Consider the following 72,089-nt stretch of genomic DNA (forward strand, 5'->3'; position numbering starts at 1 on the left):
AACTCGATCACAGTGTTGGCATTTCTCAATCTGTTGTTGTTGTTGTTGCTGTTGAGGTGAACTGTCATGAGGAACAGGTGAACTGTCATGAGGAACAAGTGAACTGTCATGAATAAATCCAACACTTTGAAACTGAATGGGCTTTGAGTAGTCTGGAATATGAAAGGACAAGTCCTTGTCATATCCAAGACCAGTTCTGTGCTTGTTGTGGACAAGTTGTTCCCAAGGTCTGATGATGGGCTTGGGAAGTGCAGACTGAGTTTCTGCATCTGCATTTACAATTGCTGCTTTATTTGAATGAACAATAACATTATTGACTTGTTGTTGATGGGTTACAGTCTCATTGTTCTGAATAGAAACAGGTTCAGAATGATGTCTATTTTGATGTAGCTCTTCTTGCTGTAGCTGTGATTCAATCTGCAAAAAATCAATCTTTTCCTGTGCATTATATAAGCATGTCTGAATTTCTGAGAGAGATCCTTTGCTGATTTGTAATGTGTCATCAATAGTAGATTGTATAAGAGTTTTCATGAACTCTAATACTTCACTGATTCTGGCCATTTATGCGTTAAAAACTGATCAAAACTACTACTTAATGCAGAAAAGTAATACCCACTCACAGTACACAGCAATATCCTTATAAGTGTGCAGCAAATGATCAGTGTGCAACAAGAAGCAACAGGTAGAATTCGAAGATGCTGAAACCGGAATACCAGAAAGCAACTATAATTCTTTCTTTCTCAAAATTTGCAAGGAGTCAACAAACTAGATAATGCAGATTCGTTCTTATTGAAAACTTTTATATCTCAACACTTGATATAGACATATAATCTCAGTAATAGCATCTACAATAGACCAAGTTCTGACACCCAATTTCGTTAGCTCATCAACACTGTCTCTTGAATATAAGTTTTATAGAGTATCAAAAAACTACAGCAATGTCTCTCAAGCAATTCCTTCTAAAGCTGAAGTAGGTCTTCCACCTCCAGCTATTGAAGATTTCAAAAATGAAGAATATCAGTTTGAGACATACGTTGTCCAATACTAGACTTTCAGAGATTCCGTCCTTTAAATTCTGTAGAAATGTCACGTCTGACTAGACTTTCAAATACTTTTAAATTAAGTTACGTAGCTGATTTCCTTCAAACTTTATAGAACTTGCCTCTATATCCCTTCTGGAAGCTCAGGAATGCAAAAAGAATAAAAATCCGCGAAGTTTTGTACTAAACGATTTCTTTTAAAGTTCCAAAGTCAATTTCCATGAAAATTCACAGCACTGTTTCTGAAACCTTAAGACAACATCCTCTGTCTGCTGTAATGTTTTCGCCCTTAATATCACAAAAAAAACAATATATAGGTCCACTATATAGCAACTGGCCAAACTTATATCAAAATTTCTTGGTCGAATCTTGTCATCAATTTGAAAACGCTTCTGGACGACACATTCTTGATGTTGTTGCAAAGGTTGATTTCAATCAATTTGCACTTCAACCTTCTTATAAATAAATCCTCTCACCCAGCCAAAGCAGTAACCGTGGTTATGATGCTACAAATTGCATCATTTACGGTCCCAATCACCTCATCTTATATGTCAGTACAAGCTTATGCAAAGCGCCAAAATTCAACTGCTTCCGCACCTCACAGAAATACACAAAATACCAGCGCATATATCTTTGACAAATCCACCATGCTTCATTTGTTCCTTGCAGCGCATTTAACGATTGTTTCACATTCCATGGAGATGATAATGCATGGAAGTAGCTTTAAAGAAGAATATCAGCCCCTCCAAGCTAGATGGTTCTCGTATTGTCCCTCAATAGTTGTTATCAAAGGATTTTTGTGCAAATTAAAGTCAAAAAACTGTAGGAATTTGATCACTTACCTTCCTTACGGGGACACATGCATACAGCTTGCAGCATATGTGAGCCACACAAGCAACGTATGGGAGCTGATACACCTGATTTCCGATGGCGCCAATGTTGTGGTCAACTATCTGAACAACGTAGACAAAGCAGAACAGATCGCCTCTGCTATCAATTCATCCCTCTCATCCACTCGATTCCACATAAGTGATGGCCATGGCGAGTTCCAACGTCTCTCGACTCTCTGAGGAAAGATGTCATATAATTATTGCACCCTCGTTTTGGTCATTTCCCACAGCGTAACATCTTACAACTGCGAAACATGCACAAAATTATAAATCCGAGAACAAAGATGAGCTGCTGCGGTGTCAAAAGATTTTGTTGATTATGAAATGGGAGAAGATCTGCCTGAAGATTATGCGGATTGGCAGCCTCGAAAGGATCCTAAGGATTGCAGAAGAAGAGCTCTGCAAAGCAATGGTCAAAGGCGAGATACCAAACCAGTGCCGCACCACAAATTTTAAATTGCACAACGCTTTACTCCTTAGCTCCTTTGAATCTATTACTTCTATTTTTTTTTCTTTTTAAGGGCATAGCAACCGTCGCGGACAATGAAGGTCCAAGGCACTCTGATTAACAGTCGCCTGGGCAGTGCCACCAGCAGAGTTTCAAGACATACAACGCACCGTCATACAAGTGAATACCCTGCTCTTTAACTTCCCTTCCAAGCACATCTACCCAGATAAATACTAGTATATGATGGAGCTGAAGCGTGCCCTGGATGCCAAGGGCCACTGCTTGCTTGAAATTCCCACCGGAACAGGCAAAACAATAACCATTCTCTCCCTCATTACCAGTTACCAGTTCTCAAATCCCGGAGTGGGGAACTCATCTACTGCACTCGCACGGTCCACGAAATGGAGAAAGTCTTACCCGAACTTCGCCTTCCGAACTTCGCCTTCTGAACAATTACCAGCAAAAAGAACTCGAAAGCACAGCTAAAATCCTAGCATTAGGGCTTAGTTCGAGGAAAAAAACTCTGCATCAATGAAAAAATCCGTAGTGCCAATTCCAGGGAGAGCGTCTACGCGGGTTGTAGGAAACTAACGACGTCCTGGGTCAGGGCGCTGGCTATGTTACAGTGTTGTCAGTCATAGATAGCGTTACCAACAAAAATGTACAATAATGTGATGAGTAGAGTGATAATGTTATGAGCAGTGTTCAGCACACAACATGTCAGACAGGCAAACGGACATGGGTAGTCCTGACAGCGCAGGTAAACAGTGTCAGGCAGAGAGCGCAGGTACCATGTCAGGCAGAGAGCGTACGTTTATGAACAGCAAACTTTTATGGACAGACGGGCTAGCCAGAGGCCAAAAATAGAGACCTGCGGATTTCAGAGGTCAGGAATGTCGGGGATGGCAGAGCCAATGCGCCAGGACTTTTAATGCACACAATGTGGTATTCATTCAACATATCAAAAATTATACATATGCCAGCACAAATATATATACAATGAATTCAACACCAGCACATGAATTAATCAACCAGCAATATCACGGAGAGTTCAGGACCCACATAACATTAATGGTCAATGCATAGGTCTGGGGAGAGAAACACAACAAAAGGCCACAAGCAAACAGCGACTCAAATAGGAGCAGGGCCAGAATTCGCCTGCTCTGATACCATGTTAAACACACATGGACAACAAGAGGGATATGAAAGATAAAACATGCAATACATTTTTTTATTAACATGAGATATACATTTATAGTACAATATGTGACTCTTGGGTTTCAGATCCCAAGGTCTCTTGGACTGCTGTGGTCTATTCGGCTTCCACACTAACCCATTTAGGATTAGGTGTCCAACAGCTTCTTTGCTAGGAGGTTGATGCTGGGTCAGAACAACGGGTTGTAACTCCTCTTGGCTCTTTCTTGTTTTATCAATAAAAGCTATTCAAGTTTTCCTCCATGCTCTTGTGTCATTGATGCTTGTTACATTTGCATGGTCAATTTACATCTGATCCTAGATTGTTTATGATTATAGATCCATGTCTTTGTATAGTGCTATGCTTCTGTGATCTTACAGGTACTTTGTGAAGCTGGGCGTGCAAGGGAGCAGGTAGCTAAAAACTATCAAAGAAGAGGGGAATCAAATCAAGAGATTAGCACAAGACAGAGGTTGGTCTTTCTGTTCCTCTCTATCTATAATTCATAAAGGAAAAACGAATGTAGCTTTTCTCTGTTTGTTTCTAAGGCAACTGTCACACCTTAGTGGGATAGAGCAGTTCTATATAGACACTTTTCCCTGTAACAAAATGGCGACTCCGCTAGGGACGAATTAGTTTGTTTGTTTATCATTCTTTGTTGTCTATTTCATAAACTTATAGGTAGCATTCGAACTGCATTTGCCATAGCAAATGAAAAGTAGATAACTGCTACTTCAATCCATCTATTGGATCTGTTTATGATTTAAACAACTGATTCATAAACTATCTGATTGCCCTTGTGATAGCTCTTAGATCCTCCTTAGATCTACCCCTGATTGTTGCATTACTGATTGCTTTTTGCTCAGCCAAAACCCAAGAACTGAACTGCAAACTGTGACCCGAAACCCAAACAGAGTCTTGTTTCTGGCCCAGCGCAGGTACTGTTCAGAGAATCTGAACTTCAACGCACTTCCCGAGTGGAAAAGGTGCGCTGCATTTCAAATTCTCTGTGTTACAGGTGCGCTGATCAGACTAGGCTCTGTGCATTTTTGGTTTCTGTGATTCATTCTTTCCAGTTCTATTCCTGAATTTTACTGCCTGTGATCAGTATATGTCTGTTTGAAACCCCTTTTCCTTGTTGTTATTCCACCTCCTTTGTACAAAAGAATTGTAGATGTTTTTGTGTGTTTGTTGAGTCATTTACAGTTCTCCTTTACAAAAGTAGCATAATCGTACTGTCATCCTTTGATTTGAAACTGTCGCAAGTGTCGATTTAAATTGTAGGAAAGAGTTTGATTGCTGTTGATGATCGATTATCCTGTTACTATTGTTTTTGGTCTGAATTTGTAATTTTCTAGTGTCAAGAACAAGTATTCATTTTAAAATCGTAAGGTGTTGTGATCGTCTCCATTTTTGATTTCGAAAAGAAACTTGTTGATATTTGTTGCTTGAAAAGAAATTCAGATTTGTGCATCAACTTTCTTTTTAGCATTCATATACTAAGAAAGTCTAAAACAAATACATGCATGTGCATTTGCATATAAACAGTCTGATTGGCTTGATTTAGGAAAGTGCATTTAGAGTGTGATCTTTGCTCTTTGTGAAAAGATTCTCTCTTTCTTTTCCTTAGTAGCTAGGATTTTCATTGCACAAAGAAGATAAAAAGTTTGTTTATCATCTTAGATTTCATTTTAGGAATTACATCTACATCTTGCGGTGAACCTGAAAGGAAAACTTCATAAACAAGATCAACTTAAAATAAATTCAATGAATCTAACAATGCTTTGGAACTTAACGCACAACATTTAGAAGTCTAGGCTAGAGATGTATGTCGGCGTCGTAAAGCCTGGTAACTGTTGTTCTCACTGATGGTTGGGTGATTCCTCCACTTTGAGACGATAAGTGCCAGTATAGACTTGTGCTCCCACGTATCGTCGAGTATATTTTGGGAGACCCCAATAGGCTTAATCCTTTTTCCATAGGAAGCCGTGTCTGCCGCCCTATCGATCGCAATGCACTGAACACAACATTCGGGAAGATTGACTGCCGTACCGTAAAAAGTATTCTGCAGTTTTGCGATTGGTTTGGTAATCCCTCTAGCTAGATTTCCAGAGTAGTCCCTTTCATTCCTTTTCAGACTCTTTAACAGAATAGGTCCATCTGAGCACTTGTCACTTCAGGCTCATTAAAAATCGAAGGAGACTAGAGTCATCTTTTGTTTTTTCTCGACTCTTAAAAATTGAAAAAACAAGTTGTATCAAAGCATTTAAAATTTATTTTAAACGGAATACTCATTAACCCTTTCCTAAGTTGATCTTGGGTTGAGAAAATGGAGTCCACCAACAAAGGAATTCCCCTTGGAGGAAATCCTAGTCCCTTCTCCTCTTGGGGAGATGTTGGTGCACCCCATATGGCCACATTGTCGCTTGCAAGACTGACAATTGGTTTTCCTGTATGGCTCTTCTCAACCTCTATCGTTCAGAACACCACAATTCCTAAACAATCGAATCAGCAACTAGATGAGTCCAGAGTTACCCTCCAGCCTTCTACTTCCTCTATTTCTTCCTCTCCTCCTTCCTCTTCGCTTGATGGGGCTGGTAAAGCCAAAAGTCAAGTACGTAAGGAGAAGAAGGAAAAGAAAAATAAAGAGAAGAAGAAGAAGGAGCCAAAAGCGAATGGGGGCAAACGAGTGTCGTCTAGCGAAAATCCACACACTGCACCAACCAGGCCTAAATCACCATGTGTCATTTGCAAAGGAGACCACTATCAAGGAGAAAACTATCACAGAGATTGTCCTTGCATCCCTCGGATCTTAAGGGACTGGTCTCCTCATTTGCACAACCCGGTGTCGTCAACCTCTGATGGTCATGTTGAAAATACACCGTCAACTAGTGAAAGTGAAGCCCGAGGACAAAAAGGAAAATATAGATTTCCTTGTAAACTGTGCGAAGGCGATCATGCTGTCCACCGTTGTCCCTTCTTAGATGAAGCTAAAATAGTTTTAGACGATTGTTCGGTTTCACTGTTACGACTTCCTCCTGGATATAAAAAACTCTTGCCGAGTCTGTCATTGTTTGAAAATCCGGCTGGCCCGCTCAGGTGGTCAGCTGAAGCACCTATCATTGAAGACAAACCATCTGAACCCATACGGACGAAAGTCAAAAGGTCGAGATGGCAGTTGACCCGGTCTTGCCTTCAGAGGTTCCATCTTCAGATGATACAGTCACTGAAGAGAACAAGGATGAAACCGTCCAAATTCTTTTCATAAGCACAGAGTCCAACGAACATGGGGGCAATTTACCCGTTCCTTTATCGCAAGAAGCAAGTTCGTCAGAGTTGTACTCGGCCGTCTATTCGGTCCCACCTCCAAGCAACCTAGTTGTCTCCTTCGACTGGAATCAACTAGGCATACCTCGTTTACCAGCTAGTATACCATTCCGAATCATTGTTCAAATATATAGAATGGTTATGGCCGGTACCATCATAGATGAAGGGGCTTCTGTGAGTATCCTTTCCTCAACTACTTGGAAAGCGCTTGGTTTGCCATCGCTTTTGCCTGAGATGAGAAGTCTAATAGGCTTTGATAAAGGAACTAGTCGACCGTTAGGGATCCTTCCCAATGTGCCCATAATATTGAGAGGGAAAACCATTCACATGAACGTAATGGTAGTTCAAGGACCCCTAGATTATAATCTACTCCTTGGACGAGACTATATTTATTGCATGAGAGCCATTGTCTCATCACTCTTTAGAGTGATGTGTTTTCCGCATGAAGGAAGAGTGGTCAAGCTCGTAGACCAGCTTTCATTTCTTGGATCACGCATAGCAAATAGTCATATACCATCCCTGAATGGTCTTTTCACGCAAGAAATGTCTCAATCCCCAGTCCGTCCACTCGATGAGCACGAGTGATTCGAGGGACATGACTGAAACCCAGGGGGCATGCACCCTGGTCTGCTTCGGCAGGAAAAATCCGGGTATAGGGTAGGTTTCCATGAGAGTATATGACCTCCGTACTCCCGTCCGTGATTGGAAGAGGGAGTTGGACTGGAATAAGATCCTCTTGTCAAAGTTATGTGAGTTGGCGGGCATCGCCGCTCACCTTTGTTTATCAGACATCGCTGAAGTGGTGTTTTGTTTACACCATAAATAGAACAATCTTTGGTAACCTGTAAGAGGTAGGCCTCTCTCGGTAAAACAAATGTTTTAATGGAATAAAGAAGGGGTAACCTTGAAACTCTGTTTTATACCTAGGGACATGCAAACCTTTTGGAGTGCAAGCAAAGGACGACTATTTATTTTTTTAAATTTGTAGATCCTCTAACCCTTTAAACTCGTAGGATTGGTCGTTTCCTAACTTGCATAAAGAAATAATGTGGGGAAAAACTCTAAAAATTGCCGTTTTTATGAGACATTCTTATCACACGACTGGATTAATCGAGTAGTTTTAGCACATAGTTCAAGCTCGTTTAAAAATAAACATAAGCCATGAGCAAATGTTTCCCCCTGCATTTAAGCTTGTTAAAAAATGAACTATTCCCCGGTAAATAACCATCGTGAATGTAGTACTTCAGCCATTAAAGCCTTGGTCGTGTTTGCACCATCACCTCCACTTTTGCATTGGCCGATCATTCAACTCCATTTGATTGTTTACCCATTTTGAGGAACAACTGCGAAGAGTGATTTCACTAGCCATCCTTGTAACACTGCCGTGATTGGAAAATTCCAAACCTTACCTGGAATCAGTTGCTACCCATTTTATCACTCGTTCCTCAAAAGACGAGTCTCCTTTAAGCTCTTTTCAACTGACTCGTAAAATATGAAAAGATTGCTGAGCCATTGGCCTCTCCAGCTCGTTAAAGGGACAAGAAGTGCTATCCCTCCTCTAAATTTTAATCTTTTTGGACCTGAGGGATTATTACACAAAACGATCGAGCGCTTGTTTTATTCGGCTCGTTAAAAGTATCGAAAATTCATCCCTTTTGTATTGTTTTATACTTTTTCAGACTTAAGGGATTAGATGACGAAAAAGGAATTTTGGAGTTACCTTTACGTTCCTTTTCAGACTCTCTAAAATTGAAAAGGACCGAGTTATCTTTGTCGTTAAACTTGTTAAAAAGATTAATAGCGACAAACTTGTCTATAGACGAGAACGAGTTTCACTATCGCTAGGCTCATTAAAACATAGCGATGGGTTTGCCCGAAGGGCAGATTATAGAACAAGCATATGTTATCCTCCTCAAGCTTGACAAAAATAAAGAGGTACTGGTCAGCAATTACTGGGGAAAAATTGGGAAGAAAACTTGAAGAAACTTTGTTCGTAGCAAGTCGCTCTTGAACATGACACTTCCACTCTGTGTCCGAGTCGGGTTGGGTTGTTTCATTCACCGGTCACATCGCCATGGTCCCATCATACCATCCAAATTTGGGGTTAATGCTACCAATCCATCACATCAGTGTCGCCGATATGTTCAAGAGAAGTCATTCAGAGAATTCACCTGTGTCTCACCCACTACCATACATTTATGCTCCATTCTTTCATGACCGCCACCCTGAACCTTATATCACCAGATCGTTTTCACCTCCATTAAAATCATTTGCTCCGTTCCGTGTCATTGATGTGGGATTCATTAAGGCCCTCCTGTGACGGATCACTTCTTGTCGACATTAGCTCATTATCCAAGAAGTTGATCTAGGAACACCCCATTCAGTACTTTGAAGCTTGCATGCCTCAATGGCGAGTTTCTCACTTCCGGCGACAGGTTTACATCAATGGCCTTCGACCGAAAGATTTTGCGTGGTGTTCGACGCCAAGTCCTTTATTCACACCACGTGAATTGTACTGTAGTACCTTGAGGGTCATTATCATTATCGGTGATTCCTCTCGCGTCTGTTAACAGCTTACATCATTGGCTGGTAATCAGGCGATGTCTTTCCATGTTCGACTCCAGAACAACTTTCACATGGATCGACTTGTACTTCGAGTGAATATCGAACGAGATTGAAGACCCCGGATCTAGTTTCATCCATCCGGGCTGCAATATATATTCAGGGAAATAAAGACATCAAATGTACATCATTGCCGCATAGATAATCATCCAATCAAAAGGATGATGGCTCTATTAGAATCATCAGTCTACACTCAGACGATTGTCTGTCCTATGTACATGAAAATGAATTTATAAAGTTGAGCATGGGAATGCCCGCCTCAGCTAGATCATGAAAATATTATGAAGATAATGTATTATATTGTATCTTATTACAGGTCTCCTCCCAGCATTGAAAGAACTTCGGATCCTCATAATAAAGCATTTCACCTGACATCAAAAGATTAAAAACCTCATGCTTTAGGGGGCAACTGTTATAGACATTTTTGGGCCCTACAACCCCAAGCATGAAATTTCCATAAACCAAGGGCTCCTAAGTCCCTAAAAGTGTTGTTCTAACCCCTAAAGGAACAAGGTCAAAATATTACAACTTCTCCCAGAAGTTCTCCATGAAAAACTGCTCAAAATTGGTCAAAACAGGATCATTTCAGCTGCTCCACTGGCCAATTGCATTGCATCTCACCTAAATACACTGTGTGGGTGCGTTGCATTTCAAAAATCCCTTCTGTGGGGTGCGATGGGCGAGAAATGACAAATTGCAGTGTCATTCCGCGAGGTGGAGAGGCAATGGAAGCTTCCAGAATCTTCTCCTGTGACACTTGCCTCACTGAATTCGACCAAGGATGAGTAAGAGACCATCAATCTCCAAGTGGAAGCAAGAACTATTAGAGGGAAGACACTAATCAAATCATGAGCTGACTCATCTCCACTACAGACATCTATATATGGATCCCTCATCCCAGAGATCTAGAGGCTGGAATTTTGCATATTGTAAGGAATTGATGTTGGTTTCTTGAGACAAACATCAGATTGTTGGGTGATCTAAGCTTTGTTTGAGGTGAAGAGGGGCTTCTGTACTGGGAGGTTGATGCTGGGTTAGAACAACTGGTTGTAAATCCTCTTGGCTCTTTCTTGTTTTATCAATAAAAGCTATTCAAGTTTTCCTCCATGCTCTTGTGTCATTGATGCTTGTTACATTTGCATGGTCAATTTACATCTGATCCTAGATTGTTTATGATTATAGATCCATGTCTTTGTATAGTGCTATGCTTCTGTGATCTTATAGGTACTTTGTGAAGCTGGCGTGCAAGGGAGCAGGTAGCTAAAGACTATCAAAGAAGAGGGGAATCAAATCAGGAGATTAGCGCAAGACAGAGGTTGGTCTTTCTGTTCCTCTCTATCTATAATTCATAAAGGAAAAACGAATGTAGCTTTTCTCTGTTTGTTTCTAAGGCAGTTGTCACACCTTAGTGGGATAGAGTAGTTCTATATAGAAACTTTTCCCTGTAACACCTTTGCATGTTTGGAGGCCCATAACTCTCAACACTCACCCTACAAGTGTCATTGTGACCCTTTAGAGGGATTGAATCCCATATAGGGAGGCTAATTCCAAGATGAAAACTCATTTGCAATCTTGTATAAGATCCAATGCATTTCCTCACCTTCTAGAACAATAATTCATTAGTGCAATTGAGTAAATAAGCTTGTTAATCAGGGGCAGAAATGGACATTTCACAGTGGCATGCCCTTCCAAATGGTCTTTGAACATGTAATAGTGTTATCTTCCTTGAAAAGAGAGGTTATTGAAGGACTCTACTTTGTGGTTCCAACCTCTAAGGGAGTGATATCTCCATAGTACATCCATCAAATGGCAGGTGTTGTAGGTTTTGACCCTGTACAGAGATTACCTGCAAACAAATTCTTAAAAACTGAAAATATACAATGTCGAGAAACATAAAACGTATACATAGAGATTTTCCCCTGGATCCCAAAACCAAGACTACCATATTAATTTTTCATTATTATCCTTTCAATGTTACAATACATATATATACATGCCGAAGCATTCATAAACCCTAATCCATTAACCCTGGATTAGAACATAACTATCATTCCCTTTACTAGATCTACAAAATACCACGGGTAGAAAACCATCATGGCAAAAATCATGTGCAAAACCCATGCAAAAAACCATGGGTAGGTATGCATACCATCTTTGGGTCTGCCCCCTCATCATTAGGTCTACATATATATAGGGAAAAAAAAAATCTTGGGGTGTTGCTTTAGACCCCATAAAGGGGGACTACTGCCACCCTGCAAACCCTCCGATAGGGAGGGATGTCGCCCCCTTGTGACCCCAAACATTCTCCCACTTGTTGTTTTCTGGAAATAATATAGCACACACCCAACATTCTCCCACTTGTTGCTTTCTTTCCACAAAGGGATTCATTGTGGAGTACTAAAAGAGGTATGTTTTTGATGATCACTTCAGTATCTTTTCAGTAGAACTTGCAAACCTTTTTGCATCATGAACTTGGAAAACGATAAAGAATGTGAGATTAATATGCAAGACTAAAACGCTGACAATTGTCATTTCCTCATGCAGGAAGGAGTGAAAATGAGAAGTTTCTGTTCCAAAGGAAAGGACAAGGACGAGATAACCACTGTCCCTTTGACATGAGATTGAATGGAAACAAGGCAAAGCAAATCAAAGCAAATCGGCCTAGAAAAGGAGGTGGAGATACCAGCTTGGCACAGGAGAGAAAATAAATGATTAAGGATTAACAGTTCGGCGAATCCCTCAGGATCCTTGATCCTGAGGGATCGCTGTTTTATCTATTTTTATACTTAGACATCTCTGTCGTCACCCTTATAAAAGGGACAACACTGTTAGCTTAGGAGAGGGTTAGACATGATTATGTTTTTATGTAATTTCTGTTAAGATCAAAACTTTGATCACCGAGTCTCGATAAGAACTGGTTCATTGTAATCTTACTTCATTCATTAACACAAACTTGGTGATTACTTCATCTCTGAGTGTGGATTAACCTCAAGCGGTGTACCCCTGGAGGCTAAGGGCCCGGCCCTGGAGGACACTTGCTCTTGTATTATTACGTTTTCCTTCTGCATGGTTTGCTTATCGTCGTTATTTGGTAATCTGATGTGTTTTATAAGTTTACTTCACATGCTCTGTTATGTTTAATTCATTAAGGTTTCCACAGACAAAACTATTGTATTGACTCTGCATCATATGATTGTTCTTTTCAGAGTTGATATAATATCACTGGTCTTGATAGAACACTGTTGCTATTCCATTTCAGAGCTTTTGTGCTGTACATTCACGTCACGGAATTCATCTTGGGAGTTATGTTCTTCACGATTGTTAAATTGATGAACAATGCTGTACTATTTTGAAACGTAGTCGTATTCCTTCTAACTGAGATTGATGGTTAGATCGGATTACTATTTAGGAGTGTTGTGTATATATATGGTTTTCAAGTGTTGTTCCATAACCTATCAGTAATCAGTGTTGTTCCATTGGTGTGTGCTGTTCGACCTGCCTTAAGAGTGAAAGATTGCCATTTGATTATTATTAATGCATTTGATTTGATAGATTGAGTTTGTTACTGCTTGTGAGACTTAGTTGCTGTTCTATTTCTTAGCTGCTGTTCCATTTCGGATTTGTTGTTCCATTACAGACTTGCTGTTCGATTTCTTATTTGTTGTTCCATTTTCTTATCTGTCGTTCCATTTATAGGCATTTGTTATTTTGGTGTGGGAGACGATCTAAGGCTGTAGTGAGCCGTGGCATTTACTGTCTAGCTCCCAGATCCATGATCTGTTCTCTGATTTCCTTTTCCTTCAGTTTCCAAAGGGATGAGTTATCGCTACTGAACCCTTGACTGATAAAGTTTCTTAGTCTTTCGAATTTGTGACTTCCTTGTTTGAAGTAGTTAAGCTGTAGTCAAGAATCCATTTACTCTTGTGTTTCCGAACGCTGTACTACTAGCATTACTTTGACAAGTGATAGCCTCAAACTGAGACACTCTTTGAAATTAAAAAAAAACGCTCCCGGATTGACATATTAATGTGAGGTAATTAGAGGTGAAAGAGACCCTTTTTATAGCTCTACGTTTTGGCGTCGTTGCCGGGGAAAGAGTGTAACCATTTGTCTTTTTTTCAGAGTAGTGTACGAACCTGCTAGGGAAGAGTTGGATTTTAAAAACGGAAGGTAAGAACCTACGTACGGAGCATGTAAAATCCATGCTCCCATGTCCACTTTCCTAACAGATTTGCTGTTGCTTTGTGTGAATAAAATTTAGTAGTTAATTTGAGTGCATGACTAAGCAGAAAAAACCAGGAAAAAAATACCAAACCTCTACCCAAGATAGAAAAAGCTAAGGCGCCGGTGACCCTTGGCCGAACGACCTTCATAGATGAAATCTACAAGAAAGCAGAATCTTAGCCATCAGTAGGACCCAGGAAAATCATTTCTAAACAGCCTACTAGTTCCCTTCAGGCCACATGATCACCATCTGTAGCCTTTGCTGAGGTGCATAGTCAAACTGAAGAGCAGGACTTTCGAGAAATTGAAAATTCTACTCTACAACTATTGTAGGAAGGGAATTTCAGCAATCTTTGTGAAGGAGAAGGAGAAACAGGGGAAACCGAGGAACTAAGATCTCCTATTGGAACAACTCAGCCATTAAACAATCCAGACAAGGGAAGTGCTGCAAAAATCATTGTTGAAGAAACTCAATCTCCTCAGACATCAGGTATTCTCATTATCCCAGATAGAGGAAGTGTTATTAAAACTATTCTTGTCAAATCCATCCCCTCTCAACCGAGGAATACCCTCCTAGATATCCCAGAAGGTTATTGGCATATATTCGACCCTATGGCTCAAAATTAGCCAAACACTCAAACCTCTACATTACAATACCCTATAGTGGATTCTGCAGCAAATGCGCCTATGAAAGCAATCCCTCTTACACATATCCCTACATTTCACGGTCTTACATCAGAAGATCCGGATGCATTTTTATTTGAATTTGACGTGTTGTGTAGGGGGTATGATTACACCACCGACCCCCAGAAATTGAAACTATTTCCCTCTACATTAAAAGGGGCTGCTTTAAGATGGTTTATGGGATTAGGTGGCGGGGTTATAAATAACTAGGATCAAATGAAAGAATCTTTTCTAAAAAAATATCAGGATTATTGCAGGGCTAGAGAACTAAAGGAAGAAATATTCCAGATGATAGCTAGACCGAATGAAACATTAGAGGAGTATTTTGAACATTTCCAGTATAATATACAAAGATCTCCTTATGCATCACTACCTTTACTTGACAATGTGTTAAAAACAACATTGATAAGGGGCATGAAGGAACAATGGATCGAAACATTAAACATCATGGGAAAAAAGGATATTTATCAAGAAAATTTTGCTGACATTATTGATTTATGTATCAGGAGCTCGAGAGGCAGCACAAGAGTAAAACCGGCAGAACATGATCGGTTTGTAAGAGATAATAAAATTTCGACAGAAGGAGTAACATGTGTAGAAATTGGAAATTTATTGGAAAATTTTAAAACTGATATTCTAGGGACACTAACTACACAACTTGATATTATGCAGGTTAAACAGAAGCAAATGGAGGCAGAATAGAATTTGGCAATCTTCTGTCCCCAATGCAGGAAAAAGCATAGTCACAAGGAGTGTCCACTCGATATAGTCCAAACATGCGCCATCTATACAAAAGATCACCTTACGAAGAGTTGCCCCTCACTTCCTAAGTTGAAAGCGATATATAAGTAAGCGGAAGAAGAACCAGAATCAGTGTATTTGATCAACCAGTGCTGTCAGTGGCAGCCGAGACAATCTGGAATGTTTTCAGACCCAACTTCTTCTTTTCAGCCTCCACAATATAATGCTCAACAATATAATATGTGGCAAAGTCAATCCCAACCTCCGTTTCCAAACTGGTCACCATAGTCGTTTCCTTCTTTAAACCCGTGGCTGAATCAGGCAAGAAAATCTGGTTGGCCGAATTTCCCTTATACTCCACCATATTGGCAATGTAGCCAATATCCTCCACAATGGACTTCCCCTACTTCACAAAGTTTGGCCTGGCAGACAAACTGGCAGAGACCGATGCATAAGCCAGTAGGAACTATGCCACTTCCTCAACCTACACTGCCAGCCTTACAACAAAATCCTCAGTCTAATCTGAGACCGCAACTGCCAGCCCAACCCAACCCCAATCCAAATAACAGACCGGTCCAATCTCTCCAAATTATAGAAACTCCAGAAATAGGAGCCGATCTAAGGGAGTGCAATGATCTTCAGTTAAGATCTGGCCGTATTATTGAAACTGAGGGAGAAAAGACAGTTCAGATTGAACATCAGTTACCCAGAGAACATCTGTCACAACAAGAGGATGGGAATAAACAGAAAACTCATAATCAAGCAACCACATCCTCTCCTCTGTTCCCAGAACGATTAGTCATACCTCGACCTATACAATATCCTGATTTTGACATTCTGGGAGAATTACAAAATCTGTACATAAAAATTCCATTCCTCCAAGCCATTCAAGACATCCCTATATACGCAAAAACTATTAAAGAATTGTGCATAAAGAGACCAAGGAGGAACATAACAAATAATCCAAGAGTCCAAGTAGTCGGCACTTTATCTGACTTACTATCAGGGAAAGAAACACCCATTAAATATGAAGACCCAGGAAATCCAATTGTAACTGTCCAAATTTATGGTCAGACCCTATCTAATGCCTTAGTTGATCTAGGAGCTGCAATTAATATCTTAACAACCACTACTTGCCAAAAGCTGGGCATTACATCTGTAGAACCCACCTCTACCTTGCTAGAACTGGTTGATCGATCTGTGGTTAGGCCAGAGGGTACTCTACATGATGTCATGGTCTCTGTCGATTCCTGGGAATATCCAACCAATTTCCTAATAATAAATCCTAAAACCCAACTTGATGGACACCCGCTGATTTTAGGTAGACCTTGGCTTGCCACTGCCGATGCTTGCATTGGCTGCCGGCAAGGAAATATGACCATAACCAAAGGACCGAATATCAAGAATTTAGTTCTGTATCCTCCAGCGCAACCAAGTGTCACAATAATCAAAACTAATAAGCACCCTGTATCATACCTTACTGATAACATTAGATCTCCATTAACTATACAAGAGGCACTTGATTTTAAAGACCAAACGGAAGATGATGCCATTAATAATTTCATTAGTCAAACTGAATCTAGATCCTGCACACAGTGTCACATGATAGAAGCAGCATTTGATAACAAATTAGAAGAAGACCCTCTGAAAGATACGCATGATCAAACAATACCTGTTACTTCTGTTGCAAATAATAAAATTGTGGAAATTGACCCGGGAAAAACCTTAAACATTAATGCCAACCTCACACCTGAACAAGAAACGAATCTCATCCATTTGTTGAGGGAATATAAAGAAGCATTTGCATGGGATTACCCTGATATGAAAGGAATTGACCCCCAATTATGTACACACCACATTTATATAGAAAAGGATGCCAGACATGTTCGTCAACCTTAAAGGAGACTTAATCCTCATCTAAAAGATGTGGTAAAAGCTGAATTTCAAAAACTTTTAGATGTCAATTTTATATATCATATCTCTGATAGTAAATGGGTCTCTCCGCTTATGGTGGTACCAAAAAAGAATGGGAAATGGAGAATCTGTGTGGACTACAGTGAGCTAAATAAAGCAACAAAAAAGGACCACTTTCCTCTCCCATTCATTAACCAAGTATTAGACACTTTAGCAGGGAAGAAATTATTTTCTTTCCTGGATGCCTTCAGTGGATACAATTAGATTCAGGTTGCCCCTGAAGACCAAGACAAAACTACTTTTACTTGTCCTTGGGGAACATTTGCCTATCGAGTTTTAATTTTTGGTTTATGAAATGCTCCTGCCACATTCCAAAGGGCTATCCTTAGCATTTTTTCAGATTTAATAAATGATGGAATTGAAGTCTACATGGATGAATTTACACCATATGGAGATGCTTTTGATCCAGCATTGGACACCCTAGAGAAAGTCCTAAAACGATGCATTGCTACCAGGCTTTGTTTAAGCCACGAAAAATGTTATATGATGATGACTGAAGGACTTATACTAGGACACTATATTTCAGCAGCTGGCATTCAGGTAGACCCGGCCAAAACCCAAATACTTTTGCTTATTCCCACTCTTACCACTCAAACAGAGGTACGCAGTTTTCTTGGATTTTATGGTTATTATAGGCGATTTATAGAACATTATTCGCACATTGCTGCACCTCTATATGCACTAACTGGTAACGTTGATTTTCTTTGGACAGAAAAATGCGAACGTGCTTTCAAGGATCTGAAGAAGCTCGTATCCACATGCCCAGTCCTTCGAGGACCAAATTGGGATTTCCATTCCAGATATCATCTGATACCTCAGATACAGCCATTAGAGCAGTCCTTGGGCAGGAAGAGGATAAAAAACCATATGCAATTTATTACATCAACAAAAATTTATACCCTGCTGAATTAAATTACACTGTTACTGAAAAAGAATTCCTAGATGTAATACATGCTGTCAACAAGTTTAGACATTACATCACTGGATATCCTGTTATCCTGTACACAGATCATTCTGCCATAAAATATCTAGCAAATAAGCCTGTCACAAATGGCAGAATAACTAGATGGCTGATTTTATTGCATGAATTTGATATCACAATCAAGGATCGACCTGGCAAAGAAAATCATGTAGCCGATTTTCTCTCAAGAATGCCAAAGCCAATCAATGCAGCAACAGTTGAAGATCAATTTCTAGACGAGCATCTGTTTGTTGTTGCTGTTCAAACACCCTGGTATGTTGATGTTGCCAATTACCTTGCAGTAGGTAAATTACCAAAACACCTAACCCCTAATGAGCGGAAGCAGATTGTTCAGAAGAGTGCTCGATTCTCGTGGATCGGGGACTATTTGTTTCACACATGGGCAAACATGCATATCAGGAGATGCGTTCGAGAAGATGAAATCTTTGACATTTTAAAAGCCTGTCATTATGGACCATGTGGTGGACATTTCACCGAGCGCAGAACTGGACATAAGGTGCTGCAGACAGGATATTATTGGCCCACGATTTTCAAAGATGCAAAGAAATTTGTCCAAGCCTGTGACAGTTGCTAGCGAGCAGGACGCCCTGATCAGTCTGATGAGATGCCTCTGAAATCACAGTTAGTCATTGAACAATTCGAGCGATGGGATCTTGAATTCGTTGGACCTATCAACCCATCATCAAACCAGAAAACATATATTTTGGTGGCAACAGAATATGTCACCAAGTGGGTTGAAGCAGAAGCATTTCCTAGAGCTACAGAGGACTCTGTCATACAGTTCATGTTCCATCTATTTGTACATTATGGCCTTCCAAGAGAAATAATTACAGATGATGGACCATAGTTTGCTGGGAACAAATTAGCTGCAACACTCAACAACTATCACGTCCAGCATAAAATCACTACTCCATACCACCCACAGGCGAATGGACAGGTAGAAACCAACAATAAAATAATAGAAGCAATTTTAACAAAAACCATTGCATCCCATAGACGTGATTGGGCTGCCAGACTACCTGAAGCACTCTGGGTTTACAGAACAACATGGAGAAGCACCACTCGTTACTCACCTTATTAATTAGTGTTTGGAAAACAACCCATTTTTCCCATAGAATTCGAAATCCAAACATTACGGACAACACAGGAAGTTGGCTTAGACCTAAGCGAGGCACAGATTAATCGACTGCATCAGATCAATGATTTGGACGAAATTAGGCTCTCTGCACTTCAAAACACTACCTTGATCCAACAGCAGCGAGCTAAATGACATGATGCTCTCATTAAAAATAAAGTCTTCCACAAGGGAGACTGGGCTCTGTTGTACGACTCCAGGTTTTAGGACTTCCCGGGGAAACTCCAGACTTGTTGGTTGGGACCATACGAAGTCTAGAAGGTACATGACAATGGGACCCTTACTCTAATCACTATTGACGGTTTTGGATATGCCTTTAAGGAAAATGGCCACCGAGTTCGTCTTTATCGCAAACCACTCACTCGGGAGTCCTTCTGCCAGCAGCTATGCCGAGACTCTGATATGGAGATTTTGGGAGAGGAAGAGAAGTCTTCCTCACCTGTAATTCATTAAGGAATTCATTTCTTTTTATAATTTGTACATAAGTTCTTTTCCTTTGAATCATTTTTTGTACATATTAATGTTTTCCTGTCATTTTTGTTGTTCCTTTTAAAAAAAAAAGAACAGCATTTTCTTCCGGCTGTTCCTTTTTCAAAAGAGAAAATCCCTTTGGATCAGCCGTCATCTCGTTGTAATTAGGATATTTTCCTTTATTTTGTGTGTTCTGCTGTTCCTTTTCCAAAGGAACAACAATTTTGATTTTTTCCGTTCCTTTTCAAAAGGAATGGAATTTTTGTGTTTCTGTTGTTCCTTTCCGAAGGAACAACATTTTTTATTTTTGTTGTTCCTTTTTCAAAGGAACGGCATATCTGCGTGTTTTGCTGTTCCTTTTCCAAAGGAACAACATTTTTGACTTCCGCTGTTCCTTCTCCAGAGGAACGGCATGTTTGCATGTTTTCCTGTTCCTTTTCCAAAGGAACAACATTTTTGATTTTTTGCTGTTCCTTTTCTAAAGGGACAACAATTTTTTTATTTCCATTGTTCCTTTTCCAAAGGAATGGCATTTCTTGCGTCTTTTTGTTGTTCCTTTTTCAAAGGAACAACATTTTTAGTTACTGTTATTCCTTTTTCAAAAGGAACGACATTTCCGCATGTTTTCTGTTCATTTTTCAAAGGAACGACATTGGAATGTCCTGCTATTCCTTTTCCAAAGGAACAGCATCTGTGTGTTCTGCTGTTCTTTTCCAAAGGAACGACATTTGCATTTTTTTGCTATTTGAGGTCTCTTGTTGGCCCTTTTTCCAAAAAGAACATCACTTGCATGCTTTTGCTCTCCCTATGAAACAACTTGTTCCTTTTGCTAATCTAAATTGAGGATGCCTATTGCTCCCGTTCTTTCAAGTCTTTTCGGATACAACTATGCACTTATGCAATGGAAACAGAATCACAACATACTGAAATCAGCCAATCATAAATCGCTATCTTTATAAGGCTCTGCCTTGGTAAGAAGACAAAAGGAAGGACTGTTATAGACATTTTTGTGCCTTACAACTCCAAGCATGAAATGTCCATAAACCAAGGGCTCCTAAGTCACTAAAAGTGTTGTTCTAACCCCTAAAGGAACAAGGTCAACAGATTACAGCTTCTCCCAGAAGTTCTCCACCAGAAACTGCTCAGAATAAGTCAAAACATGATCATTTCAGCTGCTCCACTCGCTAGGTGCGTTGCATTGCACCTAAATACACTATGAGGGTGCGTTGCATTTCAAAAGTCCCTTCTGTGGGGTGCGATGGGTGAGAAATGACAAATGGCAGTGTCATTCCGTGAGGTGGAGAGACAATGGAAGCTTCCAGAATCTTCTCCTGTGACACTTGCCTCACTGAATTCGACCAAGGATGAGTAAGAGGCCTTAAGTCTCCAAGTGGAAGAAAGAACTGACAGAGAGAAGACACGAATCAAATCACAAGCTGAATCATCCTCCTTACACATATCTATATATGGATCCCTCATCTCAGAGATCCTGAGGCTGGAATTTTGCATATTGTAAGGAATTGCTGTTGGTTTTTGAGACAAACATCAGAGTATTGGGTGATCTATGCTTTGTTGGAGGTGAAGAGGGGCTTCTTTGCTGGGAGGTTGATGCTGGGTCAGGAACCACCGGTTGTAACTCCTCCTGGATCTTTTCTTGTTCATCAATAAAAACTATTTGAGTTTTTCCTCCATGCTTTTGTATCATTGATGCTTGTCACATTTTTATGGTTAACTTAAATATGATCCTAAGTTGTTTATGAATATAGATCCATGTCTTTGTATGGTGTTCTTCTTCTGTGATCTTACAGGTACTTTGTGAAGCTGGGCAAGTAAGGGAGCAGGTAGCTGGAGACTGTCAAAGAAGAGAGGGATTGGATCAAAGGATTAGCGTAAGACACAGGTTGGTTCTTTCTATTGCTCTCTATCTATAGTTCATAAAGGAAATACAAAAGTAGTTTTTCTCTGTTTGTTTCTAAGGCAGCTGTCACACCTTAGTGGGATAGAGCAGTTCTAAATAGACACTTTTCCCTGTAACAAAATGGTGACTCCGCTGGGGAATGTCTAATTAGTTTGTTTGTGTATCATTCTTTGTTGTTTATTTCATAAACTTACAAGTAGGATTCGAACTGCATTCGCCATAACAAATTCAAAGTAGACAGATGCTGCTTCAATCCATTCACTGGATCTGTTTATGATTTGAACAACTGATTCACAAACTATCTGATTGCCCTTGTGATAGCTCTTAGACCCTCCTTAGATCTACCCTTGATTGTGCATTACTGATTGCTTTTACTCAGCCAAAAACCAAAGACTGAACTACAAATTGTGACCCAGAACCCGGACAGATTCTTGTTTCTAGCCCAGTGCAGGTACTGTTAAGAGATCCTGAATTTCAGCGCACTTCTCGAAAGGGCAACCTGCACTGCATTTCAGATTCTCTGTGTTACAGGTGCACTGATCAGACTAGCCCTGTGCAGCTGTGGTTCTTGTGCTTCATTCTTTCCAGTTCTATCTTTGAATTTTACTGCCTGTGATCAGTATATGTCTGTTTAAAACCCCTTTTCCTTACTATTATTCTGCCTCCTTTGTACAAAATAACTGTAGATGTTTTTGTGTGTTTGTTGAGTCGTTTACAGTTTTCCATTGCAAAAGTAGAATAGTCGTACTGTCGTCCTTTGATTTGGATCTGTCGCAATTGTCGATTTCGATCATAGGAGAAAGTTTGATTGTTGTTGATGGTCGATTATACTGTTACTATTACCTTTGGTCTGAATTTTTGATTTTCTAGTGTCAAGAACAAGTGTTCATTTCAAAATCGCAAGGTGTCATAATCATCTTTGTTTTTGATTTCGAAAAAGAGCTTGTTTATATTTGTCGCTTGAAAAGAAATTCAGATTTGCACATCAACTTTCTTTTTAGCATCAATACTAAGAAAGTCAAAAACAAATACATGCATGTGCATTTGCATATAGACAGTCTGTTTGGCTTGATTTAGGAAAGTGCATTTACAGTGTGCTCTTTGCTCTTTGTGAAAAGTTTGTGTCTTTCTTTTCCTCTAGTAGCTAGGATTTTCATTGCACAAAAGAGATAAAAGTTTGTTTATCATCTTTAGATTGCATTTTAGGAATTACATCTACATCTCGTGGTGAACCCAAAAGGCAAACTTCATAAGCAAGATCAACTTAAAATAAATTCAATGAATCTAACAACGCTTTGGAACTTAACACACAACATTTAGAGGTCTAGGCTAGAGACGTATTCCAGCGTCGTAAAGCCTGGTAACTGTTGTCCTCACTGATGGTTGGGTGATTCCTCCACTTTGAGACGATAAGTGCCAGTACGGACTTGTGCTCCCATGTACCGTCGAGTATATTTTGGGAGACCCCTATAGGCTTAAATCCTTTATCCTTAGGAAGCCGTGTCTGCCGCCCTATCGATCACAATGCACTGAACACAGCATTCGGGAAGATTAACTGCTGTACCGTAAAAAGTATTCTGCAGTTTTGCGATTGGTTTGGTACTCCCTCTACCTAGATCTCTAGAGTAGCCCCTTTCGTTTCTTTTTAGACTCCTTAACGGAAAAGGTCCATCTGAGCACTTGTCACTTCAGGCTCATTAAAAATCGAAGGAGACTAGAGTCATCTTTTGTTTTTTCTCGACTCTTAAAAACTGAAAAAACAAGTTGTGTCAAAGCGTCTAAAATTCATTTAATTCGGAAACATACCTTCCCTTTATTTTAGTTGATAGAGTAATCCGCAATCGTGGAAGAAAGTCAATTGAAACCCCGTCGCTCGTGGAGGCTTACGAGTCAACCGTCTTTGTCTCCGGAATCGAAACCAGTACGGACAAAGCGAACTCGTTTAACCGGTTCCAAATCTCCTATCAAAGTTAGAACAAGTGTTCCAACAACATCAGAGACTCCAGTTACTCCAAACATTTTTGGAATCCCTGCCTCTACAGAAGAAGTTCAACAGCCATAGAAGGACAGTGATACTGATCCTAGTTTGAAAATAAACACTTGTGTTACCGAACCAGTTCCATCTACAACCGGTTCGAAAAGTCTTACTCTTCAAACATCTGTCGCTGCCACACCTTCTTCGGCACCAGAAATATTTTACGGACCTGACGGTCTTCGCCTTCCACCTGGTCTGATTGCAATAGAAGAAATTGTAGAAGATCCTCAAATAAGTACTCCAACGCACTTTGGAGTCGGGATCACTCTATATCCTTCTCCATCAGAAGTTAGTCTACCACCAGCGGAAGCTCCTGTAGAATCGCTAGGTAATCTTTTGGATAGACTACAAATGTCTGAACAACCGTCAACATCTAGGACTGTGTCGTCTGACACAGTGACGACAGAACTACTTGCTATCACTCTGACAATGTTCGCCGGTATACCATCTGTCCCGACTAGCTCTCAGCCGCTAGAAGGAGCCCACTCAGGGGCTATTTCGACAGTATGGTCCGTTCCTGTTTGTTCATCCGGAATAATATCCGGAAACTCTTATGTTGAGTCTCAACAAATTTATCCATTTGGAGGTCAATTTGGGCAGTCCGGTCCCCAAGGGCAAACAATTCCCTTGAGTTCCGGATTACCACCGTATGGGGGGCAGTATACCCTTTCATTATCCCCTCCGGGAGGATATCCATACGGGAGTTCACAAAAACATTTAGGTTATACTGGAATTACCTCAAGTGGTTGGGTACCTATACTACCTCAACAGCCAAGAGTTGTGTACTCAATGCAACAATGCGTACCTATGTCGAATATCCCATCTACACCGGCTATTGTGACGGTGTCACAAGTTTAAGCGCTGCCTGTTGTATGCCAACCTCAGGTTTCTCAGGTTGTAATGCAACAGCCCCTTGACCCTGCGACTTAACCACAATCGCCAACTGGTGGAGCGACACAGGTTCAGACAGGTATAATTACCCCTCATCTTGGTCAAACTGTTAGTATAGGGCAACAACACATGGCTTCACAACCATGGCTGGTGTAATACCAACAACCGCAATTCCAACAAGTATACCAAGGTTTTGAAGAGCAAATCTTTGCTAACAGTGGACAGCCGTACATTCAAAACGGTCAAAATCAACCATTTTACAATGGTCATGTCCACCAACCTTACCAAACATACCAGCAGCATATGCACTATGCCGGTATGCAAAGGCCAACTGCTCAAGCAATCCCATCTTACACTGGGTATGCTTCACCTAACCTGAACCAACAGTTACCCTTTGTGGCAACTTTAGAGTTACTTGATTTAAATCAATTAACGAACGATCCAATTTCTTACGCCCCTTGGTGGCTAGCGATTCCGCATAAACTTCCATCAGATATTCCTAAATTTAATGGAAATCCGGGTGAAGATCCATCGAATCACGTGATGACCTTTCATCTATGGTGTTCATCAAACACCTTAAATGATGATTCGATAAGACTTCGCCTCTTTAAGAGGATGTTAACGGGTCCGGTGGCAAAATGGTACATTGAATTGCCTAGAGCTTCGTTCGACAACTTCAGTACCTTAGCCACAACCTTTTTAACCCATTTTCAGTTACCAATAAGGTAAGAAACGGGAACAGAACTTCTTACCAACTTCAAACAGACAACGGCCACTCACATATCTGATCATATACATGAGTGGCGACGTCGTCGTAGAATGGTAAAAACGTATGTCCCCAATCAGCTGTTAGCTGAATGGTTTATCAAGTCATTACTACCTTCCATCACGGAAGATGTGGCAAAGGGGGGAGTCGTAATAGAAGAGCAAGTTATCGCTCATGCACAATATCTGGACTTGATTTACACTCAGTCTGGCACGCTCTACGACAAAATACCTGACGCCCCTAGACCGGAATTCTCAATTCCTCCTCCTCCTAAATCAAACAATGACTCTCATGCCGGCGACAGCGTGATTGGCACGATAGACACGAAATCGACAAAGGCTACATCCAAAAAGGCCCGTAAGATTTCAGGTCAAAATGCAAAAGATGAACTTCTTGCTTCGGAAGTAAATGTCGTATCGACAGATAAAGACAAAGAATCCAAACAACCAGGGAGCAAGAAAAAAGGCAAAGGGAAGAAGAAGAAACAGGAGGAATCATCACCTGAAAAATCTTCTTCAAACCCTCTTGGAAATAGGAAACCAAAAAATCCATGCTTTATATGCGATGAGGATCATTGGACCGCAGATTGCCCACACAGGGCTGAGCTTAAGAAATTCTTCAGGAATTCGAAAACCTCCGCAGTGTTAACTGATCCGTTTACAGATCCAGGAACAAATGTGGTTGATAGTGGAAATGCTTCCCCGTCTCAAGTGCTAATGTTGTCAGTTTCAAAACAGCAAAATGATGCTTTGATATCGACAAGGAAAAAATATTATGGGAATCCACAGCTGTTGAACAACAAGGATAAAGATCAAGCAAGTAGTTCGACAACAACTTCAACAGAAGTTGTGCCACCCACCATTCCTGAATTGACAATAAAACAGCCAAAGGGAGTAGTACACAAGTCGACATTTAATCCCTGCGCTAGAGCGGCACAACATTATAACATAGTGGAAGATTTGGCCCAATCGCCATCTGCTATGTCGACTCTTGAAGTACTAAAAAATTGCCCATCCCAAAGGCAGGCTTTATTATCGGCCATTGGTGGGATTGACCCAAAGGATTCCAATCTTGTATCCTTCGATCATAAAGGATACGATCCTCAATTACCATCCCAACTAGCTTTCCTTGTTCAAGTGAAAGCCCTCAACAAAACTGTTCTTCGAACGATTATTGATGAGGGGGCATCTACATGCATTATGTCGATGAGTTGCTGGAAAACTTTAGGATCTCCAACCTTGTCGCGATCTTCGACGACATTAAAAGCATTCGACAGAAGGACATATACCCCATACGGTATCCTAAGTAACTTGAAAATTGAACTAGGAGGGAAAATGGTAGAAATAGATGTTGAAGTCATCGATGGGAATCTTGATTACAACATCCTACTAGGAAGACCATGGATATATGCCATGGCAGCTGTTGTGTCGACCTATTTTAGAAAGATTGCATTTCCCTTTCAAGGAGGGATTACAATCGTCGATCAACAAAACTTCCTCCCCAATGGTTCTCAAGTTACTGGAAGCATTCCCATGATCCATGGAAGTCCCCATTCGCTTCAGAATATCGGAGTAGGCCTACTAAAAGATCCTATACTAATGGGAACTTTCGCTCTTCCACCTCCAATCAATCTGGCGGAAGTAGCGTCGATAGGAACCTGCAACATGATATCTTCTACAAAGATCTCAGAAAACGATATCGACATGGATCATGCAGTGGTTTTACCCCCAAGCCCAACGGAAATATTATAGCAATCAATGTTCCTAGCATGGGAGGCAAACCCAAATCAACGCTCATCAAGCATTTGGATAGATAGGTCTAGAGAATATGGTACTCCTTCAGATCCTTGGTCGCGAGTGCATGTCACCGACGAAGGAATTGTCCAATCTATGGTAATTGGGGGGACACCATGGAATGATTCCCACCATCGTTCCCTTCTTCCGGATTGTGGAGAAGATAATCAAGATGACCTGTATCATCCTTCAGTTTTTGAATTCCTATCAAATACTGTAAATACGGTGGATTCAGAGCGAAACTTGTCCAATATTGAAGAGACTATTGCCATAAATATCTCGACTAAAACAGATGTTGTAGAAAATATTTATGTTGGCAAATGTTATTCTCCTTCAGAACTGGAAATATATAACGCTCTTTTTCGCGAATTCAGAGATGTCTTTGCTTGGTCATACAATGAAATGCCAGGCATTGACTCGAGTATCGTTGAACACGAAATTAAGATGTATCCAGATGTCAAACCAGTACGACAACGGCTAAGACAGGTGCACCCCAAGAAAGCCGCTGCCATTAAGGCAGAAGTTGAAAAACTTCTCCATGCTGGTTTCATCTACCCGGTTCCTCTAACCGATTGGGTATCGAATATTGTCCCTGTTATGAAAAAACAAGGGACAATTAGAGTGTGCGTCGATTATAGGGATGTAAATCAAGCTTGTCCAAAAGACAACTACCCTACACCCTTCATTGACCAGATAATTGATGAATGCGCCGGATGCGAAATCTTTTCATTCATGGATGGATTCTCTGGGTATAATCAAATAAATATCCGCCCACAGGACCAGTCAAAGACTGCATTTATTTGTCCGTGGGGCACATTCGCATATCGAAAATTACCCTTTGGTTTAAAGAATGCAGGGGTGACATTTAAGAGGGCAATGAATTATTCCTTCCATGACATCAAAAACATCGTTCAACCATACCTCGACGACCTTCCGGCTCATTCGCAAAAGCGTACTGATCATCTGCAGCATTTAAGAGCGATATTTCTACGTTGCCGACACTACAAGATACGACTCAATCTGCACAAATGTGTATTTTGCGTCAGTTCTGGTCGTTTACTTGGCTTTGTAGTCTCCAAGGATGGGATTCGTCTCGACCCATGTAAGGTCCAGGCAATCATAAATTTGCCTCCACCTTCGAATTTGCTTCAGATTCAGAAACTCCAAGGGAAAGCGAACTTTCTGAGGAGGTTCATTCCAAATTACGCCGAACTTGCTAAAGGTTATACACGTCTTTTGAAAAAGGAGGTACCCTTTGTCTGGGATCAGGTTGCGCAAGCTTCCTTTGATGCTTTAAAAGATTCCACAATGAAAGCATCATTAATGTATGCCCCTGATTATCAAAGGGATTTTAACCTGTATCTGGCTGCAGCAGATACGACCATCGCAATGGTTTTAGTTCAAGAAGTCGATGGAGTTGAGCATCCTATATATTATTTAAGTAAAAACTTAAATGATACAGAAAGCAAATATTCTTACGTTGAAAAGCTAGCGCTTGCAGCTGTTCAAGCGATACAGAGATTTCGACACTATGTCCTCTTTCGGAAAACTACCATTCTGTCAGATTGCAACCCCATGACTTATATATTGTCGCGACAGTTGCTGGGGGGCAAATACTCAAAATGGATAGCAATCCTACAAGAGTTTGATTTGGAATTTGTAAAATCCAAGTCAAAGAAAGCTCTAGTTTTCGCAGAATTATTGTGCGATCTCCCATCGTCGTCCAACGATGAAACATCCGAAGAATCAATCGTGGATGAAAGTTTGTTTCTGATATCTACAAGCAATGAGTGGTATGGGGATATAATCATTTATCTCCAAACCCAAAAATTTAGGCCAAACACCTCCCACTCTGAACAAAAACGTATTCGATACCAAGCAAAAGACTACATGATCGTCGGTGATACACTTTACCATCGTGGTATCGATACGGTTCTGAGAAGGTGCCTCACCCATGAGGAGGCTGAAAAAGTCCTGAATGATTGTCATTCAGGCGCGTTTGGGGGGCATCAATCCGGATATGCTACAACACAAATTTTTTTACGAGCAGGATACTTCTGGCCAACAATGTTCAAAGATTGCATAACCGCAGTCAGAAGTTGCCATGCTTGTCAAATTTTTGATAGCAAAACCAGAAGACCACCCGCACCTCTGCAGCCAATAGTTGCTGTTGGGCCATTCGCTAAATGGGGCATCGATTTCATGACATGTAACCCCACCTCGACTGGGGGGCATGGGTATATCATAGTCGCAGTTGACTATTTTACCAAATGGGCCGAGGCGATGCCTACATTAGATAATACTGGTGAAACAGCTGCCCTCTTCTTTTTCAATCATGTAGTCGCCAGATTCAGCGTACCACAGGCTATAGTCACAGATCATGGATCACATTTTCGCAATCACATGATGGTCGAATTAGCTGCCAAACTAGGGTTGTCTCACGACAGCTCTACTCCATATTATCCGCAAGCCAACGGACAAGTTGAAGCAATCAACAAGGTCCTGAAGCGCATGTTGCAACTGAAGCGCATGTTGCAAAGGATGATCGGAGTTCACAAAAGAAGATGGCACCTAATCCTGTACTCAGCTTTGTGGGCTTACCGAACATCGGTAAGGAATGCAACCGGGTTCACACCCTTCCAACTGGTATATGGCCTGGAAGCAGTCTTACCAATCCAGTGTGAAATCTCGTCTCTCAAACTCGCAATTGATCTCCTCCCCGAAACTTCAGAAGAAGAGGCTCGTTTCTTGGAATTAATCCAATTGGATGAAACCCATCGTGACGCTGCTTTGGCTAACGAAGCCCATAAGAAACAAGTCAAAGCGCAGTTCGACAAAAATGTCAAGCCCCGTGTCTTCTCAGAAGGTGACTTGGTCTTGCTTTATGACCAAGAATCTGATAAATTGGGAGCAGGTAAATTAAAGTCTTTGTGGATGGGCCCCTATATTGTTAAACGAGTGTTAGCAAAAGGAGCCTACGAGTTAATGGATTATGACGGAATTCCGTTGGCGCAACCTCGTAATGGGTTGTACCTCAAGCGTTACTATGCGTAATGGTAACCAGTATGCTTTTGTTATGTTTTTGTTTTCGCTAAAGTGTTTATTTTGGTCAAGTAATCCACTTTTTACATTTATTGTAGATGTCAAACCTATTGGAGTCATGTGTTGGATATGCCGACGGAGCGAGTCGTAGTTCGCGGAACCTGTCCTCCGCAGCCTGGGCCATTTTTGATCCAAGCGGCGAGTTAGTAAGTTTCAGAGGTGTATGTATTGGTCAATCAACGAATAACATCGCTGAGTATAGCGCGTTGATAGAACTTCTCTCTGATGCCATCACTCATGGTATACGCCGACTAATTGTCAGGCTAGACTCACATCTCGTAATACTACAACTCAGTGGTATATATTCCGTCCGAAACCCAGCTATTTATCGCATGTTCCTAAGGGTTAAGATTTTGGAAAGACAATTTGATCTTATTCAATATCAACATATTTCCAGAAACTTAAACACATTAACTGACTCATTAGCAAACTATGTGTTAGATAGACATTTGCAACATTTATAAAAGGAAACGCATCATCAATGTTTTGCATGTGGATCATGTAGCTCAACCAAAATAAAACTCCGAAAATAAAAAATATATATAACTGTTTATGGTTTACACATAATGTTCTGTAACCAAGACAAAATCGGTCAAACGACCCAAAAACTCAAAATGCTAGGGGGTACCCTAGTCTAATGATGCTCGTGATAGCAAGTCACAGCCTGTGCGATCATGCGTAAGAGACGAGTCCATCGTCCGGGAACACCAGTAGTATGCCGCTGTAACCACAAAGGTAGCTCGTCGGTCCTCACATCTGGAATACCGAGAGTGAGGCCCTCAACCTGCTCCTGCAAGGCTGTGAGAGTCTCGCCCACATCGAGGTCACGAAGAATAGCCCTTTCGACGGCCTCTCCTACTGGGGCAGCAGCTGGTACTCTCAGGCGAACTACTGGGTGAAGGGACCAACATCTGCGTGTACACATGAGTTTGATTAAAGTCTTGATAGAATAAAGCACAAGGACATTATAAACAAAAAACGATAAACATGAATATGGTCAAAGATTTTACCAATGGCGCCCCACTGCTCGCCATCCGACAGTGCTAAATCTGGATCACCCCCGAAGTCCATACCAGCGTATGGATACTTAGAATAAACCATCTCCTGACGATCAAACCACCTGAAGAAGGTATCAGAGAATGAAATCTGAGACTGGCCAGCATGCCTAGACATATGGTCAACCCATCTCTACATACGTGGTTCGGTAGGAGAAGGTAAATCGAGTGCAATGTACTGTGGCTGCATCAGTGGTATCTTCTCCAAGGCAAAGACAGTCAAAATAGAACCATACCCAAAGTTCTTACACCTTTCGCTCTTTATCTTGGTCAATTGTTCTTTCATCACGGGAAGTACTGCGTTGCACCAGTTGAACACCTTCGGTTGGAGGCATTCCAAGGTATGCTGCATGTAAGATCGGTTGGCTACATGAAGAGCCGCACCACCGGCCATCCTACCAAAAGTAAACAGAATAGTCCTGAGGGACCTGTCAGTGACATCACAGATGATGATCTTGCCATCTTTACTCGGCTGAGATCCTTCTCTGCAGTACCGGCGGACATAATCTCTCACAGAATCGCCTCCTCGGGCCGAACCTGATAAAGAGATGGGGGCACCCCGCCTCGACAAACCGGTCAAGAAATAGATGTCTACCATAGTCAAGGGGATAGATTTTCCCCTGACCTGGAAAACCTGGTTGGTAGGATCCCAAGCATCGAGCAAATACTGCAGTAAGTTGATCTGTTGTCTCATGCTAGAAATGCGGAAAAACTTCAGCAAGCCACAGTTCCGCAGTGCGTTTACTGTAACTGGATCATGTAGGGCAAGCATGTCCTCTTCTTCATGCTCACGTTCTCGCCATGTAATGGTCATCTTGCTCCAAAGATCTCTGAGAAAAAAACAAGAGAAGAGTTAGATCCTGCTTTTGGCAAGAAACAGGCAAAATTTCCATCAAAAATTGTGCACAGAATTCCTTCTCTGCCGCCATCGCACTTGCAGTAGTACTCTGGGTGCGTTGCATGTCAGATGGCCTTCACAATGACCAGCATTCAACGCACCTTTCGATACACAGAGGGTGCGCTGATGGCAGAACGAGTTCTTCAAACCCCAAGGACTCAGAAGAGCTAGGAATCAAACTCAAAATGTCAAATGGAAACCATGAAATGAAGGAGCTCAGGTTTAGTTCCTACCTGGTCCAGACGGTGCCGAGAATCGTCCACAGAATCTCCTGAAATTAGCTAATGAAAATCAAGGGGGAAAAGCACCTCCAAAGCTCCAACAAACCAAGTTCAAATGAAATGGTAAAATGAGAGGTAAAAAACACTTTTTCATTACTTTTGCGTAGTTCAAAGTAAAATATTAGTGTTCTAACTCGTTTTCAAGTAAATATTGTTCATTTCTGACTAGTTTGATGAAGCAGTTGAAAATACAGTACGATCTTTGAAAGGACAAAGCTATTTATGGTAAAATATAAGACCATCTAATTGAGCAGTGTTACTGTAAGGTTCAAGCTCATTAAAAAATAAACTCGCATCGAGCAGTTTTAGCACATAGTTCAAGCTTGTAAAAAAATAAACATAAGACATGAGCAAATGTTTCCACCCGTGTTTAAGCTCATTAAAAAATGAACTATTCCCCAGTAAATAACCACCGTGAATGTAGTACTTCAGCCATTAAATCATTGGTCGTGTTTGCACCGTCACCTCCACTTTTTCATTGGCCGATCATTCACCTCCATTTGATTGTTTACCCATTTTGAGGAACAGCTGCGAAGAGTGATTTCATTAGCCATCCTTGTGACACTGTCGTGATTGGAAATTCCAAACCTTACCTAGAATCAACTGCTACCCGTTTTATCACTCATTCCTCAAAAGACGAGTCTCCTTTAAGCTCTTTTCAACTGACTCGTAAAATATGAAAAGATTGCCGAGTCCTTGGCCTTCCAGCTCGTTAAAGGGACAGGAAGTGCTATCCCTCATCTAGATTTTAATCTTTTTGGACTTGAGGGATTATTGCACAAAAAGATCGAGCGCTTGTTTTGTTCGGCTCGTTAAAACTATCGAAAATTCATCCCTTCTGTATTGTTTTATACTTTTTCGGACTTAAGGGATTAGATGACGAAAAAGGAATTTTGGAGTTATCTTTACGTTCCTTTTCAGACTCTCTAAAATTGAAAAGGACCAAGTTATCTTTGTCGTTAAACTCGTTAAAAATATTAATAGCGATAAACTTGTCTTTAGACGAGAACGAGTTTCACTATCGCTAGGCTCGTTAAAACATAGCGATGGGTTTTCCCGAAGGGCAAATTATAGAACAAGCATATGTTATCCTCCTCAAGCTTGACAAAAATAAAGAGGTACTGGTCAATAATGACGGGGGAAAATTGGGAAGAAAACTCAAAGAATATTTATTAGTAGCAAGTCGCTCTTGAACATGACACTTCCACTCCGTGTCCGAGTCGGGTTGGGTTGTTTCATTCACCGGTCACATCGCCATGGTCATGCCATACCATCCACATTGGGGTTAATGCTACCAATCCATCACATCAGTGTCGCCGATATGTTCAAGAGAAGTCATCCAGAGAAGTCACCTGTGTCTCACCCACTACCATACATTATACTCCATTCTTTCATGACCGCCACCCTGAACATTATATCGTCAGATTGTTTTCACCTCCATCAAAATCATTTGCTCCGTTCCGTGTCATTGATGTGGGATTCATTAAGGCCCTCCTTTGACGGATTACTTCTTGTCGACATTAGCTCATTATCCAAGAAGTTGGTCTAGGAACACCCCATTCAGTACTTTGAAGCTTGCATGCCTCAATGGCAAGTTTCTCACTTCCGGCGACAGGTTTACATCAATGACCTTCGATCGAAAGATTTTGCATGGTGTTCGACACCAAGTCCTTTATTCACACCACGTGAATTGTACTATAGTACCTTGAGGATCATTATCATTATCGGTGATTCCTCTCGCACTTGTTAACAGTTTACATCATTGACTGGTAATCAAGCGATGTCTTTCCATGTTCGACTTAAAAACATTTCTCACATGGATCGACTTGTACTTCGAGTAAAGATCAGACAAGATTGAAGACCCCGGATCTAGTTTCATCCATCCGGGCTGCGATATATATTCAGGGAAATAAAGAAATCAAATGTACAACATTGTAGCACAGATAATCATCCTACCAAAAGGATGATGGCTCTATCAGAATCATCAGTCTACACTCAGACGATTGTCTGTCCTATGTACATGAAAATGAATTTATAAAGCTGAGCATGGGAATGCCCGCCTCAGCTAGATCATGAAAACAGTATGAAGATAATGTATTGTATTGTATCTTATTACAGGTCTCCTCCCAGCATTGAAAGAACTTCGGATCCTCATAATAAAGCATTTCACCCGACACCAAAAAGTTAACGACCTCATACTTTAGGGGGCAACTGTTATAGACATTTTTGTGCCTTACAACTCCAAGCATGAAATGTCCATAAACCAAGGGCTCCTAAGTCCCTAAAAGTGTTGTGCTAACCCCTAAAGGAACAAGGTCAACAGATTACAGCTTCTCCCAGAAGTTCTCCACCAGAAACTGCTCAGAATAAGTCAAAACAGGATCATTTTAGCTGCTCCACTGGCTAGGTGCGTTGCATTGCACCTAAATACACTGTGAGGGTGCGTTGCATTTCAAAAGTCCCTTCTGTGGGGTGCGATGGGCGAGAAATGACAAATGGCAGTGTCATTCTGTGAGGTGGAGAGACAATGGAAGCTTCCAGAATCTTCTCCTGTGACACTTGCCTCACTGAATTTGACCAAGGATGAGTAAGAGGCCTTCAGTCTCCAAGTGGAAGCAAGAATTGACAGAGAGAAGACACTAATCAAATCACAAGCTGACTCATCCTCCTTACACATATCTATATATGGATCCCTCATCTCAGAGATCCGGAGGCTGGAATTTTGCATATTGTAAGGAATTGTTGTTGGTTTTTGAGACAAACATCAGAGTATTGGGTGATCTATGCTTTGTTGGAGGTGAAGAGGGGCTTCTTTGCTGGGAGGTTGATGCTGGGTTAGGAACCACCAGTTGTAACTCCTCCTGGATCTTTTCTTGTTCATCAATAAAAACTATTTGAGTTTTTCCTCCATGCTTTTGTATCATTGATGCTTGTCACATTTGTATGGTTAACTTAAATCTGATCCTAAGTTGTTTATGAATATAGATCCATGTCTTTGTATAGTGTTCTTCTTCTGTGATCTTACAGGTACTTTGTGAAGCTGGGCAAGTAAGGGAGCAGGTAGCTGGAGACTGTCAAAGAAGAGAGGGATTGGATCAAAGGATTAGCGCAAGACACAGGTTGGTTCTTTCTATTCCTCTCTATCTATAGTTCATAAAGGAAATACAAAAATAGTTTTTCTCTGTTTGTTTCTAAGGCAGCTGTCACACCTTAGTGGGATAGAGCAGTTCTAAATAGACACTTTTCCCTGTAACAAGGACACACTTATTTATCATCTTTTGCTATCATTGTTCTACTAATTCTGCTATGATTGTTCATCTTTATCATGGCAACCCCTTTTTTTTTCCTCCTTGATTATTATTTAGGAATAAGAGGAAAGGGTTTATATCTTCCTATTGAAATGTTAAGACTTTTTCCACCATTTCTACTCTTAAGGAGTGTTGAACCACCCCTTGTGTATAAAAAAGGGAAGGTACTTTGTGAAAAAGAAAGAAAAAAGTAAAACATGACTTATAAGTTGTCAAATGTAGGATAGGGGGTCTCATCAAGAGCCAGCCTACCATGATCATGAGGACGAAAGCGAAGTGGCATTCCCACTATGGCCACCACACCAGGGATATGGTACAAAAGGTATATCAAATAAACAACCCTTGGAATAGGAGGTCTCATCACGAGCCGGCCTGCCCACTTTTCGCTCCTTCCTCGTGAATGGAATTATGGTTAACTGCTCACCAAGCCAGCATAATGGCCTACATTTTGACATTACATTCCCTAAGTATACACAGCGGATCATGGTTCCTTGGGTTAAAACAACTCTACCAAGGTTATGGACACCTGTCGGCAGCAGCACATTGTTAATGGTATTGAAGTCACATTATTTACACCAATAGGTGATTTATTAACACCCTTATGTTTCTTATAACTTAAATAATTAATCATATATCATTCCCCGAATTATATAACGCATGTAAATTTATTATCACCAATCAAGGCAGAACAATTGACAATGACCGCAGGAGATTTAGAAAGTACGACAGATGTCTTATCCTCCCAGCCTTGCATCATATCACAACAGCCTCTTACGTAATATGCGATCTATCTCTACGCCTCAATTTCGGTAATTTGCTGTTTTTCTAAACATGGCATATTTTTATACGCTGTTCCTTTATGACTCTGTTTCAGAACGGGCGCTTCTCCTTTATTTGACGGCTAGGACAACCTATCACATTGCGAGGGGGGAGGTTAACCTCATTATTCCCTGGATTACATGTCAGCTCACTATTCAGGAAAGTTGTGTACTAGGGTATGGCATGGCTTAACGGCATGCTATTTTTATTTTTTATTTTGCACAAATTGCTGTTCATAAGCCATTTCGATGGTATACTCTATTTTTTTTGAACAAGTCTTGTGTCCATTAGCCTCTCTGTGTTTCAAACAACATGAAAAGCTGTCGGTCCATTGAGAATTCACAGTGAAACCATGGGAGGAAGAGTGATCCGGAGGGAACCGCAGGTGTTGACAGTCTTCGCTGCTGCCCGAGAAATCCTGGCAAGAGCAGGGTGGTTGACTTATCTCAACCGCTTGCAGGAGTCTAACGAGATGATGGCAATTGAATTCCTGTAGAATTTGCAAGAGGATTACTCCACAGTGAGGGGGAGACATATAGCAGTCACCGATGACATAATCATAGAAGTCTCGGGACTACCAGCCACGGGACCTGTATGGATGTTAGAAAATGAGAGATTACAGAAGATTATAGAAATATTCCAGGACGAAGGCCAGAGCTTGGCAATTAAAGGAAAGGGAGTTCTGCTAGCAACGTTAGGAGAGCCCTGGGCAGAATTGGCGAGGACCATTCAAAGCTACATCACCTGTGAAGGCAAAAAAGACGTGGTAAGACCACGACATCTTAAACTCTTAGTTGTTCTTGTTGGAAATAATACTGAGAGGGGGGTGAATCAGTATTATCAAGTTCTTTTAATAAATCTTCCTTATTTATTCTTTGAATTATTTTTGCATGTCAATACCATAAAATAATGAGAATGAACAAAGAAAACAGATAGTTACACCAAAGAACACAAGATGTAAGGTGGAAACCCAATGTGGGTGAAAACCACCTGCTGCAATATGTCTCTATCTTCTTTCAAATTAGAGACCCCTTTTACAATGGTTTTGTACTTGTGCAGTCCTTTACCAGTACGCAGGCTGCAACCTGCAGAGAGCTACAACTCTCTCTCATTTTCCAGTCTCTCCTGGAAGGGAGCTACAACCCCCTACTTCTTTTCTTTCAAGGACCACTTTTCATAAATTTTCAAACTGGATCCGAAAAAAACCCATCAACTACACTTGCATCATCAATCTCTGATTTCACCAAAGCCAACCTGCATACAGATCTGCAAATATTTCCTTATAACTTTGCAGTTGTTACATCAGACATACCCAGATCATAACATGTGTAAAATAAAACATGCATCAATAATTCAGACCCAGATTATTAGATTTATAGATCAAGCGTATGCCACATATCACAGATCAAAATCATATAGAGATACCACTATTCTAGCCTTAAGATTTTGACCCATCAATAGAACTTATCCTTCTCCTTACGCTCACGTTCCTTCTTCATTCAGATCCAGATCTGCACCAAAACCCAATCACAATATTCCAGATCTAGCACTTTATCAGATATTCGATAATTCAGAAGATGCTTTGCCAAATGATCTCCTTCCTCTTTTATAGTCTTAGGCCTTTCACAATACCATGGGCCAAAACCATAGGATCAAAAAACTGTTGGACTAATACCATGAACCAACCATGAAAGTACGTGAGATCAACACTTTTGGATGCAATACCATGGGCCAAAACCATAGGATCAAAAACTGTCGGATTAATACCATGAACCAACCATGAAATTGCGTGAGATCAACACTTTTGATGAGGTACCATGGTCCAAAACCATAGGTTCAAATACCAAGGACTAACTACCATGGACCAAAGGTAAGTTCTCCAACATATACACGCTTTTCCTGGCATGAAAGTGCGTACCATGGTCCAAAACCATAGGTTCAAATACCAAGGACTAACTACCATGGACCAAAGGTAAGTTCTCCAACATATATGCGCTTTTCCTCATAGGTTCAAATACCAAGGACTAACTACCATGGACCAAAGGTAAGTTCTCCAATATATACGCACTTTTCCTCATAGGTTCAAATACCAAGGACTAACTACCATGGACCAAAGGTAAGTTCTCCAACATATACGCGCTTTTCTTTGCATGAAAGTGCATGAACTTTTTCTCTACATGAAATAAACTTTTCTCTGCATAAAAGTGCGTGAACTTTTCTCTACATGAAATAAACTTTTCTCTGCATAAAAGTGCGTGAACTTTTCTCTAAATAAACTTTTCTCTACATATAAGTGCGTGAACTATAATTTATTATCTGAGATGAGTGGGTTGCCATCAAGTACAACATATGTAGCATAATGCCAACAATCTCCCCCTTTGGACTTGATGGCAACAACAACCAATCACTCTCCCCCTTTGACATCAAGGGCAAAGGGTTATGCTCCCCCTAAGAACATGCTCCCCCTGACTATAAACCAGATCTGCAAAGAAGAACCATAATCCATGACCATGAAAGAGAGAGAGACGTATTGCTGCAATATTCAGACCAGCATCCATGATCTCCTTCTGTACTTCCTCCATAATGCCAACAATGCATGATATGCTCCCCCTGAACCTGTGCCATTCGATCTTTGACCAAACCGCAACCCAGCACATGTACGCATATACTTCAGATGAACCTTGCGTACAACCAACAATCAGAAGAGATTCAACAACAAGATGATGCATCAACAACCCCCAGATTTTTCCTGAGGTATTCAAAGGTCTCCATAGGCAATGGTTTGGTGAGTATATCAGCAACCCGTTCCTTAGAAGGAACATACTCCAACTTGACCTTTTGTTCAAGCACTTGTTCCCGGAGAAAGTGATACCTGATTGGTATGTGCTTGGTTTTTGAATGCATGACTGGGTTCTTTGAAATGCTGATTGCACTTGTATTATCACATAAGATGGAGATGGGTGGTGTACAAGTGATTTGAAAATCCTGCAAGGTCTACATCATCCAAAGGAGTTGAGTGCAGCAAGATGCAGCAGCAACATATTCTGCTTCAGCTGTAGACAAGGCAATCGAACTCTGTTTCTTGCTGAACCAAGATACTAATCTGGAACCCATAAAGAATGCACCACCACTTGTGCTTTTCGTGTCATCCACGCTTCCAGCCCAATCTGCATCTGTATAAGCATGAAGTGTGAGATCTGTATCTCTAGGATACCATAAGCCATAGTTTTGAGTCCCTTGAAGATATTTGAAGATTCTCTTTACTGCCTGAAGATGAGTTTCCTTTGGATTTTCCTGAAATCTTCCAACTATTCCCACTGCATGCATGATGTCTAGTTGGGTACCTGTCAAATAAAGTAGACTTCCAATCATAGATCTGTAAGTTGGTTGATGCACTGCTGCTGATTCATCATTTGCACTGAGGTTACATCCTGTGACCATGGTTGTACATATTGGTTTTGCTTCTTCCATACCATATTTCTTCAAAATCTGCTTGAGATACTTAGTTTGAGACAAGAAGATCCCTCCTTCATTTTTTTGGATTTGAAAACCAAGAAAATATGTTAGTTCTCCCAGCAAGGACATTTCGAATTCTTTCTGCATCACCAAGGCAAAGCTTTGACTCATAGCTTCTTCACTGCTGCCAAAGATAATGTCATCTACATACACAACAAGTATCAGCAATTTGTCATTTTCAACTTTTATATAAAGATTGTTGTCTGTTGATCCTTTTGAAAAACCTTGTTGATGAAGATATTTATCCAAACGATAGTACCAAGCCCTTGGAGCTTGTTTGAGGCCATAGAGAGCCTTTTTCAATCTGTATACAAGATTTGGATCATTTCCAAGAATGAAACCATCTAGCTGCTCAATGTATACTTCTTCTTCCAAGTCTCCATTCAGAAAGGCTGATTTCACGTCCATTTGAAATACTTTGAAGTTTTGAAAGCTTGAGAGAGCAAGGAACATTCGGATGGCCTCAAGTCTTGCAAAAGGAGCAAAAGTTTCTTCAAAATCTATTCCTTCTTGCTGTGCATACCCTTTACAAACAAGTCTGGCCTTGTTTCTAATTACTTCTCCATTTTCATTCAATTTATTTTTGAAGACCCTTTTTTTTCCTATAACATTCTTATCCTTTGGTCTAGGAACCAGCTCCCAAGTGTTGTTCTTTTCGATTTGCTCAAGTTCTTCATCCATTGCTTTAACCCAACATTCATCTTTGCATGCCTCTTTCACATTTTGTGGTTTAGTGGAAGAGAGTAATGCCAAATAGCTTGAAGCTTCTGCAATTGTTCTTCTTGTTTGTACACCTGCTTCTTTCTGTCCCAAAATCTGAGATTCTGGATGATTCTTATGAACATATCTGGATGGAGTCTTCTCTTCTATCCTTATATGCTCTTCTGGTTCTTCTTGAGGTTCTTCTTCTTCATCATTCTGTCTTTGAGGATGGCCTTCATCTTCTTCGATATCTTCATGATTTACTTGCCTAGGAATGTATCCCTTCTCATCAACCACTACATCAATGCTGTCAACAATTCTTCCAAGTCTTTTATTATAGCACTTGTATGCTTTGCTGTGTGGAGAATAACCAAGAAGGATGCCTTCATCTGCTCTAGGTTCAAGTTTGCCAAGTTGCTCATCAGTATTTTTAATATAGCATTTGCTCCCAAAGATTTTGAAGTGCTTTACGAAGGAGTCTCACCATACCAGAGCTCATGAGGGGTTTGAGTGTTGTTCACTTAGAGATTTGTTTTGTTGAGAATAATAACCGCAACATGTGCTGCTTCACCCCAGAAAGTTGCGGGAGTTCCAGATTCATCAAGCATAGCACGAGCCATTTGTTGGACAGTTCTGTTCATTCTTTCCACCACTCCATTTTGCTGAGGAGTTCTAGCTGTAGAGAATTCTATTCTTATCCCATGTTCTTCACAGAAATCGAAAAATTCATTTGAGGTAAACTCCCCACCTCTGTTGGATCTAAGACACTTAATTTTGTATCCTGATTCATTTTCAACCAAGGCTTTAAATGATTTGAATTTTTCGAATGATTCATCTTTGTGCTTCATAATTCCTAACCAGACAAACCTGGAGAAATCGTCAATGAATAATATCAAGTATTCTTCTCCTCGAGGTGTCCTTTTCCTGAATGGGCCACATGTATCTGTATGTACTAGCTCAAGAGGCATGCTAGCTGATCCTTCCCTTTCTGGAAAGGTAGTTCTGGTTTTCTTTCCAAACTGTCATGATTTGCATATGGTGTTGTCTGGAACTTTGATATCTGGAAGACCACGAACTGCCTGATATTTGCATGCTTTCCTTATTTGTGAAAAGCTTAGATGCCCCAACCTTCGGTGCCATAACCAGTGCTCATCATCCTTGCTCAGATAGCATTGTTGTTGTCCTTCTTCAAATATGTATAGATTATTTGGAGTTCTTTTACCTTTGATCACTGTTTTACCTGTACCAAGATCACGAACAAGACATCCATTTGATCTGAATATCACCTCGGTTCTTTGATCACACATCTGGCTGACACTTAGAAGATTATGTTTCAATCCATCAACATACAAAACATTTCCAGCTTTGACCTTTTCTTTTAACTGAGCAGTGCCTTTTCCTTTTATAGTTGCAGGAGTATCATTTCCAAAAGAAACTTTCTTTCCTTTTTCTAGAGCAGAATATGATTCAAGTTTTTCTTTATCACCTATCATATGCTTCGAACATCCACTGTCAATGTACCATAGATTTTCGTGTCCCTCTGCATAAAATGCTATCCCACATCTTTCTGTTTGTGGTTCCTTTATTCTCCATGTTTTGGTGCTTGAGGCTTGTTCCTTTGTCTGCTGAAACCTGCTCCTGCATTCAAAATCTTCGTGACCAAAGTTATTGCAAATAGAACATTAAACTTCATTTTCAAGAACCGAAAAGTTGTTATAGGTCCTTTTTGTAATCCCGGTCATACTTCTTTGTTTTTGAGCTTCTCTAGTCATGATCGTTTTATATGCAACACATTGAGCTGCTTTGTGACCAAAGTTATGGCAAGAAAAGCATTGTCCATTGAAGAAATTTCTGCGGTTATCAAATCTTCCGGCCAAACGATTGTAATTTCTATTGTCATTCATTCTTGAAGAAAATTGAGAGGATTTTACCTGTGGCTGGTTGTAGCTTTTGTTCATCCTTAAGACAGATTTCTCCTGATTTGCCTGATAGTCTTTGTTTGTAATTGGTCCCTTCTTTACTTGGTGATCTCCATTGTGCTTTTGCTCATTCCTTCTTGCTGCATCAAGATAACTCTTTGAGGTGGATGCTTGAGAAGTTTCTCCATTATAGCCCAGACCTCTCTTGTTTAGAGGAGAGCATTGTACATTGATGATCTCATCCAGAGTTTCAGATCCTTTGACAAACTTAAGATTAATAGCCTTTGTTTTCTCAATCTCTTTTCTAAGACCAACAATTTCGCCTTCTAAATTTTCAAGATATTTTTCTTTTTCATCAATTTGAAGTTGTAGAGTATCAATGATCCTATTCTTTTCTTCTATACATGTCTTGAGTCTAGAAATTTCTTCACAAAAGCTATCCACATCTATAGCATCCATGTAATCATCATCTTCAAATGCCATTAAGAGTTTATAGTCATTACCTCGTTCATCTTCGTCACTATTTGATAGACCATCACTATCTTCATGAGTGTAGTAGCTTTTCTTATTTGCAATCTGTTTCTTGTTCCATCTAGTAGGTTCCTTTCCTTTATCCTTATGAGGACATTTTGCAGCATAATGACCTACTCTTCCACAAGCAAAGCATTTAAAAGGTAACTTACCTCTGAACCTTCCAGTTCCCCTTTGAAGATTTCTGACAAAATTTGATTCTTCTTCTTCTTCTTCTGGCACGTGACTTGCTTCATAATAGTCTCGTTTGCCTGAAGCCTTGAAAGCAGCTTCTCTTCTGTCTGATGGACCTCCCTTTCTCATTTCATAAGCAGTTAGAATTCCGTGTAGCTGAGACATAGTAAGAATTCGTAGATTTTCCTTTTCTTCTATTGCAGACACTTTAGATTCAAACTTGGGGGACAATGATCTTAGAACTTTTTCAACCACAATAGCCTCTTTTATTTCTTCACCCAAGTTTTTCATGCAATTAACAATCTCATCTACCCGAAGGAAATAGTTAGCCACACTTTCATCATTATACATTCTGAGATTCTCATACTGAATCCTGAGGGTTTGAAGTTTAGCACGCTTTACCTGTTCATCTCCTTTGTAGCTCAAGACAATCTTGTCCCATATTTCTTTTGTGGATTTATATTGCATAACCTTCACGAATTCTGTTTGAGATAAGCATCCCAGCAGAGTATTGACTGCTTTAGCATTTTTTTCATATTTCTTCTTTTCGGCCGTATTTGTAGGAGTAGCTGAAGGAAAAGTGTAGCCTGTATCTATGATATCCCAAACTTCTGTACCAAGAAATTGAAGATAGGCAGTAACTCTTACCTTCCAATAATTGAAGTTTGTCCCATCAAAAATTGGTGGCCTGATTGATGCTTCCCTCTCGTAGTTGCTCATGATGAATGATCTTTCTTCAAGCGATCAAGCTTCTCTGAAGGACCTGCTCTGATACCAATTGTTGGAAATAATACTGAGAGGGGGGTGAATCAGTATTATCAAGTCCTTTTAATAAATCTTCCTTATTTATTCTTTGAATTATTTTTGCATGTCAGTACCATAAAATAATGAGAATGAACAAAGAAAACAGATAGTCACACCAAAGAACACAAGATGTAAGGTGGAAACCCAATGTGGGTGAAAACCACCTGCTGCAATATGTCTCTATCTTCTTTCAAATTAGAAACTCCTTTTACAATGGTTTTGTACTGGTGCAGTCCTTTACCAGTACGCAGGCTGCAACCTGCAGAGAGCTACAACTCTCTCTCGTTTTCCAGTCTCTCCTGGAAGGGAGCTACAACCCCCTACTTCTTTTCTTTCAAGGACCACTTTTCATAAATTTTCAAACTGGATCCAAAAAAACCCATCAACTACACTTGCATCATCAATCTCTGATTTCCCCAAAGCCAACGCGCATACAGATCTGCAAATATTTCCTTATAACTTTGCAGTTGTTACATCAGACATACCCAGATCATAACATGTGTAAAATAAAACATACATCAATAATTCAGACCCAGATTATTAGATTTATAGATCAAGTGTATGCCACATATCACAGATCAAAATCATATAGAGATACCACTATTCCAGCCTTAAGATTTTGACCCATCAATAGAACTTATCCTTCTCCTTGTTGAGCCTCGAACCTGCACCTTCCTATACACCCTCTCAGCCTTCTTTTTCCACTCATTTCATCCACCACGTTGATTAAATCATTGTATTTTAGTTTAGAAATGAGCTTTTGACATGGTTTTCTAACTACGCTGATGACTGTTGTTTGGTTTAGAATTTTGTTCAGATAGCTGCGGAAGCTTCTCAGTTTCCGCAGCCGACACAGGTTTCCGCAGCTGACCCAAGATTCTGCAGCCAGCACAGGATTCCGCAGCCGTTTCGTCAAACACCATGCTACAGGTGTCCTCTGAAGGAATGAGCCACATGGGCAAGTTCCAGGAGTCAAGGACATGGAACGTGTCCCTCCAGATCATCCAGCACGGCCATAAAAGTCCGCGGTCAAACAGGGGGCAAAGGATAGTCAACGGAAGTGTCCAGCGGTGGCACGGCTCTGCGTAGCTCTGTTTTTGAGCACGTGAAGCTACGTGGCACAATCCTTAGCCATGAAGACATCCTGATAGCATGAATCCAACAACCATACCTCTCAGATTTAATAAACATGATGACAGTTACCTAGATCCGGGCTGAAGAGGATTTACGTGTCTCTAGCAGCGTGGTTAATAGCGTAGATTTAGTTAATCTGTTTAGCTTTCTTTCCTTATAAATAATGCGTCCATGAACGCTGTAGAAGTTAATCTTTTTTTTGTAATATAATCCGAAGCTGTTGTATTTCCCCACTGCACTTTTACGTTGCTGTTTAATATATGAGAAGACTGGTTTAAACTTAAGCTTGTAGATGTTCGTTGAATCGGTTGAAGTGGTAGAGGGCCCCTGCTTACTGAAGCCTTGTATAGTTGTCCTTTAACTCTTGCATTACTTTATTTCTGTTCGTGTATATTAGCTGTACAGTTGTCATTTAATTGCTGCGTTTTATTTCATCATGTATATTAGCTGTACATAACAAAGCTTTTGATTTCTATTGATTTACATTTTCATTGCTGCTCTTTCATGGTTACAACTGATCAGTGTTTTTGCAGGTTTTCTTAGGCAGCCCGAGGCAATTTTTCACCTTTTCTTTTTATCACTATTGGCATACGAGATCATCTTGTCTTTGTCGCTGACTTTTGTTTTCTGAAGTTTTATTTCCAGTACTGTCATTTCCTTGAGTAGTACATTTATTTTATGTTCTTAGATATCATGCTATTCATCTGTTAATGGTTCCTTTCTATAATCAAATAACTTTATTAGGGACCAGAATATCACTCATTATAGCTTGATTTAGTTTTCTTTAGATCTCACATTGCTTGACTTGTTCATGACTGTTTCTCACAGGGCAAATTAAGCTGAAAGGCAAAAGGTCAAGAAAGTTAAAGTAGTGTGATTAGTTTCTTTTATGCAGTTTAACTTCTTTTAGATTTCACATTGCTTAACATTTCATGATATCTTTTCAGAAGGAAGATTGAGTTGAAAATTTGAAATAGTGTGGATTAGTTGTTCTTACTTTTAATTGAATTTAGTGTAGATTTCACTTTCATTTTCATTCAGCAACAAAGATACTGGGCCGATGTCATTAGTTCATTGTTTGATGTCTTTATTTCTTTTTAAGAATTGATTTCATTTCAGTCACTTTAAAGCTTGCTTTCTTTTAAGTTTTGAAAAACCACTTAGAAATCACCATAATCATCCATATTTCACTTGCTTTATCACATTTTCATCATCTCACATTAGGAAAGATAAATCCAAAAACAAACTTAAAAAAAAACGAAAAACGACAAAAGATTAAGGAAATGGTTATCTAGTACATATCGTACACTTCACTTCGTCAGTTTACGAACCCCGGGTTCACATTATAAATAGCAATTTAGATCACACTAAATTGACCAAACATTTTGGCGCCGTTGCTGGGGAAGTGAAATTAGGTAGCCAATTTCTAAAAAACAAAACAAGAAAATTTCAAGAAAGGAAAATTGATAACCTCTCAAAGTATGCTCTCCTCTTGCACTTAGTGTGATTTGGAGGAACGGAAAAGAGAAAGTTATTGGTTTAATAGTTTCTTGAGTATGCTCTCTTCTTGCACCTAGAGTGACCTGGAAGATTAGAAAGAGAATTATTAGCCCGACTTGAAGAAAAAAAAAATGACATGCATAGAGCAAGAGATTCTAGGGGAAGGTTTTTAGCTAGAGCCAAAAGTTAAATTTTTACAACTCCATCTACTTCAAGGAATAGACAAGAGACACCTCCATCATCTCCAACTTACACTCCTAGCCCTAGGATTCTTGGAATTCAAGAGGCAGGAGTCGACTCTCCCACACCTTCCATCGAATTTGAACTAGAAAGAGATTCTTTCCTTCCTTCTACAGAGAGACAAACTGTAATTGAAGAAGTAGAATCATCTGAAGAAGAGGAGGGAGAAATTCCTTCTCATACACCCTTAGTAGAAGAACCAGAAGACTCTGAAGTCTCCAGGGAAACTACCATGGCAGAGGAAGGAGCAACTAGATTTGGTAGAGGTAGAGGTAGAGGAGGAGGAGGAAACAATGGAGGAGGTAGAGGTAACATTGGGGGAAATAGGGATGGGGATAACTCATTCGGATTTCCTATAGTCGATGAGGACTCCCGAGCCACAATGAAAAACATCTCACCATCTGTCCTCCCAAACTTCCATGGGTTCAGGAATGAGGACCCTAAAACATTTCTATTTGAGTTTGAAGTCGTGTGTCGAACTTATGATTATCTGGAAGACTCTCAAAAACTCAAATTGTTTCCTTCAACATTGAAAGGAGCAGCCTTGAAATGGTTCATGGGATTACTCACTCAATCCATTAGGACTTGGAATGATATGAAACAAGAATTTTTGGATAGGTACCTGGACTATTTCATGCCCACCAATCACAAGGATGAGGTATTCAAAATGGTGCAAAAAGAAGATGAAAACTTGGAGGAGTTACTTGAAAGATTTCAATACAACCTGAAAAGAGAAAAAATGAGTAACTTAGATGAGGAGACCTTGAAAGCCCTTCTATTAAAAGCCCTTAGAGATGAATGGATAGATATTTTGAACATGATGGGAAAGGGAGATATATCTCAACTTCCACTTTCTGATATAGCAGAATTATGTGTCCATCTCTCAAGGGGGAAATCTAAAACTCAAAAAGGGCCTAGAGATCCTTCTCTCATCAGAGCAAACAAATCTGCAACTGGATCAGTAAGTAGGGCTGAGATTGGCGACATGCTTGATGAATTCAAAACTGACATCTTAGGGAATCTTAGTGAGCAACTAGACACCTTTAAGATTCACAATAAGCAGAAAGCAGAAGCTGAGGCTTTGGCCATATTTTGCCCAAAGTGTAGGAAGAAACATGCTCTAAGGGAATGTCCCTTGGATGCAAAAGTTGTAGAAACATGTGTAATTTGTTCAGAGAATCATGAGACCAAGGATTGTCCTTCAATTCCTGGGCTCAAAGCTGTCTTTCAAGAAGATCCAAATACAATCGAATCTCTCTGTTTTGTTGCAAGGAGACCTTGGCAGGGGCAACAAAATCAAGGGTTTAGCAACTCTATGAACTTTCAACCCCCACCAAATGTGAATCCTTGGCAACAAGCTTGGTCCCAAACTCAAAATTCTTTTCAATCATGGGTACAAGGTATGCAAAATCCTTATGGGAGATTTGCTCAATTTTATCAATATCCCCCATCTTTTCAAAACCAACAAGCTCCACAACTTCCAAATCAAAATCCACAACTATCATTGCCATTTCAACAACAACCTTCTCAACAGAATCCAAATTCTCAACTCTTGCTTCCATTCCAACAGAAGTCAAATCAACTTCCTTCTCAGCCATTGCCAAACCCCAATAATAAAAACCCTCAAAATGCTTACATGATGGAAGGTCAACAATTTCCTACCTATATGATTGTTCCTCTCAATGAAGTACAACTCAGATCAGGTAGAGTCCTAGATAAGCCTTCTATAAATGCTCAAAAGCAAAGCATTTTTGAGGAAGATTCTCTTGAAGCCAATAAGGGTTCTGAAGCATCTCTTCAAAACCCAAACACTCAAAAAGAAAAAGAGTTAACCCCCACAACTCCCATAGTTGAGCAACCTGCATCTTTATCCACACCTCCTTTTCCTGAAAGATTACAAATTGACAAAGGAGTGGAAAAACAAATTTGGTTGCCTGACTATAATTTTCTAGATGAATTGAAGAATGTCTGTATCAAGATTCCATTGTTACAAGCCATTAAAGAGATTCCTATTCTAGCAAAAACAATAAAGGAGTTGAGTCTTAAAAGACCAGGAAGGAAACCAAGAGATACTAGAAGAATCCACCTGGTAGGGAAAATTGCAGATATCATGATGGGAAAAATTACTATGCAGAAATATGTAGATCCCGGTAGTCCAATTGTCAAAACACATATCAATGGGGTAGAAATACCAAATACTTTGATTGATTTAGGGGCTGCTATCAACATCATGAGTAGACAAACTTTGGAACAACTAAAACTTCCTAATCTTCTTTTTACACCTACTTTATTGCAACTTGCAGATCGATCAATTATTAAACTAGATGGTGTATTAGAATACATTCCAGTCTCCTTAGACTCTTGGGAATATCCAGTGGATTTCATGATTTTAACTCCCAAGAGTAATCTAGGAGGACATCCTCTTATTTTAGGAAGACCTTGGCTAGCCACAGCTGATGCTTTCATAAGTTGTAGGTCTGGGGATATGTATATTTCTGATGGTAATTCGACAAAGAAGTTCAATCTGTATCCTCCAGCAAAAGCAATTACAGAAATAGGAGATAATGAGTGGGTTGATGATGAAGATACTATACAACCTGTCTTTACCATTTCTGAGATCAGTGAAGATAGCCAAATTCTGAACACATTAGAAAATTTTGAACCATCTTCAGAATATGACCACACACAATTTCAGTTGGATTCTGACATCGAGTGTCTATCATCTAGACAAATGTCTCTTTTCTCTATGGAAGAGTTTGGTAGTTCTGCCATTGAGATTTTTCCAGGAAAAACAATGAATATCAACAAAAACTTGGAAAATACACAACAGGAAGAGCTAACCAAAATCTTGCAAAAACATTCTACTGCATTTGCATGGGAGTATACCGATATGAAAGGTATTGACCCTAAGACTTGCATTCATCACATCTACATTGAGGAAAACATTAGACCAATCAGACAACCTCAAATAAGGATGAATCCAAACCTTAGGGAGATAGTGAAAGAAGAGCTCCAAAAGTTACTTAATGTAAACTTCATTTACCCCATTTCAGATAGCCGGTGGGTTTTGGTTATAGTACCTAAAAAGAATGGTAAATGGAGGGTTTGCATTGATTACAGGGAATTAAACAAAGCAACTTTGAAGGATCACTTTCCTTTACCCTTTATTGATCCGGTATTAGATACTTTAGCAGGCAAAAAGTATTTCTCATTTTTGGATGGTTTTAGTGGTTACAATCAAATTCAGGTAGCACCTGAAGATCAGGACAAAACCACATTTACTTGTCCATGGGGAACTTTTGCTTACCGAGTACTTTCTTTTGGATTATGTAATGCACCCGCAACATTTCAAAGGGCAGTACTAGGAATCTTTTCTAATCTAATTCATGATTGTGTAGAGATCTATATGGATGATTTTACAGTTTATGGTAATTCATTTGAAGAGGCATTAGAGAATTTGGAAAAAGTCCTTATAAGATGTAAAGAAACAAACCTTTCATTAAGTCATGAGAAATGCTTTATGATGTTTACTGAAGGGATTGTTTTAGGACATCATATTTCAGGAGATGGGATTAAAGTTGATAGATCAAAAGTTGAAGTCATCTCCAAGTTACCTATTCCAAATTGTCAAAAAGATGTTAGAAGTTTTCTTGGATTTACTGGATATTATAGAAGATTTATTGAAAACTTCACTAAGATAGCATCTCCGCTCTTCAAATTACTTACAAAAGACTGTGAATTCAATTGGGATCCTGACTGTCAATCTGCATTTGAAACTTTGAAAACAAGAATATCTGAAGCACCCATTTTGAGAGGGCCAAATTGGAAACTTCCTTTCCATATTTCTACAGATGCTTCAGATACAGCTCTAGGAGCTGTGTTGGGTCAAAAGGATTTAGTTCCTTATGCCATTTACTACACCAGTAAAAATTTGACTCCCACTGAGTTAAATTATACTGTGACTGAAAAAAAGTTCTTAGCTGTTGTTCATGCAATCAACAAGTTTAGACATTATATAATAGGCTATGAAACTTTTGTCCATACTGATCATTCTGCAATTAGATATCTCATGAACAAACCTGTTACTAATGGCAAAGTTACAAGATGCCTTTTACTTTTAAAAGAATTCAATATTACTGTGTTAGATAGACCAGGGAAACAAAATACAGTAGCTGATTTCTTGTATAGAATCCAAAATACTAACAAATATTCCCCTATAGAGGATAAGTTTCCAGATGAATATTTGTTTGCAGTAACTACGAAAACTCCTTGGTATGCAGATATTGCTAACTATTTGGTTACAGGGAAGCTACCTCCACACTTATTTCCTAATGAGAAGAGGAAAATTATTCAGGAGAGTTCAAATTATTCATGGATTTCTAATGAATTGTTCAAAACAGGGCTAGATTGTGTGATCAGAAGATGTGTTCGGGAAGATGAAATGCCTGACATCCTTAAGGCATGTCATGATGAACCATGCGGTGGACACTTTGCTGACAAGAGGACGGCCTATAAAATCCTTTCTTTAGGATATTATTGGCCTTCTCTCTTCAAAGATGCAAAACAATATGTCAGGAGGTGTGACAACTGCCAAAGAATTGGGAGACCAACTCTTTCAAATGAAATGCCATTACAGCCACAGGTACTCATCGAACCCTTTGAAAAATGGGCTTTAGATTTCATTGGACCTATTAATCCACCATCTAGACAAAAGAAATATATATTGGTTTGCACTGATTATGTCACTAAATGGGCAGAAGCCAAGGCATTGCCTTCTGCCATTGAAAATTCAGTTGTTCAATTTCTTTTTGAGGATATTTTTACTCGTTTTGGTGTCCCAAGAGAAATTGTGACAGATCAGGGAAGTCAATTTACATCTATCTTGATGGAGAAGCTGATGGAAGAATAAAAAATCAAGCACAGAAAATCTACTCCGTACCATCCGCAAGCAAATGGTCAAGTGGAATCCACAAACAAAGTTCTTGAGAGCATCATCACCAAAACTGTTCATCTCCACAGAAGAGATTGGGCAGAAAGGCTTCCTAAAGCCTTATGGGCCTATAGAACTACATGGAGGAACACAACAGGACATTCTCCCTATGAACTTGTTTATGGAAAAGAAGTCCTGCTCCCCATTGAGTTTCAAGTCAAGACTTTCAAGATGGCAGTTCAGTTGGGGATGAATCTATCAGAAGCCCAAAAGCACAGAATGGAGCAGCTGAATGAGCTAGATGAAATAAGACAAGATGCAATTTTAAGGACTGATCTAGTTCAGCACCAAAGAAGTAAGTGGCATGACAGATATATCAAAGAGAAAAAGTTTCGAAAGGGAGATTGGGCGTTACTGTTTGATTCCAAGTTTAAAGACTTCAAAGGGAAATTTCAGACTCATTGGCTTGGACCATATGAGATTGACGAAGTCTTTAGCAATGGAGCAGTTCGAGTCAAGACCATTGATGAGTTTCAAACTCCTCTCATTGTGAATGGCCACCGATTGAAAATTTATCATAAGCCACTCTTAAAAGAGGACTTTGTCAAAATATTTCAAGAAAATTCTGCAATGAGGCTGGTGGAGAGGAATCCTTCTCCTCCATCAGCCTAGTCTTTGTTTCTTTCAGTTGAAAAAAAAAAAAAAAAAAAAAAAAAGAAAGAAAGAAAGAAAGAAAAAAAAATAAAAATCTTTTGTATAAGCCTGAAAACCAATCATAGATTGGCAGTCTTATACAGAAAATGTAGGGTGAAAATCAGGGGCACCTGACACTCTATATTTTTCAAAAAAAAAAAAAAAATCTCTCTTCCTTTCCATCTTCACTCCACCTCACTTGTCATTTCACTTCACCTCCATCTCATTTTCATCTCCATTCCACTTCACTCCACTTCATTTCCATCTCATTCCACTCATTTCATTTCATTCCATCAATAAAAGTCCCCTTCAGGACTATTTTCATTCAGTTAGTTCTTTTTCTAACTATCTTTGTGTAGTTAAAGGGGTGTTGTCTTAGTTTCCGCAGCTGGAAACCGTTTCCGCAGCTAGAACCAGTTTCCGCAGCCAGAAACGATTTCCGCAGTTAGTATCACTCTGTCTCTACAGCCGGCATCACTCTGTTTTCAAAAAAATCACAGTCAAAGGTTAGTGTCATCATCACCAAGTGCAGCAAAGACATGGGGCATCTTCAAGATCAAAGAACAATAATGGGACAGAAGCCTTAATCAAGAAATGATAAACTTCCAAAGGTATGATCAAAAATCTCTACCAAATAACAATTCAATGTCATTATTATGCATAGTTATTTAAACCATGGCAAGTTCCACTAAATGCAATGATTTGATACGACAAGCCCCATACCACTCCTCTTCCACGATGTCATTCCATTCACACCTTATTCATTTCTAACGGTCCCATAATCATTCTAAATTTATGGACTGCTCTCCCATTTATTGGTCGTACTTTGGAGACGTGACCGACTGTACTACGACTCTCCTTCACCATAATTCCCGCAGCCATCTGCTGAGACGTGTACGCAAGTCATCCGATCCAAAAGGACTCAGCCGTTATTCTGCCCATTTATCACTTCACTCCAGCATGCATTCGATGCTAAGCTCGTTACTGTTGCTTACCCTTTACTCCCTCGGTACTCATACCATTCCCTGTTCTCCATTTCCGCTGCGTCCACTACAGCTTGCTCCAAACCCTGGCCACAGTCACCACATACATTCCAAACTTTGATTACGGCCACTCCAGTTACCCTAGGAACCCCGTAATCAGCCATTTTTTTCCTGAACCGTCATACGCAGTAGAATTTCCAGTCGTAATTTAAAGCCAAGAATGGGAAAACTGCTAAGAGATGAGCCGGAAGGACCTAAATACCTGGAGGGTTATCCTCAAACGAAGGAGTCGTTGAAGAAAGCAAGGTGGCTGAGATTCATTCAAAAGTTCAGGGGCTATAACAAAGAAGTGACTAAATCTTTTGCAAGGTATTTTAATGGACAAACAGTGGAGGTTGAAGACCTGAAATTTACAGTGACCGAGGCCACAATAGCAGTTGCAACAAGTCTTCCACAAGAAGGTGAAAGGTGGTTCAAAAAAAGAAGTGTGGAAGATCAAATATGGAGAACAATGCTACAAAACCCAGGTATGGATACCTCTATATTTACAAAAGGAATCCCTGTGCATACAATAAAAGAAGAATGGTCCCCTCTGTTATTACTTATCCAGAAATTTATCACATGCGAGGGTCATTTTGGCTCCATGTACATGTATCATGCGAGGCTAATGATGAATTTTATGGAAGGTTATACCCTTAATTTGCCTTATTTTCTGTTATCAAACTTGAAGAAAATGAGCTTTACTGTTCAAAAACACGTAGGCAATATTGAACCCCATCTTTACCATCACGGGTTCATAAAAATCCTTATTGAAGAACAGTTGAAAAACACTAAGGATACTTGGGAAATTTTTTTGACAAGAAACCACTTCCAAGAACTGACTGAAGCCTCTGGAAGCAGTCCCCAAAAAATTCCAAAGAGAAGTAGGAGGAAAGAAAAGAATATTACAGCCCAAGACTCTCCTACAATAGATATTCAGGAAAATATTCAGAAAGAAGAAGAGGAGGGAGCTAAAAACAAGAAACAGAAGAAGGACAAAGGCAAGATAACCATTCAAGAAACCTATCCATCCCCTGAACAATCCATAGAAGAAGATTATCAACCTCTGTCAGAGAGGTTAATAGATCTTCAAGCTGCTGCCATAACCAAGAAAAAGCAAAGAGGAAAACAGACTGCACAAGAGAAGAGTATTAGTTCATACCTAAGAAGGAGCACTAGGCTAAAAGGAAAGAAGAGTGTAGCCCAAGAAAAACAGTCTCACTTTATTGATTTAGGTGAAGGAACACCTGAAAAAGCTCCAACTCAGCCAGACATTGAGTCAAGTCCTCCACGTGAGGAAATCCCTTTTCAGCCGGAAAGAGAAAGCAGTCCTCCTTCACCAGAATTTGAGTTCAGGCCGAGAAAAACACCTGAGGTAGATTCCAACCAGCAAGAAGCATATAACTACCTAGAGTCCTTGGAACAATCCACTGCAGGACCAAGCACCACCTTGCCACTTGATGCACAAGTACAGTCTTTAAAACAGGAAGTGTTTGAATTGGAAGTCTTAAATAGGCACATCAAACAGGAAAACGAAGCACTCAAAGAGCAGAGTAAGGTAGACAATATTGTCCATGATAACACTATGCTCCATTTAGGACTGTGGCAGAAGAAGAACAGGAAGCTGAAGAAAAAGTGTAAAAAGTTAAGCAGGGCATTGATTAATCTTAAGTTCAAATGTCTAGTCAGGAAACCAAGGACCATTTTAGCATCAAAGAGAAAGAGAAGAGGGCTAGATGTTCTTGCAGAAGCCTCAGAGCATATGGATTGAAGGAAAATAACTAAGTTTTGGTTGCATGAGGACATGCAACACCTTCATAGTGGGAGTATGTTGAGCCTCGAACCTGCACCTTCCTATACACCCTCTCAGCCTCCTTTTTCCACTCATTTCATCTACCATGTTGATTAAATCATTGTATTTTAGTTTAAAAAGGAGCTTTTGACATGGTTTTATAACTACCCTGATGACTGTTGTTTGGTTTAGAATTTTGTTCAGACAGCTGCGGAAGCTTCTCAGTTTCCGCAGCCGACATAGGTTTCCGCAGCTGACCCAGGATTCTGCAGCCAGCACAGGATTCCGCAGCCGTTTTGTCAAACACCATGCTACAGGTGTCCTCTGAAGGAATGAGCCACATGGGCAAGTTCCAGGAGTCAAGGACATGGAACGTGTCCCTCCAGATCATCCAGCACGACCATAAAAGCCCGCGGTCAAACAGGGGGCAAAGGATAGTCAACAGAAGTGTCCAGCGGTGGCACGGCTCTGCGTAGCTCTGTTTTTGAGCACGTGAAGCTACGTGGCACAATCCTTAGCCACGAAGACATCCTGATAGCGTGAATCCAACAGACATACCTCTCAGATTTAATAAACATGATGACAGTTACCTAGATCCGGGCTAAAGAGGATTTATGTGTCTCTGGCAGCGTGGTTAATAGCGTAGATTTAGTTAATCTGTTTAGCTTTCTTTCCTTATAAATAATGCGTCCATGAACGCTGTAAAAGTTAATCTTTTTTTTGTAATATAATCCAAAGATGTTGTATTTCCCCACTGCACTTTTACGTTGCTGTTTAATATATGAGAAGACTGGTTTAAACTTAAGCTTGTAGCTGTTCGTTGAATCGGTTGAAGTGGCAGAGGGCCCCTGCTTACTGAAGCCTTGTACAGTTGTCCTTTAACTCTTGCATTACTTTATTTCTATTCGTGTATATTAGCTGTATAGTTGTCATTTAATTGCTGCATTTTATTTCATCATGTATATTAGCTGTACATAACAAAGCTTTTGATTTCTGTTGATTTACATTTTCATTGTTGCTCTTTCATGGTTACAACTGACCAGTGTTTTTGCAGGTTTTCTTAGGTAGCACGGGGCAATTTTTCACCTTTTCTTTTTATCACTATTGGCATACGAGATCATCTTGTCTTTGTCGCTAACTTTTGTTTTCTGAAGTTTGATTTCCAGTACTGTCATTTCCTTGAGTAGTACATTTATTTTCTGTTCTTAGATATCATGCTATTCATCTGTTAATGGTTCCTTTCTATAATCAAATAACTTTATTAGGGACCAGAATATCATTCATTATAGCTTGATTTAGTTTTCTTTAGATCTCACATTGCTTGACTTGTTCATGACTGTTTCTCACAGGGCAAATTAAGCTGAAAGGCAAAAGGTCAAGAAAGTTAAAGTAGTGTGATTAGTTTCTTTTATGCAGTTTAACTTCTTTTAGATTTCACATTGCTTAACATTTCATGATATCTTTTCAGAAGGAAGATTGAGTTGAAAAGTTGAAATAGTGTGGATTAGTTGTTCTTACTTTTAATTGAATTTAGTGTAGATTTCACTTTCATTTTCATTCAGCAACAAAGATACTGGGCCGATGTCATTAGTTCATTGTTTGATGTCTTTATTTATTTTTAAGAATTGATTTCATTTCAGTCACTTTAAAGCTTGCTTTCTTTTAAGTTTTGAAAAACCACTTAGAAATCACCATAATCATCCATATTTCACTTGCTTTATCACATTTTCATCATCTCACATTAGGAAAGATAAATCCAAAAACAAAATTAAAAAAGAACGAAAAACGACAAAAGATTAAGGAAATGGTTATCTAGTACATATAGTACACTTCACTTTGTCAGTTTACGAACCCCGGGTTGACATTATAAATAGCAATTTAGATCACAATAAATTGACCAAACACTCCTTACGCTCAGGTTCCTTCTTCATTCAGATCCAAATCTGCACCAAAACCCAATCACAATATTCCAGATCTAGCACTTTATTAGATATTCGATAATTCAGAAGATGCTTTGCCAAATGATCTCCTTCCTCTTTTATAGTCTTAGGCCTTTCACAATACCACGGGCCAAAACCATAGGATCAAAAAACTGTTGGACTAATACCATGAACCAACCATGAAAGTACGTGAGATCAACACTTTTGGATGCAATACCACGGGCCAAAACCATAGGATCAAAAACTGTCGGACTAATACCATGAACCAACCATGAAATTACGTGAGATCAACACTTTTGACGAGGTACCATGGTCCAAAACCATAGGTTCAAATACCAAGGACTAACTACCATGGACCAAAGGTAAGTTCTCCAACATATACACGCTTTTCCTTGCATGAAAGTGCGTACCATGGTCCAAAACCATAGGTTCAAATACCAATGACTAACTACCATGGACCAAAGGTAAGTTCTCCAACATATACGCGCTTTTCCTCGTAGGTTCAAATACCATGGACTAACTACCATGGACCAAAGGTAAGTTCTCCAATATATACGCGCTTTTCCTCATAGGTTCAAATACCAAGGACTAACTACCATGGACCAAAGGTAAGTTCTCTAACATATACGCGCTTTTCTTTGCATGAAAGTGCGCGAACTTTTTCTCTACATGAAATAAACTTTTCTCTGCATAAAAGTGCGTGAACTTTTCTCTACATGAAATAAACTTTTCTCTGCATAAAAGTGCGTGAACTTTTCTCTACATGAAATAAACTTTTCTCTGCATATAAGTGCGTGAACTTTTCTCTACACTATAATTTATTATCTGAGATGAGTGGGTTGCCATCAAGTACAACATATGTATCATAATGCCAACAGTTCTAAAGCATAAATGCTCTGTAAATTTACCTGCACTTTTGAATTCGTTACTTCATGACGTTGCATGAAGCTTAAAAAAGGCATAGCATGTAGAGTCATTTGTTAGTCATCATGGGTTGATTTGGTTAATTGTCAGTCATAGCCTCACCCCACAGCAGAGCAGCTGGGAAGAGCTAATTGCAATGATAAATGGGGGGTTGACAACACCATCCCCAAAACATAAGCATGCCACTAGTACACCAGAGCATCTAGAAAAACGTAGAGAATTAGCAAAACAGAAACATGTCACTAGTACATCCGAGCGTCTAGAAAAATGCAAGGAATCGGCAAAGAGTAAGCATGCCACCGGTACACCCGAACAGCCAGAAAAACACAGGAAATCGGTCCGGTTAGCACGAATACGAGGGAGGCTAGAAAAGCTCCAGGAAAACACCAGCCGACTAGTAAAAATTGAAGATGAGAAACCCTCAAGGCCAGAAGAAGAGGCCGAGCAATCTGAAGGAGAAGAGAAAGAAGAGGCCAAGAAATCTCAAGTGGAGGCCGAGCAATCCGAAGAAGAAAATGAGGAAGGAGCCGAGTAGTCTGAAACAGAAGTTGAGCATTATGAAACAGAAGCCGAGAAATCTGAGCAGGAGGAGGAAATGGAACAGCAGGAAGGTAGCCCATTGCAGGACCCAGTGGGAGAAGACGAATTGGCCGCAGTCTTGGCCAATATGGGCGAATATGGCCAACCTTCCAGCCCATCAAACCTCCATGATGAAACGAAACCCCAGGAGGAAAATGCACCTGAAAAACCACATGCAAAGGAGGCAGAAGAAGAAAATCTGCCTGTTCATGATAAAGAAACAATAGGAGATACTGAACAGGAACAATCCGTTCCTAACCAGAAGACACTGAAAGAAATTCTGGAGGAAGCAGGGGCAAAAAAAGAAGTTGCCCAAGAATTGACAGAACCAGTTAGGGTTCCTAGCCCAAAACAGCCAGAGCAGAGCAATGAAGAAACTCCCTAGAAGGAAGATCCAGGGACTAGTCATAGTCCAGGCCACAGTGAACAACCTGCTGTTCCTTCTAAGGAAATTTTGGAAATCAAAGAATTGCGAAAGGAACAACATAGATTATTGAACATAATTGTCCAACTCCACCAGCAGATTAGGATCTTGAAAGCAAGACAGAGGGTAAAAAGGACTTCAGGAAGGAAAAAGGTGACCACTTTAGCAAAACCCCGCAAGGCAAAAGGGCGGAGGATTAGAATTTGTCCTGTTGTTCAAAACCTTGTCAAAAACCAAGCTGCTGTTACAAATGATGCTGAGGGACAGACTGTTGTTCCATTTGAAAAGGAACAGCAACAGACTGATATTCACGTTAAAATAGAAATGGATGACATGATGACTTATGATAAGGAAATTTAGATGGAGGCACCACTTTCAGGAGTGATAAGGGTTCTGAACCCAAAGCAACACAATCGGAAAGTTCAGGTAAAACTCCCGGCCTCCACTGCTACATGGAAAAGAGATCCAAAAACAGTAACCCTGCAAAAAGGGTTGAAGCAAGCTCAGCAAGAAGCAGAAAAGCTTAGAGAGCAAATGGTCCCTCGTGAAAAGTATGAAGAGCTACAGCAGCAGCTTAGGAACGTCAATCAATTTGAAAGCCAGGCTTTTGAAGGTTGGCAGAAGGAACAAGAGAAAGTTTCAAAGGTAACTCGTAGGCTAGATATTGTTATCAAGCAGATGGATACCTTGTGTTATTTATACAATGACGTCTTAGCATGTAGAGCCCCTGCCAAAAATTATGCCCTGTTTTTATTGGAACGGTATTTGCAATTAAAAATAAAAGCTGTTAAAGCAGGTGCTCGCATACAAATTAACACTGTCAATGATTTTATAGACTGCTGTAAGCACTACGGGGTAAAAGTCCAGAGACTGCCGTGTGAGTTCTATTTACATAACCTTGTACTAGACCAAAAGACTGAGCTGAACCCTGGCCTCTTTGTTGGAGACATCCAATTGTAGGCATTCATCTTATTTGGGGTTAATCAGATTAAATGGCTTAAAGCCTATAATACTTTCAAGAGGCAAGAAAACGACTGAGATCTGTGGGCAAGAAACCTCATGAAGACTCTGGGTGTCATTGAAACATTAGGACCCATGCATGAGGCACTCATTTGATAGGGATTAGAATACTTTCTTTCTATCAAAGACCTTGCCATTGATGCAGCTAAATTTCAGTATCAAATCTCTAATCCGAATATCCAGCTCAGGGAACCGTTTAAGTATGAAAATTTTAAATTAGCTGCCAGTCGTTTGCACCTTTATGGTGAAAGAATTTTGAGAGTAGGGCCATCCTAGTTAGGATATAGGTTCCGGAGTCCAATTATTTGGCACCCTGCACCCGGATACCAAGCCCTGTATGAGATGCCCGAGGGTCAGACAGGCCATTTCTTTGACTACCTAGTTACTCATGATGGCTATAGGCCTCCACATGAGATTGCATCTCCAACCTATTCTCTCACTTCCTTGCATGTCAACTACAACGTTTTCATGAGGGCATGAAACAGGTAAGCAGGGGGGTGTGTGGAGTACTAAAAAATGTATGTTTTTGATGATCATTTTAGTATCTTTTCAGTAGAACTTGCAAACCTTTTTGCATCATGAACTTGGAAAACGATAAAGAATGTGAGATTAATATGCAAGACTAAAACACTGACAATTGTCATTTCCTCATGCAGGAAGGAGTGAAAATGAGAATTTTCCGTTCCAAAGGAAAGGACAAGGACGAGATAACTGTTGTCCCTTTTACGGGTGTCAGGCGGAAAGAGTCGATAGTGCAGACACAACCAACCTCCCTAGGAGCCTAAGACTCTCTAGTGACAAACAAGACAAACAAGAGCAATCCTTCTCTAAACATGCATTTACTATATAAGAAATCAAGTGTTTAGATCCTACCTGTAATCCAACGTTGTTGTAGCAGTCCAGCCTCACTGATCCGGATGAGCTCCTCCTTCACTTTGAAACCTGCATCCACTAACAATCAAACGATTAAATAGCACTTGATAATCTCATAAAATAAAACATATTTAACAAATAGACCAAGGAGTACATGAAACAACTCATAAATAACAAGTTATTGAGAAGAATGGACTCATTTGCATTAATAGGAAACAAAAGGAACAATTACAACCTGAGCCTTGGTGTTGTGCAAGTCCCTGCCAGGGTCCATCAAGAGTTCTCCTTTACTTTGACAAAGCTCACCCACTTCCAAATAGAACAAGAAAAGATGGCAATCTCTCCTCACAAGCTTCTAAATGGGAGTCCTAATTCCAACAGCATCTACCCTTAGAAATGTTTAGCTTCCAACCTCTCCTCCTTCTGGCCCAATGCCTGTATTTATAGTGCTCTAGAGGAAGTTATTCAGGTCCACCATCAATGGGATAATCCCCTCTTTGGATGGGATAGCTCCCTTATTGATGGGATAAGTTCCTCTTTGGTAGGGGTAAATGAACCATCTGGAGGCGCTCAATACACGTCGAACAACCTTCTAGAATGCTCTAGAAATTACCATAAGTAACTTTTTAAAGATGAAACTTGCGTATTTTGACCTTTACAGGGGGACGCACCTGCCCCTTTACATACAGAGCGTACAAGTACGCAGCTTTTGTGAACATTGGGTGCGTACCCGCAGGTAAGGTTGAGAGAACCTGCGTACCCAGAGATAAATACATTTACAAAGACTTTCTCTCTTCTTGGAGTTTGACATGGAGAGCAGAGGCATAAGACTTGCCTAAGAGGATAGCATGACTGTTGATAGAGCCATACTAACTGTAAATAGTCATGGTGACATTTTTTATTGTAACAGATTGCCCCCTAAAGTGCGAAGCCTGTAATAGATTAGGGTTTGTATTATCTAGGAAGGGTGAAGCGCTTTATCATTTCAAGGATTATCTCGTGGAGAGCCTGGTCAGAACCTGCAATTTTCAACACAAAATACATGTATAAGATTATATCATCACTGAGGTAGGCATTCCCATACTCAGATCAAAACTTTAACTAACAGACTAACTACTCTGATACAGGGATGATCTTGCAGTACATCATAATCATAGACTTTTGTAGACACAGTATGGGCGCAACCATCTGTTTATGATTAGTCTACTTAGATAATGAATACAAAACTCCTCGCAGCCTGGATGGTGGAAACTAGATCCAGGGTCTTCATTTCTGCTTCCCGAATTGGTACGATTCTAGCCATGCGAATAAATGAGTTGATGTCGAACATGGTAGGAACCACTTGATTACCAGTCGATGATGTAAATTGTTAACAAGTGTGAGAGAGACCACTAGTAATGTCAATGGTTCTCAAAGTACCCAGTACAATCCAAGAGATGTAAATGAATGAGTTGATGTCGAACATTTCACGGAATCCTTTGATCGAAAGTCAATGATGTAAACTGACGTCAAAGGCGAGAAACCTGCCATTGATGCATGCAGACTTCAAGGTACTGACGATTTCTAAGTCATCTCTCTAGATAATGTGCTGATGTCGATAGAAAGCGACCCGTTGCAGGCAAGCCCACAACACGAAATCATTGATCAAGTTGAAGAAATGTTGCTGTAAGGACTGACTCAGGGATGGTCAAATGGATGACAAGTATTTTGCAGATGAAAGTTTTGCTTGCAGACCTCTTGAACACATAACGACACGATAGATGGCTTGGTGATAAACGACTCAAAGTTAATCCCCGGAACCCGGCTGAAGACTTTCAATGTGGTTTGATCAACTATGAGGTAAAGGATTTCACAACCCAGGTGAATGAAAAGTGTCGTGTCCAAGAGTGGTAATAAGGTTTCTTCTGAGACAAAAGATAACAAACAGGCTCATTCTTCTCTCTTTTCCCCCACCATTTCTGGCAAGTACCTCTTTATTTTTAACAAGCTTGAGGAGGATAACATATGCTTGATTATAAGCCCATCCTTCGGATGAGTCCAACCTAGTTTTGATTCGAACCCTAGGAAGGAGTGGTTCATTCTTGTTTGTAATTGAACAGGTCCTTTACTGTGAAATGTTTAACGAGCCCAGTATAGGAGAAACTCGGCGTTTTTCAATTTTAGAGAGTCTGAAAAAACTAAAGGAGACTCCATGGTGAACTTTTTCGTAAGTTTGTGTCTCTCAAGCCCGAAAAAGTATAAAATCATACCTGAGAGAACCGCTTGATCTTGCGACCAAGGAGTACTTCCATATTTAGTGTCGTTGACCTGAAAAGTAAAAAGCGATCAAAGACACGTCGTTTTATTTCCAATATCGAGTTTGAAATGACAAAAACCCAGCAATCTTTTCGCGTTTTTGCGGTTGGAAAAGGGTTATAAGAAGACCGTCTTTTAATTCCATTTTAACGAGTGTAAAAGAAACGCTCAACAATCTTTTCATGTTTTAGGAGTTAGAAAAGGGCTTAAAAGATGACTCTAAGGTTTCATTTTTTCATAAGTTTTAACGAGTTCGAAAAAGGGATAAAAATGTACTCATGGTTTTCATTTTTTCGTAAGTTTTAATGAGTTCGAAAAAATGATAAAAATGTACTCATATGGCCGACTTTCAATTTAATTTACGAGCAGGAAAAGACGGAAAGAACTCGGCATTTTCATTTGTTTTACGAGAATGAAAGATAGCAAAATAATCTCGGGATTTTCATGAGTTTAACGAGTCTTGAAAATAACTGAAATTGACTTGATATAGGTTTCATTTTTACAAAATCTTGAAACAGACAAAAACTATGCTTCAAAGTAGTTTCATTTTTACACAAGCTTGAAACAGAGAAAAAACTGTGCTTGATGCCCCCTAAGCATAACTGCTAGAGCGCATGCCCCCCCAACTTCATTTCATTCAACCAGTTGGATGAAATGAAGGTTCAGTGACGAGATCATTTTGAAAGACTCGACCTAAAGCTGTAAGAAAATTATGCAAAAAATTGAAATAACTAACCTAAAAATACAACCTGACATTTATGAGATCTAGTCCAACTCTCGACTCAATTAGAGGAGGATTTGTTTCATTTTTTAACGAGCTTGACACAGGAAAAGAACTATGGTCGGATTCGGTTTCATGTTTACACAAGCTTGAAACGAAAAACTATGCTTGTTATAAGTTCACATGCCCCCAACATAATGACGCAAAACGAGGTACATGCCCCCCAAGCTTCATTGCATTCAATGAGGTGGATGGAATAAAGCTTTACTTTCAAGATCTTGGAAAGACTTGTGGGAGTTGTTTCATTTTTTAGTGAGGTTGACACAGGAAAAGAACTATCCTCAAAACCCTTGTTTCATTTTTTAAACGAGCTTGACACAAGATAAGGAACTATGCTCGTAACTACTCTCTTCAATCTACCTACTTAACCTACCCTTGTTTCATTTTTTAAAGAGCTTGACACAAGACAAGGAACTATGCTCCAGAAGTTCGCATGCCCCCAGCATAACGATGGAAAGCGGGGTACATGCCCCCCAGGCTTCATTGCATTCAACCAGATGGATGGAATGAAGGTTTACTTTCAATATTTAACTTTAAAAGGGAGTTGTTTCATTTTTAAAGAGGTTGACACAAGAAAAGAACTATCCTCATACCTGATTCATTTTTTAACGAGGTTGACTCAGTAACAGGAACTATCCTCATACCTGCTTCATTTTTTAACGAGGTTGTCTCAGTAACAGGAACTATCCTCAAAATCCTACTTTCTACAATCTACCTACATATCCTAAAATCTTCCTGATTCATTTTTTAATGAGGTTGACTCAGTAAAAGAACTATCCTCATGCTAGCCTGTTTCATTTTTTAACGAGGTTGATATAGGAAAAAACTATCCTCGTACACTGATCATGGCTTTCAACTGGAAGAAAGACATGTCAATGGACACACCTTGATCATGGCTTCCAAGAGGTCTTCATCAGAAGGAATAATACTTCTTCGGAAGGAACACATGTCAAGGGACTCAAAAGGGATAATAACATCGTGTTCAAGTAATCCCATAGAGTTTTCCATGTCAATTACCGGATCTAAATCAAATGAAGATGAGCAAACAGTGAGAGGCTCACTTACATCGGTAACTGAAAACATGGGGTCAGTTGCCACATAATTAACCCGTGGCAGGGTAGATACCACTTTAGAATCAGGAACATTTAGGGGTGTCATACTATTGGTAGTTGAAACAAGACTAGGGAACGAAAGCTGGTCTACAGTCACAATACTGCCATTGTGAGGGAAAGACATCACGCGAAAGAGTGTCGATACGACAGCTTTCATTGCATAAACATAGTCTCGCCCAAGGAGTAAATTGAAATCCAAGGGACCTCGAACTACCATAATATCAATACAGATAGTTTTACCTTCCAAGGTAATAGAAAACTTAGGAAGGATCCCTAAAGGTTCACTAATTGTTCTGTTAAAAGCTTTCAGATTCTGCGTAATAGGCACAAGCTGAGGGGAACCCAAAGCTCTCCAAACCGTTGAGGATAAAATACTAACAGAGGCACCTTCATCTACCTGTGTACGATGTATGTCCCTACCACCAGCCTTGACAATGATTTGGAAAGGGATGGAGGAAGGAAGACGAGGTTCTGTCAGTCTATTCCAATCAAAGGAAAAGACCTCAGTACTTGGAGGAGGTTCTGTAGAAATAGGTGAAATGTCCCCCGGCGTAGAAGAATCTGATGTAACAAGAAGAACCTGAGCGGTATGAAGTTCACTCTCTAAAGGGAAAGTGGGATCGACTGAATGTGAAATTGAATCGATCACTTGATCAACTAATAGATCATCAACTTGAGTGACACGAGTTTCACTCTCCAATGGAAGAGTGTGATCGACTGTACTTGAGATTTGATCAATCACTCCGTCAGTTGACGGTAGGTTGGGAGAAAGTTTACGGTAACCAGTTGGAAATTCTTGCTGTGGAACAGTAAGGTTTTCCAACAATTGTGAGGCTTCATCCATGTGAGGGAAAATGTGAGTTTGATGACTCCCTTTGCATAACTTACAAGGAAACCTAACTTTACTCTTTTTCCCAGGAACCTGACTATCACTGGTTGATAGATCAATGGAAAGTTGATGAGATTTTTCTGACCATACTTCCAAGACCTTTGGAATATCAGGACAATTGACAAGGAAGTGGTCACCCTTACAAAGCCTGCAAGGGTATTTGGGTTTACGATGCATGTCGGAATTTTCCTCAACACAACTAACACTTACAGTTGTGGTTGGTTGGTTGACTTCTTTCTTATCTTTCTTCTTCTTCTTCTTCTTCTTCTTCCCTTTCTTCTTCTTCTTAGCCTCCTGGTTACTAGCATCAAGGCTTTTACCAGGCGAAGAGGAAGAAATGGAGGAAGAAAAATTAGGCGAAGAAGGTAAAGGGTCAACAGAAGTTTGGTGATGTTGAGATGGTGAACTCTGTTGAGGTGAAGCATCCGGTTGAGGTGGAACAATTGGAGTATTTTGGGCCAACGAAGTTGAAAATAACCATATCGGTAAACCTATTGTAAATCCAGGTAATGACCAAGTAGCCATATAAGGAGGACCAACATTTCCAAAGTAAGGAAAAGTACTAGGATTCTCATTAGGAGGGGTTCCTAGGTTGATAAATTCCGGAACATTTGCCATTATATTCAACTTCAGTGAATTTTATTAATAGTTTAAAACTAAAATTAACAATTCACAATTCACACCTATGGTCTCTAAAAAATAAAAACAAACAAATTAACACGCGCTATCAAATCTAGGAGTCAAACCACACACAAACAGTAACCTTCCGGACCGAAAACACTAGTTGGTGATGAAGCCCAACATCGCCGAATTCAGTACAGAAGTGGTGGGTGGAACAGTTACCCCGGCAACCTGCTTAATGAATAGACTGGACCAAGTTCCTCCAGTTTAACCGTCTCGAGTGAAGTGAACCCCCCAGAAAATCCAAGTGAGTCTAGCCGACGTCTGCTCCAAGTACAGTGGGATCTTCCCTCCACCGTCACCTTGGGTAGAATCCTAAAGATAATGGTCACTAAGGTCACCAACAGTAACAAATACACCTGGGGGAACAGTCTACGCTCCGACAGCACGCAAGGGCAGAGTATCAAGCTCAATCCCCTTACCGGCTCCTTGACAATAATCCAAGGTTTACCGATAAGTGACCCCAGGCTCCTCGACAATGGTTAATCCGAGGTTTACCGTTTGTAGTACGTGCGTATCTGGCGTCGTTCCCAACGAGGGAGGATTGATCCCCTCACTGGTTCGGACACGAGCTCGTGCTTCTCCTTTAAGAGGAGCTTTCCCAGAGTATAAATGCAACAGTTGGATTTATCCTACCACAAGATAAGCTACTTGTTTGGTTTTGCTGTCTTGGAGAGTTAATTACTCTCCTACTCCAAGACACTAGCCTAAGCTATGTTGGTGTTTCAGAGCCCTAGAAATGTAAAAATTGCTAGATGAATTTTAATTAAGCGCTGTGTTATTAAGGCTGTTATTACTCAAATGGGTAAATGGATATGAAACCAATGGTGTTATGACCCGACTCAACTGAATGCAATCGAATATGATAATGTAATCTTTTCAATTCGATGAATCCTAACTAAAGTAAGGAAAGAGTTTCCATTCACTTCCAATAATGCAAAAATTGATGACTAAGAGAAAATATAACAAATTCTCTAATGCACTAATTTCACTAATGCAAATCAATTCCAAACCATTTTTTTTTAAATTTTATTTTTGTGTAAATTCAAATCAAAGAAAACTGATCTAAATCTACAATTGATTTTTCAGAATGTAAACTATGCAATTGTAATCTATGCACAATTCACTTGAAAAGTATGCAAATGTAATCTATGCACATTTTTCATTCATATTCTGAAAATGAGAATTCTAATTATGCAAATGTGATCTATGCAAGAGAATTCTCAAACACAAGATGATTCTAATGTGATCTAAGAACCAATCAAGTGCAAGTCGAGAAAATTGGGTGAGAGTTCCAAAGATCAAAAAATAAAAACACTCAAAGGCGATTAACACTCATACAAAATTGCAAAAACAGAAGCAAAAAGATGCAAAATTGTGAAAAGACTGAGAGAAACCTCCAAGTAATGTCCAAAGGAAAACAAATCAAGAATTTCCCAAAAAGAGACTCAAGACACCCAATTGATGAAAGCTTAGAGCAGATGAAACAAGCTTAGGTGAAGATCTCTGACAGTAAACCAATGGATCTGGGCAGTAAAAACAAATTGAAAACAAAATCTAAAGAGAAAAAAAGCAAAAATTAAAAATTTCTCAAAATTGACAGGGGTACGCAGGTCATCTGTTCACACAGGTGCGGGTACGCTCTGTGCGCAAAGCCGCAGTGCGTACAAGTACGCACTGTGCCTAACTCAGAGGCTGCGTACTGCTGGCAAGGCTAAGAAAAATAAAAAACTAATTTGACCCTAAGCTAACCCACCCAAATACACAGTTAAACAGCCAAAAACCAGAAAACAAACAGTGTTTCTCAGATCAAAAGATGAAATCAAAAAGAACTCAAACCAATCCATGGTGTCCCCAGTGGAGTCGCCATTTTGTCAGGCGGAAAGAGTCGATAGTGCGGACACAACCAACCTCCCTAGGAGCCTAAGACTCTCTAGTGACAAACAAGACAAACAAGAGCAATCCTTCTCTAAACATGCATTTACTATATAAGAAATCAAGTGTTTAGATCCTACCTGTGATCCAACGCTGTTGTAGTAGTCCAGCCTCACTGATCCGGATGAGCTCCTCCTTCACTTTGAAACCTGCATCCACTAACAATCAAACGATTAAATAGCACTTGATAATCTCATAAAATAAAACATATTTAACACATAGACCAAGGAGTACATGAAACAACTCATAAATAACAAGTTATTGAGAAGAATGGACTCATTTGCATTAATAGGAAACAAAAGGAACAATTACAACCTGAGCCTTGGTGTTGTGTAAGTCCCTGCCAGGGTCCATCAAGAGTTCTCCTTTACTTTGACAAAGCTCACCCACTTCCAAATAGAACAAGCAAAGATGGCAATCTCTCCTCACAAGCTTCTAAATGGGAGTCCTAATTCCAGCAGCATCTACCCTTAGAAATGTTTAGCTTCCAACCTCTCCTCCTTCTGGCCCAATGCCTGTATTTATAGTGCTCTAGAGGAAGTTATTCAGGTCCACCATCAATGGGATAATCCCCTCTTTGGATGGGATAGCTCCCTTATTGATGGGATAAGTTCCTCTTTGGTAGGGGTACATGAACCATCTGGAGGCGCTCAATACACGTCGAACAACCTTCTAGAATGCTCTAGACATGACCACAAGTAACTTTTTAAAGATGAAACTTGCGCATTTTGACCTTTACAGGGGGACGCACCTGCCCCTTTACATACACAGCGTACAAGTACGCAGCTTTTGTGAACATTGGGTGCGTACCCGCAGGTAAGGTTGAGAGAACCTGCGTACCCAGAGATAAATACATTTACAAAGACTTTCTCTCTTCTTGGAGTTTGACATGGAGAGCCGAGGCATAAGACTTGCCTAAGAGGATAGCATGACTGTTGATAGAGCCATACTAACTGTAAATAGTCATGGTGACATTTTTTAGTGTAACAACAGGAGACCGAATGAAAACAAGGCAAATAAAATCAAAGCGAATTGGCCCAGAAAAGGAGATGGAGATACCAGTTCGGCACAGGAAAGAAAAGAAATGATTAAGGATTAATGGTTCAGCGAATCCCTCAGGATCCTTGATCCTGAGGGATCGCTGTTTTATCTATTTTTATACTTAGACATCTCTGCCGTCACCCTTATAAAAGGGACAGTACTGTTAGCTCGGGAGAGGGTTAGACATGATTATTTTTTTATGTAATTTCTGTTAAGATCAAAACTTTGATCATCGAGTCTCGATAAGAACTGGCTCATTATAATCTTACTTCATGCATTAATACAAACTTGGTGATTACTTCATCTCTGAGTCTGGATTAACCTCAAGCGGTGTACCCCTGGAGGCTAAGGGCCTGGCCCTGGAGGACACTTGCTCTTGTATTATTACGTTTTCCTTCTACGTGGTTTGCTTATCGTCATTATTTGGTAATCTGATGTGTTTTATAAGTTTACTTCATATGCTCTATTATGTTTAATTCATTAAGGTTTCCATAGACAAAACTATTGTATTGACTCTGCATCATATGATTGTTCTTTTCAGAGTTGATCTAATATCACTGGTCTTGATAGAACACTGTTACTATTCCATTTTAGAGCTTTTGTGATGTACATTCACGTCACAGAATTCATCTTGGGAGTTATGTTCTTCACGATTGTTAAATTGATGAACAATGTTGTACTATGTTGAAACGCAATCGTATTCCTTCTAACTGAGATTGATGCTTAGATCGGATTACTATTTAAGAGTGTTGTGTATATATATGGTTTTCAAGCGTTGTTCCATAACCTATCAGTAATCAGTGCTGTTCCATTGGTGTGTGCTGTTCGACCTGCCTTAAGAGTGAAAGATTGTCGTTTGATTATGATTAATGCATTTGATTTGATAGATTAAGTTTGTTACTGCTTGTGAGACTTAGTTGCTGTTCTATTTCTTAGCTGTTGTTCCATTTAAGAGATTGCTATTCCATTTCAGATTTGTTGTTCCATTGCAGACTTGTTGTTCGATTTCTTATTTGTTGTTCCATTTTCTTATCTGTCGTTCCATTTACAGGCATTTGTTATTTTGGTGTGGTAGACGATCTAAGGCTGTAGTGAGCCGTGGCATTTACTGTCTGGCTCCCAGATCCACGATCTATTCTCTGATTTCCTTTTTCTTCAATTTCCAAAGGGATGAGTTACCGCTACTGAACCCTTGACTGATAAAGTTGCTTAGTCTTTTGAAAGTGTGATTTCCTCGTTTGAAGTAGTTAAGCTGTAGTCAAGCATCTGTTTACTCTTGTGTTTCTGAATGCTGTACTACTAGCATTACTCTGACAAATGATAGCCTCAGACTGAGACACTTTTTGAAATAACAAAACGCTCCCGGATTGACATATTAATGTGAGGTAATTAGAGGTGAAAAAGACCCTTTTTATAGCTCTACAGTCATAAGAGAGCTTTTTCATTGGTCTAGTCCTAGAACGTCCATTGTTTCTCTACACCAAGAAAACTTCTTAGTGTAAACAAACTTTGTCAATGCATATGAACATTTCTTCAAAGTGTCCACCTTTACCAGCAACACCTTTTTGTCCTCAACCATATCCCTCATAAAGTGATACTAAACATCATTGTGATTTGTCTTTGAATGATAAGCAGGGTTCTTTGCCAAGAAAATCACGCTTTGGCTGTCACAGTCTATCCTTATAGCTCGTTGTACCAACCCCATACTTGAATACAATCTCTACAAGCAAACTACTTCCTTTCTTGCATTAGTGGTTTCCATGTATTCAACCTCCGTAGTTGAAAGAGACACTACAAACTGTCTTTTTCTCATCCAACTAACTGCTCCTCCAAATAGGTTAAACACATACCCACTTATAGATCTTATCTGATCTAGATCTCCAAACCAGTCTGCATCAAAAAAGCCATGGATATCTAAAACTCTCTCCAATCTCGGTCTTCCTTGGTAGAACGGACCATAATCACTAGTTCCACGCAAATACCTGAAAACCCGCTTCACTACTGTCCGATACTCCTTCCCTAGTTTTTATATAAACCCC

This window comes from Pinus tabuliformis, chromosome 2_1 (genome assembly GCF_031772625.1).
Source record: "Pinus tabuliformis cultivar Carrire ecotype Pingquan chromosome 2_1, CPIR1, whole genome shotgun sequence".
NCBI lineage: Eukaryota > Viridiplantae > Streptophyta > Pinopsida > Pinales > Pinaceae > Pinus > Pinus tabuliformis.